General features: G+C 45.3%; 3 protein-coding genes, 1 long non-coding RNA gene and 2 pseudogenes across 10 annotated transcripts; 4 read left to right on the forward strand and 2 right to left on the reverse strand.

Annotated features, from left to right (window-relative positions):
- Positions 1–3254: 3254 nt before the first annotated feature.
- LOC141953258 (olfactory receptor 14I1-like) lies at positions 3255–4193 on the forward strand (annotated as a pseudogene).
- An 8468-nt stretch (positions 4194–12661) lies between these two features.
- LOC141953686 (von Willebrand factor A domain-containing protein 5A-like) lies at positions 12662–27691 on the reverse strand. Of its 7 annotated transcripts, XM_074892472.1 has the most exons (20): positions 26566–27574; positions 25664–25818; positions 24812–24947; positions 23966–24034; positions 22355–22602; positions 22020–22242; positions 21499–21638; positions 21252–21366; positions 20959–21086; positions 20726–20814; positions 20331–20475; positions 19839–19921; positions 19249–19363; positions 18895–19059; positions 18498–18601; positions 18072–18250; positions 17701–17907; positions 14773–14996; positions 14342–14465; positions 12662–14165 (listed from the first exon to the last, which is right to left on the reverse strand). In XM_074892472.1, exons 4-20 carry the CDS (start codon positions 24006–24008, stop codon positions 14086–14088), a joined length of 2412 nt encoding a protein of 803 aa, XP_074748573.1. In that variant the 5' UTR covers positions 24009–24034; positions 24812–24947; positions 25664–25818; positions 26566–27574; the 3' UTR covers positions 12662–14085. The 7 variants fall into 7 exon arrangements, with proteins under 7 accessions (XP_074748573.1, XP_074748568.1, XP_074748569.1 ...); XM_074892467.1 differs by having other exon boundaries at positions 18895–19363; XM_074892468.1 differs by lacking the exon at positions 24812–24947 and having other exon boundaries at positions 18895–19363.
- On the forward strand, positions 26898–28929 carry LOC141953726 (uncharacterized). Its single transcript, XR_012631980.1, has 2 exons — positions 26898–27011; positions 28659–28929. It is a non-coding gene; the product is annotated as an uncharacterized LOC141953726 (long non-coding RNA).
- A 5253-nt stretch (positions 28930–34182) lies between these two features.
- LOC141953703 (olfactory receptor 10A7-like) lies at positions 34183–35181 on the reverse strand. The gene has a single exon (XM_074892504.1). It carries the CDS (start codon positions 35131–35133, stop codon positions 34183–34185), a length of 951 nt encoding a protein of 316 aa, XP_074748605.1. The 5' UTR covers positions 35134–35181.
- Positions 35182–48839: 13658 nt separating this feature from the next.
- Positions 48840–49808, forward strand: LOC141953601 (olfactory receptor 5AR1-like; annotated as a pseudogene).
- Positions 49809–56381: 6573 nt separating this feature from the next.
- On the forward strand, positions 56382–57314 carry LOC141953234 (olfactory receptor 13G1-like). Its single transcript, XM_074891713.1, has one exon. The coding sequence runs from the start codon at positions 56382–56384 to the stop codon at positions 57312–57314; it is 933 nt and encodes a 310-aa protein (XP_074747814.1).
- The last annotated feature ends 13535 nt before the right edge of the window (positions 57315–70849 follow it).

A 70849-nucleotide genomic window follows, 5' to 3' on the forward strand; every position in this document is an offset into this window, starting at 1 on the left:
AGGAACTGCATATCACTACATGTTCACTGATTTTGCTGGGCCAAGAACAAAACAAACTTGTACTTCTGTCACACAAACCTGCAAAGAAAAATGCCTCCTTTAATTTCAGTTTTTACCTACAGCCACAATTCAAGGCAACCACACTCTCAGTGCATGTGTCCACACACTGTAGTGTACCTTTACATGAATTGGTCACAGCAAACAATTAATCAGAGAAAAAATATTTGCCAATGAGGATGATAAGCTGATGAATTCACTGACTTATGCACTTTCCCTGACTAGAGTGTTTGCCTTCTTCATAGCTAAATCAAGTGCAAATGAATGTGGTTTAAAAGGAGTAGCAAAGAGTGGGTGTCTCATCTACCATAGTCACACATCCACTCATCAAGTTTTATATTTCTTCTGGGGATTTAAATACCTCTTCCCGTCTTTTCCAAATACACAGTGTTTGCCCTCATGGTGTGGGCATCTTGCAAGATGTGCCAGACTCAGACTGCTATGTGCTTTGCCTTTTGAGTAGGACCAATTTCACTGCTTTTACTGACCTAAAATATAGTTGTCATAAACTAGCATTTATATTTACCTATGGAAGTTTTGATCAAATTTGTTCTTAAGCTCTTTTATCTAAACTGTGTGATCTCAGTTTTTCCATGCAACTTACTGTGGCAAAGTTAAAATATAAGACTGATATCAAACTATAAAACACTAGCCTCTATTTTCTCACTTGGGAGACATTTAGAATCACAAAAGCAGAGAATCATAGAACAATTTAGGTGGGAGGATTTGGGCTGAAGATCACCTATCTCTGCTTTAAGAAGGAACACCATGTGAAAGGACATGTGACGCAACAGGCAGATTGGAAGAATGAGTATGTGTTTTCAGTCTGAGCATAAGCCACAGAATAAAAGAGCAACGTGGCCATAATTTAAACTAAGCCAGTATTTTAGCTCCCTTGAGCTACTACAGAAAACCTGGCACCTCCAGATGAGTCAAGGAAGGGACTTATTAAAATTAAGTCTGTTAAGACTGATGTCAAAGACTCGTTCAAATGGAGTTATCTACTATCAGCAGTAGGTTCTAAAGACAAAAGATGCTGCAGGTGACTGCTGAGGGTCCAACACTTCTTCCATGAATGGAAATCCATGCATGACTTGACTAAAAAAGGAAGGAAAAATTGCTCAGTTCTGGAAACTACCCTTTATTGCTACAGTCTCAGACTACTTGAAAATAATTTCTTATCAGTAAACTCTTACTAACTTGTTTTACATTAATTGTTCCATTGTTCCATTTCTACCTGTATTAGATCACCTTAGTTCCCTCTTGCCTTAAGCCGCACAAAAAGGTATGCTTGGAGAACGACCTCAATGTGTAGGAGCTGCAAGGAATTACATGAAATCATCCATTCCAATCTCTTGTATCAGGAATGCCTGGTTATCCTTGGTAGCGTTGGTCTAGGTAAGTCTTAACACTTCTTTGTTCCATGTGGTACCCAGAGTGGGTACAGGGCTATCACAAAATGCTTAAGAGCAACTTAGGTACATATCATGGTGAATAAGTTGGTAAATACACAGCAACTGATTGCTAAACAGATCACAAAGCTGATATAAATGTCACCTTTGGGGCCTGGATGGCTGTTCTGTACTGGGGGTTGGGGGTGAGGTGAGACAGAGAGACAGAGCCCAACAAGAAATGGACTAATAAGATAACTGCTTTAATAAGGCAAAATAAGAAGAGGAGTACAGATAGTGAGTAAATCTGATGTCCCTTCAGAAGCTGGGCACCTGCCTTCATGCAGCATCAGATCGGATGGATTTTCCCACAATGATCTCGTCCATAGGGAGAAGCTCTCCCCTTTGGTCATTCAAGCTATTATATCATTCCCTCCCCCACAAGAAGAAGCTCTATTCCTAAGGGCTGCTCACGTGAGAACTTCTTGCTGCTCTGGCAGATACAGGCAAGGAGGTGCAGGTGGCACAATGGCCGGTACCAAGTGGGAGCTGCCTGCCTCCGCTGCAGTGAGCTCCTGAGTTCATCCTGTGGGCAAAGGATTTGTGCATCACACACAGCCCTGAAAGGCAGCACAGACCCTCCTCAGGTGAACTGTTGTGTGGATCACTAACTCCTAAATGTGCAACGGTCTCCCAATAAGGATCAATACAAGGCTTACAACCAATACCTGCCTACAAGGTAGAGATATGCTTTCTCTACACAAGAATGCATTTTGTGTGAATAATATTGTTCATAATACTCATATCAAGTCCCATTTTCACTTTTTCATTCCTTTTCAACAAAACACTCCAGTGGGACCAGTTTCCTCACATTTATACAACTGCAGTTATGATGTCTGCATCACAGAGAGCCATCTAGGCTATGGGGATGTGGAGAAGTGGGTCCACGGGAAAACAAAAGAAAGGGTAGAAGTGATGTTATAAGGAAGGGATAGGACTGGTCATGACAGGCAGTAACAGAAACTTGAGAAGTGTGTCGTGAGAGACCAACATAGATTGTAGAAGAGACAGGACGGGCCAAGATGAAGCTGAGCTGTTTTGGGTGAAGTTGGTTGCCTGATCCTGGTACCTGAAATAACTAGCTTATACCAATATAGCAGATTTAAATTTCAGGAAGATCACAGAATCACAGAATCTCTAAATTGTCTCGGTTGGAAAAGACTGAAGATCCTCCAGTTCAACCATTAACCTAACAATGACAGTTCCCAACTACACCATATCCCTAAGTGCTGGGTCAATCCGACTCTTCAACCCCTCCAGGGATGGGGACTCCACCACTGCCCTGGGCAGCCCATTCCAACGCCCAACAACCCCTTCTGGAAAGAAATCCTTCCTAAGAGACAGTCTGACCCTGCCCTGGCGCAACTTGAGGCCATTCCCTCTTGTCCTGGCGCTGGTTCCTTGGCTCAAGAGACTCATCCCCCCTCTCTGCACCCTCCTTTCAGGGAGTTGTAGAAGGCGATGAGGTCTCCCCTCAGCCTCCTCTTCTCCAGACTAAACAACCCCAGTTCCCTCAGCCACTCCTCGTACGACATGTTCTCCAGAACATGTGGAACTATGATTACTGGGGGATTTGTTTCTGAGGTATAGTTTGGTCCATCATGTGAAATTCACGCATTTTGTCTTCAGTGAGCAAAATATGTTTAGGGCAACTGTGAAATTCAGGCAGTGGAGAGACTATGGAGCCGACCATGAAGTCTCAACCAAAATCCTTGACTTTCCCTTCACCAACAGTCTGGAAAGAAAATGCCCAAGCAAAGCACTGTGGCAGAGTTGCTTCTCCTGGGATTCTCTGATACTCAAGAACTGCAGATATTCCACTTTATGTTTTTTCTGGGGATTTATCTGGCTGCTGTGGTGGGAAACTTTCTCATCATTGTCATCATAGCTGTCAGTAATCACCTTCACACCCCCATGTACTTCTTCTTGATGAATTTGTCTGTCTTAGACCTTTCAGCCATCTCTGTAACCCTCCCTAGATCCATGGCCAATTTTCTTGAATACCAGAGTCATCTTCTATCCCAGCTGTGCTGCCCAGGTCTTTTTCTTCCATGTCTTTGTTGCTGCTGATCTTGCTTTACTCACCGTCATGGCATATGACCATTATATTGCCATCTGCAAACCTCTTTACTACAAGATAATCATGAAGGGGTCTACTTGCATCCACATGGCAGCCAGTGCATGGCTCAGCTGCATCCCTTATTCTGCTCTCCTCACTGGGAGCATCTTTCATTTATCCTTCTGCAAGTTCAACATCATTAACCAGTTCTTTTGTGAAGTTCCACAGCTTCTCAAGCTTTCCCGCTCTGATTCATACTTTAGTGTAGTTGGGGTTCTTACATTTAGTTTCCTTGTAGCCATTATCTGTTTTGCTTTTATAAGTATGTCCTATATTCAGATTTTCAGTGTGGTCTTGAGAATTCCTGTCAAGAAAAAACAGCAAAAAGCTTTTTCAACCTGCATCCCTCATCCAATCGTGGTCTCCGTGTTTGTTAGCACTGGTTCTTTTGCTTATCTTAAGCCTGTCTCCAAATCCTCATCAGCTCCAAATCCTCAACAGCTTCTCTTCTCTATTCTGTGCTGCCACCAGTGATAAATCCAGTCATCTACACCATGAGAAACAATGACATCAAAGCTGCCATGTGAAAATTAACTGACCACAGATTACTATGCAGAAATAAATGATCAGTCTTTCTTCATTAGACTTCCTCTGTGTTCTTGGTAATGAGCACTTCATTTTCCAGTAACAGACCCTTTATATCATTGGTATCAGAGGAGATTATTGACCTTTTTTTGGAGAAGATTTTTTAAAGATTTGTTGTACAGGTAATTTTAACTTGCTGATGGCAGAAACTTTTGCAGAATGTCATATCAGTAATGGAACAAATCCTCAGTAATGCTCACAAACGTTTTACATATGCCTGCCTGCCTATGTCTCTATCTCACTTTCCCTCTGCTTTGTGTATGCATATGGAGCATAATTTATAATGGGGCTGTTATGGAAAAGGGATGTATCTCAGTGTGTGTGTGTGAGACACCATCCAAGAGGTCAGGACATTTATTTGCAAACATGATGAGAAACCCAGAGAGGTGTTCTGGTGGTGTCCATTTGGTTATGTCACCACTGGAATGTTTGTTGTTTCTTTATTGTGACAGGTACATCAAGTACTACTGTGATGAGAGTGCAAGATGTGCATCTTTTTTATCATCACTTTAAATCTAAATAAATGACTGTTCATAAGATCTGCTCTGTAACTCACCCAAACAACCTAAATAATTGCACATCTTCTTTTCTCAAAGTAAATTTTTACTCTCTTCTATCTGCTCCCACTCTCACCCCCAAACCCCTACAGAATGGAATCATTGTGACCTAATTCTGAGCAGCTGAATCATTTCCATTTGTTGGAAATCACAAAAGTTTTGTGAGTGAGTTTAAACACCAGATCTTACTTTTGCTTTCAGATCAGATAACCCTGTAAGAAGAAGTACTGTTTATTGCCTTTGACTATGCAGGGAGTGTGGAGGAGTGATTCAAGTGACTAAGCAGCTATGTTTTAAACTCTGCAGGGTGCTGTATTAGGCTTGCAGTTGCTGTTTCTGAAAAGCATGGTTCTCCTGTTGGCTTTCTGTTATGTCCTGCAGGTGCAGGAGTGACTTGACTCTACTCAGCCTTGGGGTGGCCTCACCTCATAGAATCATAGAAACATTTAGGTTGGAAAAGATCTTTAAGATCATCGAGTCCAACCGTTAATGTAGCACTGTCAAGTCCACCACTAAACCATGACCCTAGGCCCCATGTCTACACATCTTTCAAATGCCTCTTAGAAATGGTGATTCAACCACTTTGCTGGGCAGCCTGTTCCAGTGTTTGACAATTCTTTCAGTGAAGAAATTTTTCCTAATATCCAATCTAAACCTCCACTGGTGCAACTTGAGGCTATTTCCTCTTGTCCTATCTCTTCTTACTTGGGAAAAGAGACCAACACCCACCTTGGTATGACCTCCTTTCAGGTAGTTGTAGAGAGTGGTAAGGTCTCCCCTCAGCCTCCTTTTTTCCGGACTAAACAACGCCAGTTTCCTCAGCCGCTCCTCCTAAAAATTGTGCTCTAGACCCTTCATCAGCTTCATTGCCCTTCTTTGGACATGCTTCAGCATCTCAATGTCTTTCTTGTAGTGAGGACCTGAAAACTGAACACAGTATTCAAGGTGTGGCCTCACCAGTGCCAAGGTCAGGGGGACCATCGCTTCCCTAGTCCTGCTGCCCACACTACTTCTGATACAAGAAACTCAAGTACTGTGTGAATCTTTGGGTTCCACAATATAAGAAGGATATACAAATCTTACAATATGTCCGTAGGAGGGCACAAAGATGATGAAGGGAAGAGAGGACAGGATTATGAGGAGCAGCTGGGGATACTAGGTTTGTTGAACTTAGAGAAGAGGTGGCTGGTGACCTCGTTGCTGTCTATAACTTCCTCATGAAGAGGAGCAGAGAGGTTAGTGGTGATCTTTTTTCTCTGGTGTCTGGGGATAGGATGTGAGGGAATGGCTTAAAGCTGCACCAGAGGAAGTTCAGATTCGATATTAGGAACAAGTTCTTCACTGAGAGGGTGTCCAAGCACTGACACAAGTTCCCCAGGGAAGTGGTCATGTCCCCAAGCCTGTCAGTGTTTAAGAAGCACTTGGACAATGCTCTTAGATACATGGTTTAATTTTTAGGTTGCCCTGTGCAGAGTCAGCACTTGGACTCAGTGATCCTTGTAGGTCCCTTCCAACTCAGGATATTCAATAATTCTATAATTCTATGACTAGTTTAGGTGCAAATATCTACCTTGCAGAAGACTGAAGTTAGCTGAAATGAACTGTACTTAGGCAATTCTAAAGACAGTTCCTGAGGTCTAATTTAGAATCAACAGAAGGAAACAGGAACTTCCAGAGTGTGGGGCATTTCATTCCAGTTCAGACATGTGAGATGTATGTCCCTCTTGAATGCCTGCTGCTTGCCTTTGTTACTGATTTGTTATTAATTTGAACTGATTTTAATGATTTTTGGTGATTTGGATTTAAATAAGGGAATATTTAGAGTAACCATAGAACCAGTTATGCTGCTACAAAGTCCTTTGTAAAGTCCCAGGCTAAGGCCGTGTAGGCTGGTAATAATCATTAACCAGATTTCTATTCAAAGAATAAGACTCATGACCAGGTACTCTTGTTAGGCTGTTCAGGTAAGGACGGTTTATTGCCCTGTAGAACAGATGTTCTAAAGGATACATTGTGAAAGGGCCTCAAAGCATGTTAAAATTGCAGTGTGAGCTGAAATCCTTGAGTCAAGGACATTGGAGGGTCTTTCTTTCGAGTCAGTGGTCCATGGTGGTCAGAAAAGCAGCCCCTGACTCATTTCAGGACTCAAGTGTGCGTGACCAGAAAGAGCTGGGAATAAGAAAATGAGTTAGGTGTGCGTTGTTGGTGAGACAACGCCCCTGTGCACCCGGCCATTAATAAAAGAATGTCTGCTTATCTGCATCACATTGGTGTCGATAAGTTCTTTTATCCCCTTTGTTAACACCATTAACAAAAAAAGTAATTTCAGGATTCTGTCTCAGAAGTTCGTGTCTATGTTAGGTAAAGTGATAAGAGACTCATCTGCACACACAAAGGCGGCACAGAGAAACAGTGTCAGAAGGAGTAACTTGATTAATAACCTCCCCTGGCTACTCCCAGGCCCATCACAGGAGAGCCACCAGCCCATCAAGGGTCCATCTCCAAAAACCCAGAAGAGCACAGAGGCACAATGACAGGCAGGGGAACTCAAACAGAACCTTGTCCAGGTTCCTCCCAGGTCTGTCCCAGAAGAGCCATCAGCCTCATTATCCAGGCATGAAACTCATCAAGATGAGTCACCAGGAGGAGCTCTCCAGATCACTTTTGCGACTAAGAGGGGGTGGTGCAAAGGTATGTGGGACACATTAAGGGAGAAGGACATCCCCTCCACAGGGGAAGAGCATTTTGGGATTAGACAGGATTTACTGTGGGATGTTTAGGGGAGGGATCAAAGGTGGGAAAAGGGGGGGATTTAGTGACTTGGGGAGCAACAAGTGTGGGAAGTAAATGCATAAGGGAATAAAAGGGTCCTTTCACAGGTAAGCAGTGGCTGTTTGCCTTGTACATTTGTCTGATCATGCCCTGCCCCTGATCACTGCAGCCTGTCTTGTTTCCTTCATAAAATCCACCTTCCACTATTTTACATTAAGAAACTCTTTATTCTGTGTGTACATGTGTGTACAGCAGTCTGTGGTGCCAGCAACCTGAAGTGTGGGTGTGTAAGTGACTCTTCACTAGTGAAGATAAAGCTGAACTAGCCAGGTGTCACTGCAGGAAGGTTTTGCTACAGGGCTGAAATCAGAGAAGTCTTCTCTTTCATTGGGACCACAGAAGGTTCATAGAATCATAGAATGGTTTGGGTTGGAAGGGACCTTGAAAGACCATCTGGTCCAACACTCCCTGCCATGGGCAGGGACATCTTTCACTAGGCCAGGTTGCTCAAAGCCCTGTCTAATGTGACCTTGAACACTTCCGATGATGGGGCATCCACAGCTTCTCTGGGCAACCTGTGCCAGTGTCTCACCACCTTCACTGTAAAAGATGTCTTCCTTATATCCAATTTAATCTACGCTCTTTCAGTTTAAAACTCTTGTCCCTTGTCCTGTTGCTACAGGCCCTGGAAAAAAGTTGCTCTCCATCTCTTTTATAAGCCGCCTTTTTTATACTGAATGGCTGACATAAGGTCTCCCTGGAGCATTCTTTTCTCCAGGCTGAACAACCTGAACTGTCTCAGCCTTTCTTCATAGAAGGAGTGTTCCAGCCCTTCAGATCATTTTTCTGGCCCTCTTCTGGACTGCTCTAACAGGTTCATGGGTTTTTTTTACTGGGGACCTCGAAGCTGTATGCAGTACTCGAGGTGGAGTTTCACGAGACTAGAGCTAGTGCAGACACCAATGATGTTATTATAGCAATAGCTATAAAAATTTTCTCCAGGAAATGGATTCAAGCCAGAGACAGGACTTGTGGTTCACCTGGTCTGTATAATATCATGGCTTACCTCTTGCCAAATATCAATCACAGGACATGGCTGCCATTCAAGAGCTCCCAAGGAACCAAAGAAGAACATTTGTGTAAGGCAGGCGCTAGCAGACATTCTCCTGCCCCTGTCAGGAGACTGGCCAGCATCCTAAGCAGTATGGTGGAGGCATAATCAGTCCCCAAGGACAACAGCATCCCTAGAAATAGTACATCAGTGCATAAAGGTGTTGATCAGTTGCAACCAGAGCAGGTATAAGGATGTTTGCACTCACAGTAACCTGGTAAATGACAACAAAAAACAGGAAAAGGAAATCTGTTGTTCAGAGAGATACTCCAGTGCAAGGAGGATAGGCTCCATGATATTGGGTTGATTTCTGCACTCTGTTTTTGATACCAGTCTTATCTCGGCAGTAAGAATGAACCAGAAATACTTTCAATTATCACCAAACATCTTTGCTTTTAATCTTGAATGTAGAACTCCTTCATTCCCTTGTGGTGTTTTTGCCATAGGCTGAACCAGGATTTTGGATGTGAAATGTGCATTGAGAGGAGGGAAGGAGTGTGATAGACAGTAAACTGTTTGTTCATCAAATTCCATAGAAGATACTGGGAGCTCGTGACATGTTATTCCATAAACTATGTAGGCCTAAGCTTAATCTTAACTATTACACTGTGTAACGACTAACTGACTGTAAGTGCTTATCTAAGTTGAAATGCTGAAGCAAGGACTCCTACTAGGCAAAAGACTGAAAAGAGGGAGAAAGGGGAGAAGGACAAAGGGGAGAAAGACAAAGGGGAGAACAAGAAAAAAAAAAAAAAAAAGAGAGGGGTAGTGCTTATATTCTATAAGATATAAACAAAAGCTTTGTGAGCCACTCTCAGGAAAGCAGGAAATACGAGGAGCTGGTGACGTGAGGAAGACCCGGATGGAGCGACCCCCTAGCTGCAAAGTGCGCGGACGCAGGATACACCTCTCAGAGAGACCCGATACCGGAAGGCGGAGGATATAAAAAAGACGGACCCTCGGGGAGTGATTGCGTGCCGTTAGTGAAGCAGGGACTCCCCGGCCGCCCAGCGCTGTTTTGCTTATTGCCGCTTGCTAAATAAACAATTTAAATTTAATTAGTCCTAACTTGCATAATTTTGGCAAGATAGTCTATAACAAGGAGGAAAGCAAGAAAGATTCCTCAGTAGCTCAACTGCTTCCAGTTTTATTGAAGATGTGTCTACTTCTCTGATGAGGACTTCTGAGCCCCATCTTCTTTCAAAATCTGGAATAAAAAGAAGCCGGGATCTTTCAGAAACAAAGGGTTTTACAAGGGAGCCCAAGAAATCTCTGCTGAATGTCAAGAAGAGCACCAGCTGCGGAAAGACTGCAGGACAAGTCACAGGTCAACTCCATCAACGCTACCTTCCCTGCACACTTCTAATTTTTGATTTCTATATGCTGTAAAAACACCCCATATACTTCCATGTGGGCTCTAGGACTGGCAATCACATGCTCAAGTAGGTTTTGGTTATTTTTTTCTCAAAGTTCAAAGGACTTCCCGGTGACATGAGATGCCTCTTGTAGCCTTCGTGTCTCCCCTGACACCATTGCCCCCCCTAACCAGGTGTGGAGGCTTATTTTCTAGTCATATTCTCTTCATCAGGTTCTGGTAGCTGTGACATCCCAATTCCCATCTCCAATGCTTTCTACTGTTCAGAAGGAAACTGCAGATGGAGATGGGTGCTCCTAGCATGCACATGACCACACCATTCTAATGTTGCTAGGGTGGGACTTTGAAGGAATGCTGTCCTTTTGAAGTAAAAGACATACAATGATCTGAATTAAAATGTAATGTTCTCAAATAGAGACAAGTGAAACCTGGTTAACCTATAGAGTGGTGAGGGATACATCTTTTTTTTTTCTTCAAGTCTTTTTGGTATGCTACACTCATCATACAAAAATGATAAAATGAATGAAAAAAGTACTTACTGTGAACTCTGTCTCTGTTCACCACCTTAGACATGAATCTAGGTATATTATATATTGTTAATTCTACAGGCAAATAAAAAAGCCTGTGGGTTTGACTTCCAGCATCACTTTCAGAGTGATTGCTTTCTTCTTTAGCAAAACATTCTCAAACTATACAGAGATTTTGTTCTGAATGGTATAGGAAAAAAAAAAAGTTTTAAAATTTTTCAGCAGTTCTGATAACTCTGTGTGGTTGCAAATGAAACACCAGTATTTACAGTCAGGATCGTTGCATTTGAACTTCTTTAAGCCATATTTCTAAACCCTAAAAAGTCTATAGAGGTGGTAAAACAGATGTTGATGTCCATCCTGAGACAAGCCCCTGGTTAGTTTGCTTGATATCAAAAGGAGGGAGAAAGGGCAAATGAAATGAAAACAAACATCAATAAGGGCAGTTTCAGAAATACGACCTTTGAGTTTAGTGGTATTCTTACAAAAATAACATTAAAATAGAGTACTGCCTTTCTTACAGTTGTGTTGCAGTTGTATTACAGTTAGTGTTGCTGAACACAACAAAACTATTTTTACTGTACAAGTGGTTGAACAACGGAATGGGTTGCCCAAGGATGTTGTGGAGGTGCTATCTGTGGAGATATTCAAAGCCCGACTGGATGCAGTCTTGGAACCTGTTCTACCTGACCCTGCTTGGACTAGATGACCTCAAGAGTTCCCTTCCAACCTAATTATTATGCAATTCTGTGACATTTTTGGAAAATTACTTAAATGAGTAAACATAACTGAATAGTGGAAATTTACTCTAGTGCAGTTTGTCTATATAAAAGTCCAGGCACTACCAGTCAAAGGTCAGTTCTGACTTGAATGATGAGAACCTGTCCATGAAGGAGGATAGATCATCTATGGTAATGCTGTCTTGGTGAAGAAGATAAATCTAGTTTTCTTACAGTCAAACTTCTGTCAAGGTTGGACTGAAAGCAGTGTAGTAATTCTTCCTGTGTTCCTAGAGTTTTCATTTATATGACTGTGTGTCCTCTAGATCCATTCTGCATGCTGACCCTAGGAACAGAACTTCTGTGACCGAATTCAGTGCACTGGGATTTTCATCAGAGATGGCTCCCTGTGTTGAATTTGCTCCTTAATCTTGTAGTTGTTTCCAGGAACACTCTTCTTGTTACCATATGTGTGGACTGAAGCCTCCACATCCCTATTTATTTTTTCTTGGGTAATATTTCCTTCCTTGAGGTCTGCTACACCAATATTTTTCCTAGGATGCTAACCAATTTCCTCACAGAGAAAAAAACCTCTGTTTCAGAGACTGTGCTGCATAGTTGTATGTTTGGCTCCTTGGGAGGAACCGAACGTCTTCTATTAGCCATGATGCCCTGTGATCGCTATTTAGCTGTCTGCAATCCTCTTCATTATGCAGCTGTAATGAACCAGAATATTTTTCCACAGCTAGCAGCTTTTTTTCTGAATTACTGGCTTTGCAGTCACCTTGGTGATCATTGTATTGATGCCAATTTGACTTTCTGTGGCCCCAATGGGGCTGCAGAATACCATTTCTACTCATTCATCTCCCTTCATCGTGACCTCTATTTTCTATGGGATCCTTGCTGTCATGTATATATTACCACCTGCCAATAATTCCCTAAATCTGAATAAAGCATTGTCCACCTACTATATAATTGTGATCCCAATGGTAAATCTCCTCATATACAGACTCAGAAACAAGGAGGTCCCGGAAGCCATTAAGAAGTTCTGCGGTAGGAAATCAACTTTGTGTTAATATTTGGGGGGATTTCTGGATGCTGTAACCATCCTTGAAGATGGGGTTAATTTGACCTAATCTTAAGTGTGAGATTCAACTGCCCAAAAATTCACCATTAAAAGTGTAGATGTAGAAAAGTAACCACTACAAAAATATGATGATTTTTTCTTAGAGTTTGACCTCAGTTAGCTGCCAGATGCCCATGCAGCTCCTCTCTCACTCCTCTTCCTCAATAGGACAGGGGGAGAAAAATAAGTGAAAACGCTTGTGGGTCAAGAAGAAGACAGGGAGAGACCTTAGAAATTACCATCACGGGAAACCAGACTCAACTTGGGGAAGATTAATATAATTTATTGACAATTAGAAATAGAGCAGGATGGTGAGAAACAAAGTCAAAAACTAAAACACCCTCCACACATGTATCCTTATCCCAGGCTCAGCTTCACTCCTTCACTCCTGACTCTTCCTCTACCCTCCACCCTCACCATCTGTACAGGGGGGATGGAAGATAGAGGGCTATGATCAATACATAGCAGTTTCTCTCTGGTGATTCTTCCTCCTCACAATTTTGTTCTGCTCCAGAGTGGGTCCTCTCCATGGGATGCAATTCCTTTAGCAAATATGCATCTGCTCCAGCATAGGATCCTCCAGGGGCTGCAGCATGAATATCTGCTCCACCATGGGCTGCAAGGAAATACCTTCTCCTTTCCCTCTTACCTTGCTGTTTGTACTGCTGTTCTCACTCTTTTTTCCCCTCCTGCTCTGCCTGTGTGGCAATTTTTACCTTTTCTTAAATACATTTTTACAGGGATGCCACCAGCTTTGCTGATTGGCTCAGCTTTGGCCAGCAGTGGGTCTGTTTTGGAACCATCTGTGACTGGCACAGGGCAATCTTTTCACACAGAGGTCACCCCTGAGCCTCCCCACTATCAAAACATTGCCATGTAAACCCAATACACTTGAAAAGCCTAGAACATCATAAACAGCACTAGACATCCATATTTAGGCACCTGAATCCCATGCCACATGGTATTCCATTCACACTCCAGCTGTCACTGCAGAAAATCAGTCCTTTATATCCTGCCTCCTACCTGGAAGGTGTTTCAGATACCCCAGAACAGCTGAAATGGCACTGGGTGCCTATCATAGGCACTGCAGTGATACAATGAAATCCACCCTTTATTTGACAAACCCTTCTTTAAAAACAACAACAAAAAAGTCATCTAGGTTGTGAGGATGAGTGAATTAATGCCTGCAAAACCAAATAACATTGGTCTTACATTTCTACGGAAAACATAAGAAAGGTACAGAGTAGGTAGGTAGGCATAGATAGACACAGACAGACAGATAGATGTTTTTGTGTAGTATCTGAACAGGAATTTTCTCCCTGCGGTCTGGTATTTTGAGCAGATGACTATTTGGGTACCTCAGACAAAAGCAGAATGTGGAAAAATGAAGCAAAGTTTAGTATATGCATTTAGGGTTATTTTTCAGAATGCAGTGGAAACTCTTATATTTTGGTAAACAGCAAATGTGTGAACAAGCCAGCTGCAGTGGGCTGGCCCTGGACAGCAACTAAACACCCACCCAGCCACTCACTCACTCACTCACTCACTCACTCACTCACTCACTCACTCAGTCCCACAAAGGCACGATGTTAATGGTGTGTGATATATTCCTTTGGCCAGTTTGGGTCAGCTGTCCTGGCTGTGTTCCCATGCAGCTTCTTGCCCACCCCCAGTAGCAGAGTAAGTTCAAATCCTGAAGACGGTGGGCTCCACAAAGCAGCCTAACAGGGAATTTGCTGCCTCCAGACATTCATCCAGCTGGACCTCTGCAAGCAGAGAGAAAAAGTACAGGGGGACCACAACTCAGTAAGGGAATACAGTGTGTGCATATACAGTCTGCCTTACAGGAGCACTGGGAAAGAGGAACAAAGGTCAAAGGGTGTCAGCTGCGGATTTGGGTGAGAAAGACCCAAAGCAACTCCTCCCACCAGAATCTTCTTACCAGCCTGGTCCTGCAGCCACCTACAAGCTTTGCCCTCCAGAAGCTCTGACCAAGGTACCTTCCATTTATACTGGTGCAACCAGACTAAAGCCAAAATGGTGGCCCAGGCAGTTGGCTGCATATCCTGTGGGGGAAAACAGAACAATCAAGGAGAAGAAATAAAAAGACAGATCAGACCTAAACCAGCATGTGGAAAAAGTAAGATCGCCACACATACACACAAACTCTCTAAGCTTCTGAAATGCTCAAAATTGGAAAGTTCCCAGGTACCTCTGCTGATTCCATCCCACATCCTCCACACCCCCCTTCCACAAGGCTCTATATCTCAACTGCTTTGATCTCTTCCTCTCAGTTCAGCTCAGACTGGAAACTTGGAGCAGAGGAAGGTTCAGCTCATGACAATGCCCCGCTCCTGCCCCTGATCTGCTTACTTCACTGGGCCTTCGTCCCTCAACATCATCCTTGCTGAGCCCCAAGGCAGAAGCCAGGGCTGCGGTGAGGGCCCAGGAGCCATTTGCTTTCTGGAGTGCCACCACTACCCTGAGCCCAGAGAAGTCACACAGTCTTGTCGACAGTGGTGAAATTGTCCAGTCCCAACTGATGTTAGATGCTGGCAGTTCTTCCATCAGCTGCTCTTCAGGAGGAGGGTCCTGCTCTGGAAGACAGAAACAGTCACACAGCTCATGAGACAGGCAACGGCTATTAACCTTAAATTCTGCCTTCTCCAGATATAGTTAATGGTCCTCCATCCTCTCTGGACTTTCCAATTTTTTTTCCAGTCCTCCACAAGCATCCTGACCTTTTTCCAGACCTCCCAGAGCATCCTCAGATCTTCCCAGTCCCTTGTAAGTATCCTAAAATCTGTCCTATATGCTCTAGTTTACCCAACATAATTCTCTCTGAATACCTTTAATTCCTCCCATGATTATCATTAATATTACTCTTTCCTGCCACTTCATGGCTCATGTTCACCATTGAGGGCCCCACAGGGGTCCTTCTCCATCATCCACTCTTAAACTCACCAGCCTCAGCATGAGCTCTTCCTTTCCATGTTCCATGACAGCACATGGGCATTATAGTCCCAGGCATGGCTCAGTTCTGGAGCAGATTTAAGAGATTTTATGGGCAGAAAAAGAAGCACTTGGGCACAGAGTAGTTGGACCAGAACTAGGGGCCACTAGGGCTGGCCTAAAGGTATACAGAGGTTGGAAAGGACCTCTGGAAGTCAGTTCATCCAAATCCCTACTCAAAGAAAATCTTATTAGAACAGCTTGCTCAGGAACCTGTGTAGTCAATCTTGAATAGCTCTAAGAATGGACATTCCAATAATTTTTTATTATCTTCATGATTTTTGAATTCTGAGAAGGGCGGAGACCCCTGAGGCAGAGGAGGAGCAAGCTGTGTTACTGAGCATAAAAGATGACTTCTGGAAACAAAAAACGGAAGCTTCCCCACCAAGGAACACGACGATCGACGACGCAGCATCAGCTGGACCCGGGACCGTTAGGACGTCGTGAGATCAGTGTTGGTAGCTCTAACGTCTCTCCCTCCTCTCTCTAAACTTAACTTTACTTTCCTCCTTTCTTTCACCCATGTCTAACTATCGCGTGCTGCTTCACGGGCAACACAATAAAGTTTCACTCTTTGACTACTGCTATCCCCTTTGGTGTTGGTCACCTTAATTTTGCACTTTCGAGATTGTAGCAAACGAACCATCACGAGTCCACCGAGTGGACCGTGACACTGCAAGAAATCCAGGAGGCTGCTGTTATGTACTGAAGCATATTTTGTGATGCAGGTGCTTGATGAACCAGCCAGGAGAGACCTGCTATTCACAAACAGGGAGGAACTTGGTTGAAGATGTGAAGGTCAAGGGCAGCATTCGCTGAAGCAATCATGAGACTGGAGTTTACGATCCTGAGAGGAGTAAGCAAGGCAAACATCAGAATTACAACTCCTGAACTTCAGAAGAATGGATTTTGCCTTGTTCAGGATTCTGCGGGAAATTTGTGGAGGCCAAAGGGTCCAACACAGCTTGATCTTCCAGCATCCAATCCTCCGAGATCAAAGATGGTCCAGTCCAGTGGCAGAAATTCAAGGAAGTGTGCTAGAAGGCCAGCATAGATGGACAGAGAGTTCCTTAGTTCCTTAGTTCCTTAGTCAGATCAAACACAAAAAGCAGGTATGCAAAGGTGGAAGTGGAGACAGACTACTTGAAAGCAATACAGAGACATTGCCCAGACATGCAGAAAGGGAGTTATGAACACGAAAGTGCCGCTGGAGTTGAAATTTGTAAGGGAGGTGAGGGACCACAGGAAAGGCATCTCTAAGCACATTGACAGCAAAAGGAAGCCTAGGGCAAGCGTGGACATCTTGCTCAGTGGTGCAGGGGACTCTGTGACAAAGGATGTGGAAAAGGCAGTCATAGTCTCAAACTTTTTGGGCTCAATTTTTACTGGTAATGTTTTCCCTCAGGTCTACCATGTCTCTGAGTCTCCCAGCAGATGCTGTATGAGTGAAGCAGTACCCACAGCAGAAGAAGATAGTGAGGAAGCATGTAGGTCAGTTAGACCTACACAAGTCCATGGGATCAGGTGCATCCAAGAGTGCCAAAGGAGTTGGCTGATGCCACTGCAAGGTAGTGACTTTATCATCTTCAAAATATCATGGCAACTGTGAGAGGATCCTGATGACTGGAAAAGAGTCAGACATCTCACCCATCTTCAAGAAGGGAAAAAATTGTTCGGGGACCTACAGGTTGGTCAGCCTCCCCTGAGTCCCTAGGAAGAATATGAAGCAAATCCTCTTAGAAGGACCATCCTGTATGGGTTTATCAAAAGTAAATCTTGCCTGACCAACCTCACTGCCTTCTCAGATGACGTCACTGGCACTGTGGACAAGAGAAGGTCAGCGGATTCTGTATACCCTGAATTTAACATGGTCTTTGACAATCTCCCAAATTCTCCTTATCATCAGACCTGTAGAGGCAGAAGGCTGGAAGGAGAGGAAGCCTGGAAACTGCTGTGCGAATGGCTATGCCTCTGCTAGCTGGCTCTTTTTTGCTGAACTATATGAGGATAAAGCTAAAGATTCGTGAAGATATTTTGTGACAAACTTAGTGTTTGAGTATGGAGTCAAGGATTGTTAAAGACAAGGATAAGGTTACTTCAGGGACGTATTAAGGCATTTGATTCCTAGTTTCCAGCCCAGAGCTGAGATGCAGGAGTTTGCTTTGTCATTCCATCCATCCCCAGCACAATGATAATCAGGAAGTCTGGTGAGAAGATAAATGCTGAAAGGAGAGTTCAGCCCTAGTCCAACACAGTTTGAGAATGCTCAGCTAAGAAGTTTCTCCTTACCTTTACAGGATGCTGAAAGCAGAGTGAGTGCCTCAGTGTCAGGGGCTTTGTGACCAAGCATCTCAAGGCAGAACTGGCACTTCTGGACCATCCAAAACTTGGTGGACTTGAACCACACAGGCATGAAGCCACGCAACCAGAGCAGCTGGCAGGGAACCAGGTTGCAAGAGGGAGAGAACAACATGGAGGAGTCTGGAGGCAAAGAATCTGGGGATAGAGACAGGGAGGTGGGGGTTAGACTCATGGGTCTTAGAGACAGGCAAAAGGGTGGTCAGGCCCACAGGATAGGAGGCTGCAGATGGTGAGGAGGCATCAGACCAACTAGTCCCGCTTTCTCCTCCCAGTCCTACCCCCACCGTTTCCGGCCTTACCATGGTGCCAGGCACCCCTCTGTTTCATGCGTACTGCCACACTGGATGTGAAGGGGGACGGAACCCCCAGGCTGAGGCTGGACTTAACTGCGCTGTGCAAGATGTCCTCTGCCCTGCTTGTCGCCTCCCAGTCCAGTTTCCACAGCAGGTGCATCATGGCCATGCGGTGCACAGGCAGCCTGCAGGGACAGGGAGTTAGTCCTTGGTTCCACCTCTGGAAGGGACATGGGATACATGGAGTAAAGAGGAGGGGGCAGTGGGGTAATGGTCACCCAGGTCCTCTCCCAAGATCAGGGCAGAGGGGACGAGATTCTCTTCCCACCTCAGGCTACAGTGCGAAGGATGCAAGTGAAGGACACCTGCTGTCCCTCCTCCAGACCTTGCCAATGCCGCTCTGGCTCATGGGCAAGTGTGTTACCGTCTCACCTGTCATCTGATGATGGGGACAGGGAGAACCTCAGTGTGTAACTGAAGGACTGGCTGCCCACGTGGTACTGAAGCGTCACGGCTCCCTCATCCACCTCTGCATCCTGGTGACACAAGGGAAGGAGTCAGACAGAAAAGTTTATCTGCTGGGCACAGGCAGCCTGGCTACTTAGATTCCATCCCTGCTCTACTAAGGTAGCAGAGGCCCATGGTTGGAGCAGAGGCAGTGGTGTCTCTGGGGGAAAGGATAGGGTTCACAGAGCCTTGATGATAGTGGTCTCTCCAAGATCTAACAGAGGTGAAGGACTTCCAGTGCTGGGAAGGTGAAACAGGGAGTGAGCCCCTTACCTTCCAGAAAGCCCTGCCCCAGTGCATATGGTTCCTGGATCACTCTCACCTGTGCTTGCCCATGGATCTGGGCATAGATGGAGCTCTGATGTCCCTGGAATATCACCTCAGGAGCTTTTCTGATTGTTGACACCTCCAGGCCAGGTGGAAGGTCCCACTGTAGTGAGATCCCACTAGCTCTAGGCTGCAGAGCCCGCTGCAGACATTTCACTGCCTGGTGAGGGGGAAACAGAGAGCACAGACCACTTGGGTTCCCTCCCACTTCTGGGTGCGGGGAAGTTGGAGGGCATCTCCGAGTTGGAGTGGGTGGTGGATTTGGATTGCCTTGCATGTTTAGGAGAGCCGTGGGAGGCATTGAATAGAGCAGGGGGGGTGCTGGAAGCCCAGGCACGTGGGTCATTACCTCAGATGTCATGCTCATCCTAGAGTGGATGCACACACATTCACCTTTTGTCTCCAGGGCCATGGCCTGGGAAAGGTTGAAGCTGTCACAACTGTTAGTAGGAAAACAGAAACACCTGTACAGGAAAAGAGGGGGAGGTTAGAAATGGGGCAAAGGTGAGAGGCACGAAGGACAAGAGTAGTACAAATGACAACGTCTGGAGAGGTAAGGATGCTTCTAATCATAGAAATGAAACTGTGTCTCAGAGTTTTCCTGTTCCCTCCGGGGTGAGACATGTTGCCTGATGAGACCGTGAGAATGGGTTTTGGGCCTGCAGAGTGCATTGAGGTATTGCATGGTGAGGATGAAGAGGAAAAGTGCTGAGAAGAGCAGAGGAAGGTTCAGAGAGGAAGTCCACTAGATGAAGAGTATTAGTCTTAATGAAGTAAGGCAAGCATGTGGGGGGGTTGTTGCTGAAGTTCCATCGATGTAAAGAGAAGATCTGAGGAAGACTAGGATCTGGAAGAATGTTTGAAGGACTCCGACAGTCAAGGGGAGAGGAAGGCTGTGAGTTAGCATGTTGGGGGACAGACACAGGACTCCCTCATTACCGGTGGTGGTCCCGATAACGGTAGACCTCAGCCATGACAGCTTCCTCTTCATTGGAGATCTTCCTTTGGATGAAGATGAAAAGCTGAGGGAGAGAGGAGAGGAATCAAAGATTGAGAAGGCTGGGCACCCCCGTAGAGGAAAGACACCCTCCTAAGATGCAGGCAGCCTCTCCACTTTGCTCCCTTACCCTCTCATGCCCGCTGGCCTTGAAACAGGAAAAGAGATTGTGTGCCTCCTTTCATTAACACCAGGACACCTCTTAGCACAGAGGCACTCCACAGGGTAGTTGTGCCTTCCCCAAGTGCAGGCAAATTCCACAGCAGCTCTCCTAAGCTGCCCACCCCAAAGATGGTGTCACTTTCTGCCATCAGGATGCCCCCCACATGCCAACTCCTGGTGTAAGCAGCAGCAGAATATCTCATCCTGAGCCCTGAACTCTACCCCACTGTTTGCACCCATTCCCCTCCCCATAACCCTTTGGCCCCTGATACCTGGCGGGGATGCCCATGAAGGAGAGGAGTGCTGTAGATAGACCTTAGGAGGCCCAGCAGGTCACAGCCCCCCAGATCAGGGCAGATGGAGGAGATGCGCCCCACTGCATTGTCCATGCTTTCCTGCGTGTATTCCACACTCTGCCTGTGGGAGGGCACCCAGAGTGTCAGAGGAGGGAAAACGTGGCCCACAGCTACCCTCACATGGTCACTCCATTGCAAAGCCCTACCTCACTACAAGTGCTACAGAAGCACCTTGAAAAGACGACTGACTTACCCTCTCACTGCCCCCAACAGATCCTGCCCCATAGCTGCCCTCTAGCAAGAGCTTGTCCCATAGTTCCACTTGCAAAAGTCATACTCTACTTACCCCTCCATAATCACCCCCAACTCACGGATAGAAGGCTTTGAAAGTGGCCCCAAAACTGTAGATGTTGAAGTAACAGCCCAGAGGCAAACTCTTGAGGAGGAAAAGCAGTGTGTTCTGGGGACAGATGAAGGGATGGGCAGAGCTCAGATCGGGAAGCTAAGCAGAACATCTGCCCACATGAAGCAATTTGCCTCTATCCCCACCAACTGGGCATAAGTGCTATGGAAAATCCCCCCTGAAGACCTCCTCCAGTGGTACCTGTGCATCCTGGAAGAGGCTGCGGTCCATCAGAAAGAGGAATTCCCCAAGCTGGCCTGGATTGGGCGCCGTCTCAGGAATGTTGGGTATCAGTGTCACCATCACCACAGGGTCTCCCAGCAGAGACCCTGCAGTGCGTGGGGAGAAACAAGGAGGATCTTTAGATTAGAGCCCCCTTCCCTGTCTGTTTGCTTTTGTCCTCATCTCTGACCTATTGCCTGAAAAGCCCCGCAGATCCCCCCAGTCTCTCTGATACCCTCTCCCTAATGCTCACTTCCACCATCCTCACTCACCAGGTGGGGCTTTGGGATCTTGCCTCTCCACCACAGCTCTGAGAGTGGGAGGCCCTCTGTAATACACCAGCAAGTTCAGATTACCCTTCATCCAGGGTGATGATTTCAAGGAGAACTGAGGACAAGTAGGGTGTGGAGAGAAAAGAGAAGCAAATAAAAGGATTGAGGAGTCCTAACGAGCATCATCAGGCTGCAGACCCTTCCCTTCCCTCCCACTTTGGGACTCTCGCATCTGGCAGGGCCATACCTCAGCAGATGTCTGATCTGGAGCCGTGTATTGCAGAGGGGTGTAGCTGGTGTTAATGGCTATATGGGACACACCATGGGCTGACTTCAGACAGATGCTGAAGTGCAGATTTTCGGACATCTTTTCCCCAGAGATCCAGCCTGAAGGGATAAAGAGATGTGAGAAAGTGAAAGAAGAGACCCTAGAGCAGCAGACAGCTGTGGTGGGGCACTGTATCTTGTTGGTAGAGGGGAAATGTGACATCTGAGATGTCCTCTCTGTGGTGCTTGGGGGGGGGTGGGGGGGGGTGGGGGGTGGGGTGGTGATTCCGTAGACTCACACTGTGGTTTGTGTAGGGATGTGGGGGCATCTCTTGCTGTAGGATATATAAGGACACTTGTGGGGTTCCTGACTGTGAGGTGCAAGGGGGAATATTCAGATTCTCTCACTGAAGCACTTGTGCAGATACAGGGGTCCCCCCTGGAGGGATACTGGGGAGCAGTGTGTTCCTCCCTGGGGGACACACCTGGGGGATCACTCACTGAGGCAGTTGCTCCGGGGAAACAGCTCATTTGGCCAGAAAAACTTGGCAGCTCCATCAGGCTGCAGTGGCAGCTCCTGGACATAGCACAAGCTGATGGCCACCTCCGCATTAGGAGGCAGGGTCCCCAAGAAACAAGCAAACACAGGGCCCCAAAGATCGCACTGATCCTGCAAGTATCTTAAATTCTCCATGCCTAAAGTGGCTTTGCACAGCTGCTGGGCCTGTCACAAAGGGAGAGAAGTGTGTCACTGAGGTCTCCAGCGGATTTCATTCTCTCACCTCCACCCCTCATCCCAACCCGTGGACCACCCCTTCCCACGGCAATCCCAGTACCTCCTCCTTCTCCCAGAGCATTGCTTCAATACGAGTGTCCCCCATGGTAGCATAGAAGGTGTGTACAACAGTGTCAGAGTTCACAGGAAAGATGAACATGGTCTCCTTAGAGACTTGCTGAACATTGCGGAAAAACAGCTCAGACACCACATCAGCCACAAAGTCCTGGATGGTTACATTTACTGTCACAGTTTCCAGCTCCACATCAGAATAGGAAGAAAAGAACCATATTCTCCTCTTGAAGAAGCCTGAGGAAGACACAGCAGCTGTCAGACTCCCTGGTTGCCCATAGGAAACTTTAAATTTGGGGCATCTACTTGTAGTGGGAAACAGTTGCGTGCCCCAACCTGTCACAGAAATGCCAGTTGCAGAAGCTGACAAATAGCAATGAAAGGTCCCGGAGGCTGCCAACATGTTTCCCTTAGACCACAGTTCCTCAGCGCTCTAAGTCCCTTTCTGCTCAATGCACGTGGCAGCTGTGCCCTCAGATCACACAACTGTGCCATGCTACATGTTAGTTCAGGCCTACCATGGCATTAAGAGGGGTCTGTCTGTCCCACAGCATATAGCATAAGACAGTCCCACAATAGAGCTTCATGGAAATGGCAGGAGGTGCCCTGCAGCTCCTCAAACCCTCAGACCGTATCTCAGAGATAGGAGCAGGTCCCGCCATCTGCTTTGAGACTAATGCTCCAAAGAGTTGAGCTTGATTTTCAACTCAAGCAGATATACTGCTCATTTTGGACTACTGGAAGGGAAGGGGGACCGTACAAAGGGCATTTCGCATGGCATCAAAGGTAGAGTCACAGGAAGTCACCTCATCTCCTTTTCATTGTCAGCAGCAGAGATGTTTCTTGCTGACCTCCCTTTCTCACCTGTCATACTTGTAGGGTTTGGTTTATCTAAGGCCAACAATGTGTAAATGTGAATTTGGTTGGAAGATGGCTTTGGTGACCTCTCTGCCTGCTATGACAGCTGCCCATGGAAAGGCAACCTTCTCCATACCTTTGCCCTTGGTTTGAGATGAAGAGCATCTCATTTTAGGGCAAGGTTTGGCATCAGTGGGGCATCAAACTTGATGGTAAAATGTGTTGGAGTAGTGTCTTAGTAAAGAATGGTGTAACACTGTAGTAGGAATAGAGTTACACTTAGCAAAGGAAGGTGTAAGACCTTCGTAGGGGTTGCTGTAATGTCTTGGATGGGGATGGTGTACAGAAGATGGTACCTGGAGGGGACGATGCAGCTCACCAATCAAGTGATGTGCCTAGGTAACACAACACACTAAGTGATGATACAATATCATGGCACTGAGGAGTGTTGCCCCCCATCCCACAGTAGCAGACATCTCTTCTGCATTATCCTCCCACTTTGTGATGGTTTCCCTGGAAAGCCGTCAGCCCTATTCCCGAGATGGATCACACAAAAATACCTTCTGCTACGCCAGCCAGAAAAAGTGAAGGCTGACTACAGGCCATGTCCCTGAGATCCCAGAACATGGTGAGATGTGCCTCCCTGGCTGATCACCCAAGAGATCAGTTTCTTCCCACACTATTCCCCCAGCTAAAATCTTCCCCACTGCTCACAGATGCCACCCTTCTGGCCCCAACTCACCCCTAGCGATACACTGTTTTCTCAGGATGCCACTTCTCCTCATCTTGACTCTGTGGTTGAAGACAGCTTCTGTGTGCAAAAGAGCATAAAGTGAGCTATGAGGACCTCGTGAAAAAAAAACTGGGCACCTCCATCTTCCCTTCCTCCAAGATATGGACACACACTCCCCCCAACATGGGCCAGGATGACTCTTTGCTTCTTCACATCCCACGTCAGGATCCTTTTTGCCCCTCTCTCACCAGCCTCAGAGCAGATTAGTAGGAGACAGCCGGGAATGGGAATTGCAGGTGTCAAAAATGCTTACTGGTTCAACGGGGTGGTGGTGCTTAATTCAGATTAGAGCACAGGGAAGGTGGGAGCAATGGTGGGTCACAGACTGAGACACAAGGCACAGCATGAGTTTGGGCCTGAGCAGTGATAGCTGCACCTGGAGGACACCGGTACCAGTGCTGACAGAGGAAGAAATGGGCAGAAGGTTGGACAGAGCAGGGAAAGCATGGTCTGGGAGAATGGGTGGAGAAACGCATGGATTTGTGTGAGGAGAGTGGTGTAGCTGGAGAGTCGGAGAGGGCTGTATTTTGTGGCAGTAAGAGTGAGTGAATGGCAGAAAAAAAATGACCATATGGGGATTTGGGGAGGGGAATGGATGAATGAATTTACAGTTGGGATGCATGGATGCACATCCAGGGAAGTGGGGGGCGGGAGGGTGTTGGAGGAATTGATGAGCAAATGCGGCTGCGTGGAATGTGCCTGGTTTGTGACTCATCTGTCAATAGGCACCTAAAACCATCAGGTCTGTGTACAGGTCAGTGGTCTGAACTCTTCCAACACTGAGTAGAGCCTTACCTCAGTTGTCAAAACATTGGACAGGAGGGTCATTTGCAGTGAGGAGCCCTAGCACAGGTGAGTGGTCCTTACAAAGGTGAAGAAACCCAATCTAGCTGTCTCCTGTAGCTGTGCTGTACGCATTGGCGTCACGTATCTATCTTAGAAATGACAGGACATTTGAAATGATACTAGCCACCTGTGTTTCAACAATTAAATCTCAGCCCTCAATTTAAATATGAGGAAGGGCCTCTTCCTCTTAGCACAACAGTAGGATTCAGTTCAAGATTATTATGGTATTGTAGGTATTTAAAACAGATACATTCAGATTAACTTCTAAACTTCTGCAGGGGTTTTGCCAGTGCGCACAGAAAGAGGGGGTGAGAATGGGGCAGAGGAATGAATGAGGGGTGAGGGGCATGTGAGCTGAGACCGAACGAGGAAAGGAAGGAGGGATGTGCATTCTCTGCTGTAGCGATCCTGATGGGGGGACCATTGTACGCTGAAGAGTTAGTGGTCCACGTAGCAGTTCACCCAAGGAGGCACGGGACAGGACTGCACCGCGCTGCACATAACAGCTTGACCTTCAGGCCTGTGCTGCGCTGCACATAATCCCACGGCCGCAGGATAACCCCGGGCAGCTCATTGGAACAGAGCCGGCTCTGGAACATGCGCATTGTAATGTGCTCTGTGCTGATTAGAGGCCTGTTCGATGCTGCACAACCCGAGTTTCCCAGCATCTGAGGGGGCGTAAAATTATCTATGCTGTTCTCTCTTCCTTTCTAGTGTCAGCTCTAAGAAATGACATTTCAAAGTATGCTTTGCAGAATCTGAATGTCTTTCCTACTGGGATCATGGCGAAGCAGCACCTACCGCCTGGGGCAAAGCCTTTGGCACAGTCCGTGGGTCCCAGTAAGAAATACTTTTCTGGAGAAAGGATAATGAGGAAGATGCAGCCTGAGAGCCTGGCTGGTCCCCGCACACAGCCGCGGAGGGCAGTCACAACAAACTTGGCCCAGGTGGTTTTCCTGGTGAATCGGGAAAGTGAGGAGGAATTATCTGAATGTCCCAGCCCAGCTGAAGTACTAAAGTGCCTCAAGAAGCGCGGGGTAGGGCAAGGAGAACATGTGCTGTGCTTGGTTGTTGCTAACGGGCTCGGAGCGGACACGGGCACGTTTGGAGCTGAAGCTGCAGCCCCGGGTGAGCTGCAGGCGCAGCAGCGCAAGGGGGTCCCGGGGGGGACGGGGCGGGGGCAGGGGCGGCCCGTCCCGGGCACCGCTGAGACACGAGCCGCTTGGGAGGGGAGGGCGGGGCCGGGAGACCTCGGGGACCCCGGCGGGGACGGGGCAGGAGCGCAGCGACAGCATCTCCCTGCGGCCGCCGGCCGTGGAGGCGGCGAGGGACGGGGCGGGAGGGGCAGCGCGGAGCCCGGGGGCATCGGCCCGGCCGCCCCTGCCTCGGGCACGGGAAGAGCCGCCTGCCTTAACGGGGTGTCCCCCCCTGGAAACGAGCCCAGGAAAGGGGCGGGCCCCCTCCAGCGCGGCTCAGCGGGGAGGCGGGGGGAAGGGGACGGCGCGGGGGAAGCCACCGTCGCCCTCTCGCTCCGCTTATAACGCTGTGGATGGAGCCGGCGTGGTGACAGCGGGTTACGGGTCTGCCGGATACCGGGGCAGATGTAACCCTAACTGGTGGAAATCCGCCCCAGGATTGAAGCGGTAACTGTTACCAAAATCGGGGTGGGGGGCGGAGGAACAGTCTCCAAAAGGTTTTCTAACCTTGCGGCCGGGACTGTGCGATGCGCGGTTATGCCGGTCCCTCCCACGTATGATAACACAGCACCCAGGGAGCTGGGAGGAGCTGTCAGCTCTTGATGATCCTGCGCGGGGTGGGATTTCCAAGGGAATGGCTCTCAGGAACCTCCCTTTTGTCCCCAGGCAAAGAACCATCCGCGGTTCCCCTGACTCAGCCCAGCACTGACAGCTCTTCCATGCCAGCGCTGCCCCAGACAGGCCCGAGTTAATGCTCCCTTTTTCTTAGCACATGTAAATCTCAAACGACTCCACAAGAATCAACGTAAATTTTTCGTGTAAGTCTGGGATCTGTGCAGAGCAAAAGCAGAGAGCGAGAAAAGTCGAAGAAGAAAAGAAAGGAAGGAAAGTCAGCAGATCCAAACCCGACACCAGGGATTTGGACTTCACTCACCACCAGACGTTAAGGACAGGTATCATTCTCCTCGCTTTACTCGTACGAGAAAGCACACGCGCTCTCTCTGCTGCTCTCAGACCTTCTATCTTTGGTCAGCCATCCTTGCTGCCAGTTTCTTTAACCTGTGCTTCAATAATCCTCTGGGTTCTGGAGGACCCCTTCGTCAGAGGAATTCCTGGGCAAATAGCACCTATGTGATGAGACTGGAAGTTTCTAAATTGATAAGAGACTAAAGATGTATTTCATAGTAGAAACCCTGGTTTAGATGCTTGCACATCCATGTTCCTGTATTTTATTGTCTGTCAGGTAAGAGACTGAGTTTACCAATAGCATGACCTGTACGTGTGCCTCATTGTGAATTTGGACCTTAGCCTGCTATCCTCCACCTCAAAGATCCCGAACGTGCAGGTACCAGTCGAATTAGGTGGCCTGGCAGGATGGGGCAGCAAACAGACAGACACACAGAAGCCTCCAAGCCTTTGCCAGGGTATGGCAAGCGCAGACAGACAACTGCACACACGCACGCAGAGCAGGTCGGCAATCCTTCCTCGAGGAGGGAAGGAAGGAAGGATGGATGCACAGACAAACGCACTCACCATGCAACGGCAGACTGAAACAGGAGCAGCGAGCAGACAGACACAGGGAGGGCCCCGGGACTGACACCCGTCAGCTGCAGCATGAAGGGGTGTTCACAGCCGTGCTCGGAGGAGGAGGAGGAGGAGGAGGAGGAGGAGGAAGGAGGAGGTGGAGGAGGGCTGGTCTTTGCAAGAAGCCGCAGGGACAGATGGGAGATGCGGTCAGTGCCGCAGTGCCTGGGCAGGTTCCAGGAAAAGGAATGCTGCCAAATGTGCACTCTGGGATATACGGTTGGGAACCAGGGGTGCTGCCAGCCCTGCCTGCTGGGATGAGCTGGGGGCACTGGACATGCTGCCAGCCCTGCCTGCTGGGATGAGCTGGGGGCACTGGAGATGCTGCCAGCCCTGCCTGCTGGGATGAGCTGGGGGCACTGGAGATGCTGCCAGCCCTGCCTGCTGGGATGAGCTGGGGGCACTGGAGATGCTGTCAGCCCTGCCTGCTGGGGGGTGGGAGGCACTGGGTGTGGGGTTGCTCCAGATGTCTGGGCAGCTCCGGGAGGTCAGTGGAGCCATGGGAAGCAGGAGTGATGGAGAACCCACACAGAGGGTGCTTTTTGGACCAGGACTGGGGAGCCAGGCTGGGAGGAGCAGCACTAATCGAGAAGATGCTGTGGGTTGGTCCTGTCCTGGGGGCTCCGAGCTGGGGATACCGCCTGGGAAAGGCCTCTTGTGTGTGGCAGGGGCTGCTCGGAGAGTGAACTGCAGCAGTGTTGCCTGTGGTGGGAAGAGGGTGCTGCCCGGTACCGCCTGCCCCGTGAGGGGGTTGGAGGCGGGGGAGGGAAGTGGGGGAAGGCTCCCGTGTTCCCCCGCACCAGAAGCTCAAGTGGCTGCTGGGCAGGGAGCCATCCCATTCCTGCAGCCAAAGTGCACCAACACAGGCACTTCAGCCTGCCTTCCTGACACTCTCCCCTGACTTCTCCTTTTCCAGTGGGCCTCATCGGGTCCGGGAGGATACAGGTAGGAAGTGAGTTTTGGACCAGTGAGAAAACCTTGGTAGAAGAGATGGTCATCTTGGGTCTTTATTCTAGACGTTGCTGAACTTGCTTGGAGTCATACACCTGCAGAAAAGTGAATGCTCCAGACCTGGGAGGGGTGCTGCTATGGGTGACCTCTGGAAGCCCACATCTTGCGGGACACCAAGACCTCCTTGTTCACCAGAGGACGGACTATTTAGGTTGAGAGCTGGAGTCACCTAAGTGCACTAGGGACATTGTGTGCAATCTTGTCAGAGGAGCAGCTACAAGGTAGCCTGATGTCCACGTGCGTGACTGTGGAGTAATAGATACAGTCAAATCCTGATTTGCTTCTGGAACAGTGAAATTTCTTTTCCTTACCCTTCAACATTTCAGTAAGCTGGGTTTCATCAGTGTTGTTTTTCTGGAATTTTCTTTTCCAATGTTGATTATTAAAAATGTGCCTGGAAAAACTCTCAGAATTCTTACAAAGCATTGCTGAGATTTCTGCTAAATGCTGAGAGCTTGGTGGTCTGCTTCTGGATATAAACAGTGTTCAGTGCTTGAATGGATGAACGGATGAATTCAACCCTGGGCTCCCCACTGAACTGAACCACTTTATTCCATTCATCAGTATGGACACTGCACTGAGTATGTTTCCATCCGTGCCCCAGCAGTCCCTGCATTTTAAAATGTTCATTCACAGTGTCCCTCCAATCCTGCAGCACACACCCTCAGTGTGTGAAAAAAAAGATAAAAGTAAACCCTCTGGTATCTTGCAACATGACTGTGTCTTGATTTCAGCTTCTTTAAACTGGACATTTCTTTCAAGAGAAAACACCATTTTATCTCAACATCATTAGTGGCTCAGAGAAGACCTTGGCAGTGAGCTATGCACAGTGCATGCAGGCTGGCCCGTAACAGGGACTGCAAGCTCTGAACTAAGGCCTGTCCATACACCTGCCTCTGGCGGCCTGAAAACTCTTCCTGAGGTCTCCCACAAAGGCGGGAAAGTTAAAACCTCAATTTTGGCTCACTAGCTAAGGGATTTATAAAGGAAAGTTGCCTTGTTCTCTGACTAGAAATGAAGATGTGCGCTATATCCACAGTTCTAAAAGAATCTGTTACAGTAAGTGATCCCTGACGCTCAGGGCAAGGGGGTGCAAAGCAACTTTGCTCCATACTCTGGCCTAGCAACCCACAGAGATCACCATGGCCACCCTTGGTAATATTTTGCCAGGGTCTCCTGTAGGAGCCATACAGTGACCCTCTCATCCATAATTTTTAGACACAATGACTTTGTTTTCATTTCAAAGTGCTTGAAATAAGAAGACCGTGGTGCAGGCAGCAAAGGTAGGATTTGTTCTGCATGATGATGAGGCTGCGTATCATGTGCAAGCAGAGTCTCACATGGGTGGTGCGGGTATTTTGGGGGTTGTAATGCGTGCTGGCACAGAGATGGAAGTGTCAGAAAGTTATGTAGAGAACGGGACTCAAGCCTGATTTCCTCCATGCAGCCTTTGGGAGAAATTGTAGTCTGAACTGTTACCATTCTTGCTGAGTTCAATTTCACATGGAATTGGCTATTTTGTTCCGAAGAACACCTTGAAACTGACCTCACAGTCGTGCACTACAGAAGCTCGGAGTACAAGGAAATGGTGGCAAATCACACATCTAGGTTTTCTGGCTGTGTTGACCCAACTCTGGGCTGGGTTCATTGACCTTCCCCTGGGTTCATTGACCTTCCTCTGGGTTCATATTTACCTTCCCCTGGGTTCATTTGTCAATGTCTTCCTTGTGTTTGGGTCTCAAAACTGGACACAGAATTCTAGAGGTCATCTAACAAGTACTGAGCAAAGGGAGATAATCCCTTCCCTCAGGCTACTGGCCATGCTCCTGCTAAGACAGCCCGATTTGCTGTTAGCTTGCTTTGCCTCTGGGGCATGCTGGTGGCCAGTTCTTATTATCTGATTTCTGTCTGTTAAGCGAGCCCAGGTTTTTCACCAGTTTCGTACTACACAGATATATCTCCATTTCTCAGCCTGAAACATACAAATAAGAAAACCCACACATCATGTGTGACCCACTCACTTGTCCAGGAGCATAAGGAAGTGTAATGAGAAATCTGTCAAGGCTGATGAGGCAAAGCTTTAAACAAGGTGCACTGGAGGTTGGGGGTGACAGCCTACAGCTGAGGACAGGAACGGAGGAGTGTCTGGTAAATCCATGGGGCAGGGTAATGAGCGTGGGAGAGCCCTCAGGAAAAATGAAACAGCATAAAACTGGGCTCTCTGCAAGTGGCTATGCACATGGAGAAGTGGTTAGAGCCCTGCAAGCCAACGCACAACTGTGATGTCACTGGAGTAACTGAGCTCTTATTTGACTGATATTGTGCCACGCGAAGGCTATATGGGAAGGACAGGCATGGACAAAGTGGAGGAGGTTTCCTGTCACGTGAAGGAGCAACAATTCCACAGGTGGGCAGTGGGCCATCTGAAACGCGTGGGAAATATTCATACCATAGGCTATGTCCTCCAGCCCCAACCGCTTTCTTGGCACGCCACTGGCCTCAGTCCAGTGTATCAACATTTTCCTTCTCTTGTGGAAAACTGGATACAGTATTCTAGATGCGGTCAGATGAGTACTGTGTAAGGTGGACTAATCACTTCCCCAGATTTCCTGTTTGCACTCCTGCTGATAAGAGCTGTCAGCTTCCCATCCTGCCATTGCGGATTCTTGCTACCAAGGAAATAGTAGGTGGGATCCCATATGCAGCAGCTGTAAAGGGCAAAAGAGCTCAAGGGAACTCACAAATCTTCAAGGGAAATCTTCAAGCACAAAAGTGGTCCATCTGAATATTCAGATTTTATTTACTCTTAATGGATATTATTTAATCGTAATGAACAGAATGGATTTTTTCAACAGCTGCACTGATATTCCTCTCAATACCAGTATTTGATTCGGTATATGGTCATTCCAAACCCCAGAGAGCTGTAAGGTGTTTTGTAATTTCCCTAGCTGGCCTTGTTGGGACAATCACAATCTAGTCCAATGGAAAGGTACACAGTTTATCATTCTCACAGAGGTATCCCATATTCCCATGAGAGTGTGAGACCAATTTATAGCATACATGCAGCTGAGCAAAAGGACTGGAGGGTACAGAATGCATTTCCTTTGTAACTATATTTAGAGAGAAAATAATAGGTGGCCACTAATATTCATGAAAGCCTTTGGGTTTAAATGGCAGGGGGAAAGAAGAGAAGCTATTGATTCACGGAAAAAAGACTCTACATCTCCAATAGAGTTATACAGCAGGTATGTTTACTCCAGCGCTGGGGTGCAAGGGGATTTCTCCACAAAGCTTGCACACCCACCGCACATTTTACCAAAAACTTATCGAGTGTGGATATACATATTCATTGGATCACATAGCACAAACATCCATATGCATGAGTGAGGCTGGGTTGGTTCTAGAGGCTGGTGTCAGCAGTTTATGTTCTCTCTGCACCTGCCCATTGCCTCCTGGGGGGCGTCTTCGGGGGCCTTTGGGAGGAAGGCTCACAGTCCTCCTCACCTTGTACTTTTCCAAGCGCAGATTCTCTTGGCCAATTTCTTGAATAATAAGAGTGTTTTCAGCCAGTTTACTGTTTCTATCTTATCTAAAAGTACCAGTGGAACTTCCAGCATCCATATATGGCTATCTTTATTCATTACCAAGACTAGACTAGTTAGAGCACATCTGTTTCCCAAGGACAAAAACATAATATTTTGCTGAACACTGCAGTTCTTGGTAGATTTTCACAGTAAACTGCTTTGTTTTGATGAGCACAGTAGTCCCTGGTAAAACGCCACAGAACCGTCTGGGCAAACAGGATTATTAGCAATATTCAAAAATACTATAACTAATACTATAAATTGCTATAAGTAAGTAAATAAGTTGCTAAGCAGTTTGTTATAAATAAATAAGTAAATAAGCCTCAAAACAAGTAATCATTTCTCTGTATCACTATAAATGTATTTAACGTTATGGATGCTGGTGTCAATGGGTGGGATTAGTGGGTGAAACGCACCTCCCTTATATCAGGGAGAGATTCCCATCCCATCGGTTGAGGTGCCTGCTGTGTAGGTATCTGCAAGCAAGCTGGGTTTCTGGGTTTCCACTGTCGGCAGAGGAGATCTAACTGATACCTCGGTGAAGTCCAGAGGACTGTTTGTCTCACCTTGTGGTCAGCAATGACTCACTTGTCAAGATGTCCCTGAGTCCATGGAACCTCACACAACCAGCTGTTGCGTTAAGAGCTCCATGAGAAGCCATCTGCATGGGAGGCAACACAAGTCCTATTAGCTGGTGTCCTTTCACAGGTGACAGAGATCTATGCAGCAGTCCAGGGTAAAAGTGTCTCACCCTGAAGCAGACAACAACTTTTGGCCTGAGCAATCAGGCCCTACACGTGCCAGGTTCTCGTTGCTGAGCAGAGAGGGTCTCAGGAGACCATCAGGGCTGTAGGCATCTGCACTACAGAGTTTAACTTCAGACAGGTGGAGTCTGAGCTTGACAGCAGAGCTTGGCTTTGTGCCATAGTGAAACAATGCTCTTTAGTCTTCTGGTTACAGAAGGATTCGCTTTACCAGCAGAGGAACAGTGGAAATATTAATTATAGGTGAAGCTGGAAAAACTGAAGTGGCATGTGATAATCAGAATTATGGTGAATGATCCCATTGGTGACCTTCAATAATGTGTTGACCTTGGCTGGCTGCCAGGTGCCCACCAAGCTGCTCTATCACTCCCCTCCCTCAGCAGGATGGGGGGAGAAAATAAGGACAGGGAGATGACTCACCACATACAGTCATGGGACAAAGAGACTCCTCTTGGGAAAATTAATTTAATTTATTGCCAATTAATAACAGACTAGGATACTGAGAAATAAAAAACAAAGCCAAAATCACCTTCCCACCACCTCTCTTCTTTCTAGGCTCAACTTCACTCCCGACTCCAAGATGTTTGTGGGTGCTGTTCTATATGAAGTGCTTAGTTCTTCCTGGAAACAGGGAATGAGCATTAGCTGCTCTTCCTTTCCTTTGCCTTCCCCACACCTTCAATAAAAAAATGAGTCTCTTCAAGAAGTGAAGTGATTTCTTTAACACTTTCATCCAGTGGATCTCTTTTCTGCTGGAAGGAATGGAAATCATAACAAGGAAAAAAAGTCAAATCAACACACCTATTCACTATCCATTTGTGTATGCTTAGTCTGAAAAGGTGACTGTAAAAGAATGTTTCTGAAGTGAGAGGGGCAGCTGAGCTCCTGCAGTGAAAGTGATGACTTCCAACCTGAGTACCTGCAGAAGATGTAGGAAGTGGGGTGGGTTTTGGCTCTCTGTTTTAGAAGAAATGCCTGGTATAATTTTCGTACTCCTAGAGGAAGAAACGGAAATGGAAATTCTAAATATTTTGCTTCCGAAGCAAAGGACAAGGACAAAATACTCTCAAGTATGAAATATCTTTTTGTTTCTGGTGTTTCCAGTGAGCTAGTAAAACTTACACACCTACCAAAAATGGAAATAACGTTTTTGAACTACATGTTCATGGACAAGTAAAGATTTACTTCTTCATCAGCTCAGCCACCGTTCCAATTAGCACCTCTTTCACATCTTTATTCCTCAGGCTGTAAATCAGGGGGTTTAACATAGGAGTTATGGCTGTGTATATGAGAGGCAGAAATTTCTTAACGTCTTGTGAATAACTGGCTTTAGGCTGTAAGTAAATTAAAGTCCCACTTCCACAGTGCAATGTTACAACAGTAAGGTGTGAGGAACAGGTGGAGAAGGTCTTGTGTCTGCCCTCAGTAGAGGAAATCTTCAGGATGTTGGAGATGACGCAGGCATAGGATACCAGGATGAGACAAAATGGTGCAAAGATGACCAGCACTGTGGCTGTAATGATCTGCTTTTCATAGAAAGATGTGTCCGTGCAGGAGAGCATAATGAGGGGGGGAATATCACAGAAGAAGTAGTTAATCTTCTTGGGCCCACAAAATGGCAGTGTGAACACCCAAGATGTGTGCACCACAGACACAACATTACCACTGCAGAACGACAGCAGGACCAAGGAATGACAAACTCTGCTGTTCATGATGACTGAATATCTAAGGGGTTTGCATATGGCCACGTAACGGTCATAAGCCATGGCTGCCAAAAGGTACCATTCTGTAGTTCCTAAGAAAATCACACAGTAGAGCTGTGTGGCACAGCCCGTGTAGGAAATGCTCCTGTCCTCTGACAGGAAGTTTACCAGCATCTTGGGGACAACGGTTGATGCTGTGGAAATATCCAGGAAGGACAAGACCCGGAGGAAGAAGTACATGGGCGTGCGGAGGGTGGGGTGCACTGTGACCATGAAGATGAGAAGATTCCCAATGATGGTGAAGGTGTACATTAAGCAGAATGTGAAGAACAGCAAGTGCTGCAGTTCTGGGTGGTTGGACAATCCAGAGAGGACAAATGCCGTCAGCAGGGTGTGGTTTCCTGGTTCTGGTCCCTCTGTTGGCTTCATCTGGGAGGAATCAAATGGACAGACTGTCAGAGGGGTAGTCGCTGCACCAAGATCACGGTGCTTCCTCCAGTTACTGAAGCGAGGAGTCTCTTGGGAATCCCCGGAGAGCCACTGGATCAAAGGGTGCAACTCTAGAGCTGGCTTAGCTGAACAGAGTAAGACAGCAATGGCTGTGTGTGCTGAAAGCACATGATGTTAGTGCTCTCTAAGTTACATAGTCTGGGAGAGTGACCAAGCAGAGAGCTATGAAGAGTCGGTATTAAAGGCTTGGCTCCATCATGGGTGTAGGGTTAATTGCTGGAAACACGTGCTCCCTCAAAATGTCAGGTCTGTTGTCCCAGCTGATTCCATAGGCACCTTCTGCACTGGTGGAAAGCCCAACTGACAGCCAAAAAACCAACAGTCCAAGGAAAACAAAATAATTTTGCTGCCTTGGGGATGTAGTGGGCACTGCTCCACTTAGGAGCACCTGCTTGCACTCTGCTGAGACCTAGTTTTTTCTACTGAGTGGACTGGCAGGGCAGGCAGCCTTCCTCCAAGACATGTGATGTTAGCTTAGAGGAGCCCAACCCTAGATGAAAGCCAGGGAAGCTCAGTCTGTGGGAGGCTTTGGCTCATATTCACAGCCTTCCCCAGCTGTCAGTGGGACAGAAAGACTTCTGAGCTCAGCTCCAGGGAAAGCACCCCCAAATGGAGCAAGTAGAAGCCATGAGGGAAGACCTAAACCAACTCCTGTCGCTGGAGGAAAGCCCACATGGCAACTGAAACACTGGCAGAGCAGAGAAAGCAGCACCAAACTAAACCAAAACAAAACTCTCTCTATAGACAGGCAAAGGAAGAAGGAATAATTAGGGGGAAAGATGCCCACAGAGAACACTAAGGACGTGCAAAGGCTGAAGCTCACTACTGTCTATCTGCTTCATTAGTCACACTGCCTCATTACCTGATGAGTGTTGCCGTGTGTGTGATGCTGATAGGATATTCCTGCAGCGCTGTGCCGGCCGTGGTAGCTTTGTCTTTTCTCACTGCCCAGAATGGGAAACTGATGCACAGAAAGAGAGAAGAAATTAGCCGCCCACAGAGGAGAAAGTGGTCATTAATTCTTGTCATCTCTTATCAAAGGGGCAACCAACCACTGGGCTACACCAGTAAATCTCAAGGCACAGAATGCATTTTGGCAGCAGAAATGTATCCATATATGGGGACAGAGGGGGGAAGAAGCTTTCCACTGTACACACATGGACCTGGTCAACACATCACAGCACACAGAGAAGGTCCCATCACGAAAGCAAGAGCAGTGCCTACAGCCCTGTCATGATTCAGTCCCTCCTCGTACTGGCTCCATCTAATTTCTCTTTCTGCTATAACGTAACTCACACAATATGCCTTTTTGTCCGTGGGTTTTTCTAACATGAACGTGAAAGCGAAAGCTGTGGAACTGGGAGCCACAGATGATTTTGACTTACAAGCACAATAAAGAGACTATTAACGTTCCCAGGCATTTAAAGGTCTCATGTATTTAAAAGGAATCTTTCTGGTTTTGACTGTTTCCATTCACACAGAAATGACAGAACACTGTGTTATCTGAAGCTCCAAATTCTGAGAGATCCCTCAATATAACCTGTGCATAACAGAATAGAGAATGACCTTAAAAATTCCCTGCAGTTTGTAATGGCACACACTCATGCGAGTTTTCTTAACCTGCTGGATCCATGTAGCTGAAGAAGAATCTAATTCTGCTCTTTGACCCCTTGTGAAAGTTTTGGACTGTTGCTTTGGTCATTAGCTGTGAATTAAAGTCAATAAAATGCACAGCAGTCATTGTTTTACTGATAGGTTAGCATTTTATTCCCTAATGCAGAAGACCTCTCAGAAACAACTCTCACTTTGTGTAATTCTTGTTCAGTGGCTATGAGGGCCTTGAAGTGTTGGTCTTAGTTCTTCTTTGGATTTGCTTTATGTATTCACAATAAGCATTCTGAAGTAAGTGTCCTACCTTCAGCAGCTCTGCCATCCAGTGCCTCCAAAATGGATCATGCAAATCTCACTAGAAGAATTTCCTCTGTTTTCTTACATTAGGGACAGCGTTGGCCGATCGATGACTCCTACAGTCAGCTTATGTTGCAGATTTTAAATTGCATTTCAAATGCAGATGCCCTCCTGCCACAGCTTGAATAATCTGTGACATTAGCACATGATATATTCCATGGAACGTCAGGCATGTTTTCTCCAAAGCACCATAAATAGAATTTACTTGTCCTTCACACAGATATCGTAAATGCCAGTTGCCAAAGTCTAGCTTCACAGAGAAGAAGAAGAGGAATTTGCTAAAATTGTTTCAACTTAGTAGACTTGGATGCAACTGAAAAGTTAAAGATCTCAGTGCATCTTTTTCTTTTTCTTTCTTTTTTTTTTTTTTTTTTTTTCCCCAAGAAGAGAACAGCTGGGCTACATCAGAGACATGGCTTACTCCAGGTTTAAGTAGAGTCTCTTGAAATCCCTATTTCCCCTATGGGTGGGATTGATTTCAGCTGATTTTTGGTAATAAGTTTTTGGTAAAATGTGCGGTGGGTGTGCAAGCTTTGTGGAGAAATCCCCTTGCACCCCAGCGCTGGAGTAAACATACCTGCTGTATAACTCTATTGGAGATGTAGAGTCTTTTTTCCGTGAATCGATAGCTTCTCTTCTTTCCCCCTGCCATTTAAACCCAAAGGCTTTCATGAATATTAGTGGCCACCTATTATTTTCTCTCTAAATATAGTTACAAAGGAAATGCATTCTGTTCCCTCCAGTCCTTTTGCTCAGCTGTATCTATGCTATAAATTGGTTTCACACTTTCATGGGAATACAAAAAAATTGAGGTTTTATCTTTCCTGTCTTTGTGGAAGACATCAGGCAGAGTTTTCAGGGCACCAGAGGCAGGTGTATGGACAGGCTTTTGTCCAGAGCTTGCAGTCCCTGTTGCGGGCCAGCCTACATGCACTACATATCCTACATAGCTCACTGCCAAGGTCTTCTCTGAGCCACTAATGATGTTGAGATAATATGGTCCAAAGTCACAATGAGGCATACATAGAGGTCATGATAGTTGTAAATTCCATCTCTTACCTGACAGAAAATTAAATAGAGGAAGGAACATGGATGTGCAAGCACATGAATTTTGTTACTTGGTCCTTTGCCAGCAGTTCCTGACATTCCAGAATTTCTACTAGAAACAAAAAATCGTATCTTTAGTCTTGTACCAAATTAGCAACTCTCCGTTTCATCAAATAGGAGCTATCTCCCCAGGAATTTCTCCCCTAGAAATCAGAATTTTTTCCAAGTACAGTTTAAAGAAACTGACAGCAAGGGTGGCTGACTAAAGATAGAAGTCTCTGAGAGCACCAGAGAGAGAGAAAGAAGTGCGGTGGGGAATAAAGAGAGAGAGAGAGAGAGAGTGCTTCACTTTCTTATATGAGTAAAGTGAGGAGAATTATAACTGTCCTTATGTTTGGTGGTGAGTGAAGTCCAAATCCCTGGTGTTGGGTTTGGACCTGCTGACTTTTATTCCTTTCTTTTTTTCTTTGACTTTTCTCGTTTTGTTCTGCTCAGACCCCAGACTTACATGAGAAACTTATGTTGATTCTTACAGCTTCACTAAGGGCAAGTCATGCTTGACTAATCTAGTGGCCTTCTACGATGGAGTGACTGCATCAGTGGAAAAGGGAAGTGCTAGTGATGTCACCTACCTGGATCTCTGTAAGACCTTTGGTACGGTCCCCAACAACATACTTGCCACTAAGTTGGAGACGTATGGATTTAACTGTCAGGTGGATAAGGTATTGGCTTGATGGCTGTGTCCAGAGTTACAGTCAATGGCTCAATGTCCAAGTGGAAACCAGTAGCAAGGGCTGTCCCTCAAGGGTCCGTACGGGGACCAATACTATTTAATATCTTCATTAATGACGCAGAGAGTAGGGTTGAGTGCATCTTCATCAAGTTTGCAGATGACACCAAGCTGAGTGGTGCAGCTGATTTGCTAGAGGAAAGGGATGCCATCCAGAGGGACCTTGACAGGCTTGAGGAGTGGGTTTGTGTGAAGCTCATCAAGTTCAACAAGGCCAAGTGCAAGGTCCTGCACCTGGGTTGGGGCAATGACCAGAATCATCAGAAACTGGGGATGAATGGATTCAGAAAAGCCATGTGGAGAAAGATTTAGGGATACTGATGGATGACAAATTGGACATGAGCTGGTAATGTGCACTCACAGCCCAGAAAGCCAAGCATATCCTGGGCTGCTTCGAAAGAAATGTGGCCAGCAGGTCAAGGGAGGTGTTTCTCCCCTTCTACTCTGTTCTCATGAGACCCCACCTGGACTACTGCATCTAGCTTTGAGGTCTCCAGTAAAAGACAGACATGGACCTGTTCGAGTGGGTCCCGAGGAAGGCTACAAAAATTATCTGAGGGGTGAAACACCTCTCCTGTGAAGAAAGGTTGAGACTACCAGCTACTGTTCCCTGGAAGTTATGACACTGATGTCCAGTGCTTGTAAAGACAAGTGCTTTGAGAAGCGTGCTTAAGAAATGATGTGCCTTTCTTTCTGAAAAATAGTGCTAGGACCCCAGTAGCTGAAAGTGGAGAAGGGGGCAAGAGGCAGGAGATCCTGTGCAGCAAGCAGGACGTGAGCCATCAGTAAAAAGTTGTTCATGTGGGACTGTCTCAGCATTCTTTGTGCAGCAGCTATGCAGATGATTGATCGCTGGTAATTGTACTTACACCTCTGAGCCCTCTGATACCATCCTATGCCAGTGCTCAGGTTCTCAGCTATATCCTCCTCATTAGGGTTTCTGTGTCTGAGTGTTTATTTATTAAGTTTCTTTAATTTTCTCTTATCTGTCCTTATCTCCCCTTCCCTCTTTTTAATGCTGAATAGCTGCTAACCACATATCCTCACAAACTAGATCAACTTTCTACTCCAGGCATTTTTACAGAAAGCACAGAGAAATAGACTCATCCCCATTGACAGAGATTTAAGAACTGGATTGCTCCTTAGGCTAGCAGGTTACCCCTTAACCCTTTTCCTGCTTCCTCAACCCCTGAAGGAGGAGTTAAACACGGGTGTGTCTTTCATTCCTGGCTAGGAGCTGATGGACAGTGCTGCTCCCTTGTTCTTCTTTGCATTACAAAAATACAGCTTGGGGATGTGAGAGGGAAATGTTTCAAAGACTTGCCTATGAATGCACCATTTTCACATGTGTAAATCCCCTGGACTCCCTAGTTGATTATTTGAAGGGACCACCTTGCCTATCTCCCACCCAAACTGTGAACTCTTCTTCAGTATTTTCTCAGTAACATTTTATTCAGCTCTGTCGCAGAACAGTGTTTCTGCTGTGTAGGATAAAAGAAGCACAACACCTTGCCTTTCCTTGCTTTCTGGACCTGGAATGTTGGGCTCTTTTGTTTGTATCTTGTTGTGCTGTCTACCCACCCTTCTTGCAAGACAACTAGATGCTAATCTGCACCGTATCATCACACCTTTCACCTGTGGGTATCTCCTTCCTAATTTTTTTTCCCTGCTATTACCACAGCATGCAGCTTTATATAAATCAGGAGTTTTACTTGAAATTCTTTTTTTAAGATGCTTCTACAAGTTCAGGGTGGGGAAAACCAAATGCAAATAGAAGCTCATGTTATATTTGAATAAAACCTGAAAGCATATATACAAATGTGCTATATGTTTATGTATAGCTATTTAGCATTTATAAAGCTAAATAGAAATAGCTACAGCTCCCTCTACAGCTACAGCCCTTCCATATGTTTCATTGGTGATATTGTTGTAAATAGACTGCTCTCCTGCTTCTCAACCCTTTGAGCAGATTGAGACATGATGTTGTTCCCCTGATGAAGTAAAGGACAAATAATATTTCAAATGCTTAGGCTCTTTCTTTGTGGCCAGTTCAGACTCTCTTTAATTTCTCTGCAGAGGCTTTTCCCTGTGGTTTACACGGTTCTCACTCTCCCCGCATTTATTCACTGGGACAACTTTATTGAAGACAAATCCTTAAACGATACATTAGAAAAGAACTGTATATCCTGTATATGCTTGTGACACAGTCCATGGTAACAGGAGATGAGATGGGTGTTTCTAGATTTAGGCCTTATTTACATTTTCCACTTGTGGTAATTTGAACAGAAAGTCATGGCAGGAGCAAGGAACTGGGAAAGGGACATTACCTGAGAGGCTCGGCATTGTGTAAGGGGGGTTCAGGCTACCCATGAGCAGCCCTGGATTCAGCCAGATCCATGCAGTGTGAGAAATGATCTCCAGCAGAAAAAAACACACTTCATACATTCTATTCATTGTGGGAGGCATTGGCCTGTCAGCCTTGCACAGCCTGTGAGAAAGAGCTAGGCTTTGATGAAAAACAGGCCTTGGAAGAAAGATAAGAGGCTGCTGAGCTATGCCAAGGTGGCAGGGAAAAACAACAGACAGCTGCAACACTGAACTGTGGAAAAGTACTGAACTGTGAGAAGTTACTGCCGCAAGAATAGTGCGTGAATAAGAAGGTGATTGGTCTGCACAGCGCATGTTAGAGTGGTCTGATGGTGATAGGAGCAAAGGTTGATATCTGTCTAATTGCTGATTTGTTAAGTATGAAGTAAGAGCTTTACCGACAGCATCCGAGAGCATAAGTATGTACCATTGTAACAATAAACTCTCTTTCTTTATGGATTTCATCAGGAGTCCATGTCTCAGTTGCCACAATTCATTGACAATCTAAACATCAAATATTGTGAAAGTATCTTACCTCTTGAGTTTAGATGCCTAAATGTAAACATCTGATTTCAGACTGAATCCTACCCTACATTAAGCCAGTTGAATTCCTTCAGAAATGGAAAGCTGGAATTTATCAGTGCCTCAAGCGAGCAGAGATGCCATGGCCAGCATCATCTGGGACCTCCATCCTCTGCCCATAGCTCCAGCAGCTCCACATAAGCTCAGGCCTGGATGCTCTTCCCCTACCTCCCCTCCCACCTGTGTAAGCAGCCCTGTGCCCCATCACCTGCTCTTCCTGACATGTTTCTAGGCTTCCTGGTTTGACCTTGGTTCTGACTTGCCACCTTGTGTTTATCAGATGATCAACGGCCCTCAAAGGCTCTGTTCTGCTCACCTTTTTGTGTGTGCTGCAGGATTGCACCCTGTTGGTGGGGTCACTGCCTCTGCCTGTGTTTTGGACACCCTTGTCTCCCGATTAGTCCTCTCTCGTGGAGAAGCATCATTCCTGCTGCTCTCGGTAGTGCTATGACAAGGCAGATGAAAATGAAACATGTAAACACTGAATAACCCCTTGTTGCAGGTGAAGTAATTTTTGTTTCCTGAGGGAGGAATGGCTGGGGGGTGTGAGCGCTCATTAACAAGTACAGACAAAATGAGAATTTCAAGAAAACTCAAGTGACCGTGAATTCAACTTGAAAATAGTACACAGTTTGGGGGAAAAAAGGTAAGAGGGTGGGTAATGATGAAAGATATTTTACTCATTGTTATAAATTGTACTCTGATGCTCTCAGAATGAGATGTTTTATTTAAAATAACTATTTTCAGCACCTTTAGAGTGAAACAGGCTTTAAAAAAACATAGGGAAGTTCAAATGGATTTTCAGAAAGAAAAAAAAAGGTCACTTAAGCTGTGGCTGAGATCTAAGCTTAAGCATCTATATATGTACTTAGATGTGAACTTTAACTTCTGTAATAGGCGGGTGCTCCTATATAAGACTTTGATTTTCAACTGGGAAATGCTGAGGCGTCTGATGTCTCCCCACGGGGGAAGATCTGGCAGAGGGTACATGGTAAACCTGTTTCTCTTCAGTAGCCTCACTAGGAGACCAGGCAGGATTGATTCACTTGTCCAGACACCGACTGAGCACCACTTGATTTGTTCTAGTATATCCTGTCTGGCCCACTGACATCATCCAGAAAGGAAACTTCCGTATTTTGGACACCCTCAGGCACTGAATTGCCCTCGAGACTCCATCACCTGTATTGGGCAGGTAGGGTGCATAAGGCATCCCAAATGACATGGCACCTCGGTGTGGGCAACTGAACTAAGGTGTATACCCCTGACTCTAGTGGGAGGATAGATAGATAGATAGATAGATAGATAGATAGATAGATAGATACATACATACATACATACATACATACATACATAGATACATAGATAGATAGATAGATAGATACATACATACATACATACATAGATACATACATACATACATACATACATAGATACATAGATAGATAGATACATACATACATACATACATACATACATGTGGGCTGAGATGACTTACAGCATTCTGTCTGATGTCCCGCTGCCATTCTGAAAATGCACAAGTCTCCAGCAGGTTCTGTGCTACATCCGCATGACTGCAAAGTTGTCTCTGGTATCTAAGGACATCTAAAAGGATGTTTGATGTCTGTGTTTTGGCCTCTTGATCCCATTTTGCATTTACCTGCAGACACCTATATTTAGATGGCTAAATGCTACTACCTTGATCTTTGAGTCCCAATAACACGGGTTTGGGGCGTATTTAGAATGGGTCCAAAATGCTTCATAAGTGACTGCAGTTACAAGCATACATGCTTTCATCTAGTTGAGTTTTTAATTTGATTTTGCTGGGTTTTCTCAAATAAAACCAAAAATCTTTGCACTGATTTTTTCAAGTTCTCTTTTGCTGCCCATCTGAAAGGTGTTATGTTTAGTGCGTTTCACTTCTTGTTGCATTTAGTTGTTGGGAGCCGAATTCATGCTAACTGGAGGTTGAGAAGTTAGCTGGTGAAGGTAGTCATCTAGACTCCCTCTGTAGTCAGAGAAGTGAGATCAGCACCCTAAGAAATCCATTTTCCTTTCAAAAAGGTACCTAAAACTAGGGAATAGATCATCTTTTGGGTATGCTGTTTTCTCTCCATTAACTACAGAGAAAGACAAATGCATCTGCTTCGGAATTAGGAAAAGTGAGGCAGTATCCATCCTGTCACTGGAAGATGGACTAGGATGATGACATTTCTCTGCTTCATGCAGCGTCTTGTGAAGTGTCTAGTGATGTACACCCTTAGGCCCATAAAAATGGCTAAAGAAGCCTTTGGAGGTTAATTGTTCCTTTCTTCAGACTCGCCTTGATTTTTTTGCACCATTGCTGTTGCTTTGGTATTGCCAAGCAGCAGAGTCAAAGCATTACCTACTCGCAGCATCACTAGAAATGCTCGTTAACAGATGCCAAGTGGGAGTCTATGTGCTTGTGTATGGCATAAATGACGAAACAAGGGAGACCATAAAGTCAAACACAGCAAAGGGATCGTTAGCCCCAGAGCATCCAGTCAGAAGCATGCAGGGAGTTTTACTAAGAACTGGAGGGTACGTAAAGCATTTGGGAAGAGAAGACAGGTCAGAAGAGACTGCATTTCTGACTGTGACACTAAACGGGGAGGAGAAAGGAAACGGTGAAGCTTACCCTGAAATTGTCATAAGGCAAGCATGCCTTTCACTTCCTGGTTGACTTGTTTCATTGCCTGCAGCCACTAGGAATGGGATTCACCTTTCTTTCCTTTACATAGTCTTAGACTTCAGAGAAGTATATGTAGAGAACAGAAGGGCAGCAACTGTGATGGCATTTTTCAACTGAAAAAAACATTTGATGGGAAACCAGGGAAGAACATGCTAACAAGTCTGTCTTAACAAAGAAGAGCATTCCTGAGACACACAGGTAAGTATGATACATTGGGAGAAATCAATATGGATTTTCTACAGCCTTGAGTTTCTTGACGTTATTAACAAACAGGTAGACAAAGCAAACCTGCTTATTACATTTTATTTGGATTTCCCCAGAGTTTTTCACAGAAATGAAGCCACCCTGTAACAAAAGGAAAAAGCCTTAATTTCATTTAAGAAAAAAACCCAACAAACGTGAAACAGCAGTAAATGAATACTCATCACAGGAGAAAGAATTCACCAGACAAATTCACAGACCCTTATGTTCAAATTCATTGTATTCAAGATACTCGTAAATATTCCTAAACGATCTGGAAAATGAATGAGTGAACTCAGCTGTGGAGACCTCCAGAAAGGCTGGATTGCTTGAGTCACTAAGTTTGCTAAGATGGCAGGTGGAATTTGATAAAGACAGTTTAGAAGTGCTGCATCTGAAAAGTAACAATCCTAGGCAGGTGACCTGCTCTCCATAGTCTAAGAATGGGATTAAAAACATCTCCAGCGATGATGATAAGAACTTAGACAAGTACCTCACACAACAGTACATATTTTAAAAACAATCTGCACTGAATCCTACCCTTAGTTTTTAACATGCAAAATCATACAAAAGCTTGGTGCAATGAATCCTACCCTCCATCTAAGTGGTCTGTCAAACACTGAAGGAAGCTTCCATGTGTAAACCAGAATGGGGGTCTCTAGAATTTTAGAAGTTAAAGTATTGTGAATACCTTGGGTTAAGACTCATCTCATTCCATTTAGCCATCTAAAAGATAGGTGTAAAAGTCTGAGCAAGCTGTCAACAGTTCCCTCAGGGAGACATGGACCTCCAGAAGACAATCCTGGAGAAGCTGAAGTGCTGAAACAGAGGAACCTAGGGTCACTTGGGGTGATCAGAAATTATTTACCTGCAATCCAGGTGCTTTGCTTAAGACTGACTTCCTCAAGACTGACTTCTATAGCACACCTGTGTCACATCTGTCAGCCACATGTACATGTCTTGGGTACTCAAAAACATCCAGTGACTGATACAAGGAAATGATCACCTGCTTTGCAACTTATTTACTTATAGCAACTTATTGCAACTTATAATGATTTTTGAATATTGCTTAATAATCCTGCTTGCCCTGACTGTTCTGTGGAAGCTTACCAAGGACTACTGTGTTCAGCAAAAATAAGAGATATGTCCTTGGAAAGCAGATGGGTTCTAACAAGTTGAGTCTTTGTAGAGTATAGATAGCCAGACAGTAGAAACTAGTATGCTAGTGCTTTTAGATAAGACAGAAAAAGCAAACTGGCTGGAACCACTCTTGTTGTTCAACAAATTGGCTAAGAGAAACTGCACATGCTCCGAGGAAAAGTACAAGGTGAGGAGGACTGTGAGCCTTCCTCCAACAGACCCCCGAAGACGCCCCCCAGGAGGCAATGGGCAGGCGCAGAGAGAACATAAACTGCTGACACCAGCCTCTAGAACCAACCCAGCCTCACTCATGCATATGGATGTTTGTGTTATGTAATCCAATGAATATGTATATCCACACTCGATAAGTTTTTGGTAAAATGTGCGGTGGGTGTGCAAGCTTTGTGGAGAAATCCCCTTGCACCCCAGTGCCGGAGTAAACATACCAACATACCTGCTGTATAACTCTTTGAGCTGTAGAGTCTGTTTCCACGAATCAGTGACCATACACTAATAATATCATGCTTAGTTATCTGGCTGTGCTGGTTTTAGCTGGAATAGACTTAAATGTCTTCGTAGTACCTCATATGGGGCTATGTTTTGGATTTGTGCTGAAAACAGTGTTGATAACACGGGGATGTTTTCGTTCTTGCTGAGCAGGGCTTACACAGCATCGAGGCCTTTTCTGCTTCTCACGCCACCCTGCCAGCAAGCAGGCTGGGGGTGCACAGGGAGCTGTGAGGGGACACATCTGGGACAGCTGACCCCAAATGACCAAAGGGATATTCCATAACCATACAACGTCATGCTCAGCAATAAAATCAGGGAGAAGAAGAAGGAAAGGGAGGACATTCAGAGGGATGGTGTTTGTCTCCCCAAGTAACTGTTATGTGTGATTGAGCCCTGCTTTCCTGGAGATGGCTGAACACCTGCCTGCTCATGGGAAGTAGTGAATGAATTCCGTATTTTGCTTTCCTTGCATGTATGGCTTTTGCTTTAGCTATTAAACTATCTTTATCTCAACCCATGAGTTTTCTCACTGTCACCCTTTCGAATCTTTTCCCATCCCACTGGCTGGAAGTGAGCAAGCAGTCATGTGGTATCTAGTTGCCAGCTGGGGTTAAACCATGACAGTGACTGATTTAATCCAGATCATCTGAAGATACTCAGCTGCCCACCCATCTAGCACAGAGGGAGAATTATCTTGCCTGCTTCTGCCCATTGATTATGCAGGCAGGCTAAGGCCAACCTCTCTGACTCAGAAGTCTAAATCACAGATGGTTTTTGTGCTTAGAAGGACTGTAATTCCAAATTTATGCTCAGATTTTAGTGTTTTCTATTCAGAAGTGAGTTGTCTGATTCCTCTGGACCTTAGCTAGTAATCTAAAATCTAAGTTTGCTGGACAAGTTGAATAAAGAAGACTAACCATAGACCTCTGCAACTAATCATCTACCTTTGAGCTAGTTATTACTTGTTCTCTTACAGTTAGGAGAGACTGAGCCAATAGAGTCACTGGACTTTTATGGCAAGAGACATGTAAACTAAGTCAGACTAATCACTGCTGACAGTCTATTTCCAACATAAAAGGAAATTTTGAATATTTATTCTCATGTAAATATCTACATTGCCAATGTCTTAAGTTAGATAAAATTAATCCTGGAGGCAGTGACAGTTTCACTGGGAGTATGGAAAAGGCTTCAAGAAGACGGACTGACTTTCTGACTGCTAAGTGCCCTAATTTTATGGTTCCCAGTCACTAGTGTATGTCCAGATACCAAGAGCATGACATCCAAGTAGATCAAGCTTCTATTTTAAAAAGCTCTTGAAGTTTTTCAGTTAGTTTCTGACTTCAGCTGAAAATAACAATCATTGTAAATTATGTGATTTTTTTTTTTCTTAAACACAGGTACTCTCTCTGAGGACCTCTGAACAGAAAAGGCATTTTGTTTAAGTAGACAGTTAGCAGGACTTAACTCTGCCCACTGAACATCTTTAAAAATAGCTTTATATACCAGAAAATAAGGTAAAAGCTGAACATTAAATGCCCTTATCTTTCCAAGCTGATAGCAGGAGAAATGACTTTACCTTTGCTACTAGCTACTTGGCCATCTAACATGGCTGCTTGATGCTCAGAAAGTTATGATAAGCTGGAGTAAATCAATATTTGACTCTTACAGGAAAATGATACCTCAAGAGATGGAACTGAAAAGCACAAGAAAATGATATATTTTCATTGCACATAGTGAAATCTTTGGTTGAACTTCAAAATAAATACCTGTGACTGAAGAATTTATGTTCTCCGCACAACCACTGTAACTTGAATTTTCCAAAGCATCAAAGAAAGTTAGGTCCCCGACGTTCACTGAGAGTCTGTAGTACCAAGCACAGATTTTTCTTATCTAACATAAGGACTGTAACCCAGCTTTCTTTTTTTTTTTTTTTTTTTAATTTTATTTTTTGACATCTGAATAATAGTCTAAAAGTAGGCCAAGTCTTTATGTTCAAAGCATGGAACTCCGTATGATCCTTCTGATGTTAGTCATGTATTTTGTGTGATCTTGGCAACTTCTGGAAGGGGGACGGGTGAATCTTGACTCTGACAGGGAAGGTGGTGGAGATTAGCCTCACAGACATTAAGTTAGCTAGCATAAATACCCTCTTGGGAAACCAGGATTTTTGTAAGGGGGAAGAATTTTGTTCGGAAGATTCCTCTTTCTGTGTTAATTAACATACCTGTACTAAAAGTCAGCAGACTCTTCTCAAAAAATCAAAATATTTTCATGGACTTTACTATAACAGTTACAGTCAGGAGAAAACCAGAGCAGGGGAATGAAACAGCTGTCATGAAATTCATCATCCTTGGTTTCCAAAGTATTCCAGAAGTACAGTTTATCTTCTTCCTGATGTTTCTAGTGACCTACATTACAACTGTGTTGGGGAACCTCCTGATCATGGTGCTGGTTGTGACTGATCATCACCTTCATAACCCCATGTTCTTTTTCCTGGGGAATCTGTCATTCTTGGAGACCTGTTACGATTCCACCCAGATGCTGGCAAGTTTCCTAACAAGCAAATATGTGATTTCACTTAATGGTTGTTTTCTGCACTAATTTTCTTCACTGGGCTAGCAGGCGCAGAGTGTTGCCTCCTGTCTGTGATGTCTTATGACAGGTACACTGCCATATGCAAACCATTGCATTACAGAACCATAATGAATGGCAGGTGCTGCCTCCAGTTAGCAGGTGGATCCCGGGTAAATGGATTGTTGGCTAGTGCCATAGTCACCTCTCTGATGCCACAGATAACTTTCTGTGGCCCAAATGAAACTGATCATTTCTTCTGTGGCTTCACACCGGTGGTAAAGCTCTCCTGCAGTGATACCCACTGGACTGAGATTGTAACGTTCATCTTGTCCTCCCTTTTAACACTACCCCTGTTTCTCTTGACACTCCTATCTTATGTGTACATCAGCAACACTGTCCTCAGGATCCCATCCTCCATAGGAAGGCATAAGGCTTTTTCAGCCTGTTCTTCCCCCTTACTGTGGTGACACTTTTCTATGGGATCTTGATTGTTGTGTACTTGGTACCAAAACCAAACACCCTGGGAGACCTCCACAAAGTGTTTTCTGTTTGCACACAGTTCTGACTCCACTGGTCAATCCCCTCATCTATGGCTTAAGAAATAACAACATAAAGAAGGCTTTGAGAGCAGCCGTGAGCAAATACAGGGTTTTTGATAAGGTCTAGAAGCAGAAAAAATGATCTCAGAGTGAGAGGAGGGCTATGAATACTTTTAACTTTACCCTTACTGACAATACGGGCCCAGCTTCCAAATACAGAAGCTATAAATGTAATCTCTACTGATCAAAGAAGTACAATGACACTGAACCTATGAAGTATGTGCCTTTTTGAACCAGCAGACCAGATGAGCTCCTGAAGAGCATCTCAACAGCACTGTCAGTGGGCAAATTATTTGATTCCTGTAGTCTGAGAATCCAAAATATGCACTGGTGTGGTTTCATGTGAGCCATTTCCTAGGCTTTTATTACAGTTGTGACAAGAGCTAAGGAAATGTAACTGTCTGATAGAAGGATGAAAATAATTTGTCTTTTAGTTATAACTGTGGTGTAGCTTTGTGCAAACACATTCTACTTAGTCATTAATTCCCTAGGTGGTTCAGGAACTGCCCTGCTCTCAGCATAGATGAGTCAGTGGCCTGACCTGGGACACGGTGCTAAACCTAGACCAATCAATAGGCTCTATTTGTATACGTCAATGTGTTGGTTCACATCCTGGACTGAGAGTCTCTCTGTCCCAGAGACTTCTCCCAGCAGTTCCTACCAAAGAACAGATGGGCTTCTACATAGATAAGACACCTGGAAATCACAGAGGAAGGAATGATCCCAAAGTACAGGGATTTAAACATAGGACAGGAAATGTTTTCTGCACAGTTAGGACGAAAAATAGCAGGGCATCATGCATGTGCTGGACTGGTCAAAGAGGGCCACAGACCAGATTGATAGAAGAATTCAGGAGAGAAACATTCCGAGGAGTCTCATCCTATCCACCTGAAGATGCTGCTGCAAAGACTTTTTCAACAGAGTCCCATCACCCCCTGGACAGGGACCAAGCATCCTCTCTGGGAGATTTTGATTCACCTTCTGAGCATTACTTTTGCAAAGAACCCAAAAAGTTACTGTTACATTTAATAATCCCTCTGTGACCATCTGTGCAATGTAGTCAATGGAGGGTGTCCTGGGTCTGGCTGGGATGGAGTTAACTTTCTTCAGAGCAGCCCATACAGCGCTGTGCTTTGTATTTGTGACCAAACCAGTGTTGATAACTGTGTATTAGGTTTATGCTGCAAGGCTGGGGGCAAGGGGCTAGGTGAGGCTGCAGAACTGGCCTCTGTGAGAAGAGGTCAGGTGCTGCCCCTGTGCTGGGCACGAAGACACTCCAGCCAGCTCCAAAACAGACCCATGGCAGGGCACATCTGAGCCCATCAGCCAAGCTGGTGGTTCCCCTGGGAAAACACATGTAAGAGCAGAAAACCTCAGACAGGCAGAGGAGGAGGGGAAAAAAGACAGTGAGTCTGGAACAAGGGGAGAGGGAATATGTTGTTCTAATTTTTATCTTTGTTTCTTACTACCCAAATCTATTTTATTTGTCAGTAAACAAAATTAGTTTTTCCCCAAGTGAAGTATGTTTTGCCCATGATGGCAATAAGGTAAGTGATCTCCCTGGATGAGAGAGCAACTGGGTGGGAGTTTGGCTCTTAGCCAACATGAATGGACCACAATGACACACCAACTTCTGGCTCTTAATGAACAACACTGGCACAGCACCAAGGCCTTCACGCTTTCCCCCCACTGCCATACGCACACAGAGAGTAGGCTGGAGGTAGGCAATAGGCTGGGAGGGCGCATAGCCGGGACAGCTGACCCGAAGTGACCAAAGGGATTTTCCATGCCCTGTGACATCATGCTCAGCAATAAAAGCTCAGGGAAAGCAGGAGGAAGGGGGAACATATTTGGTTATGGCATTTGTGTTCCCAAGCAACTGTTACATGTGCTGGTGCCCTGATTTCCAGGCATTGGCTGGACATCTGCCTGCTGATGGGAGATAATAAATGAATATTGTTTTGCTTACGCACACACCTTGTGGTTTTCCTATCAAACTCTCATTATCTCAGTCCATGAATCTTCTCTCTTTCCTTCCATTTTTTCACCATCCCACAGGAGAAGGGAATGAGAGAGGGGCTGCGCAGGTGTTTGCTGGCTGAGTCAACCCCCACAGAGCATTAATTGATGCAGCCAGTGGAGTCTGGAGAGTAAACCAGCTCACTCAGAGGTGGACCCTCACTTGGTCAGCTGAGGTTATCTTTATACATGGCTGAATGTATTGACTAAGGGCAAAATTCAATCACTCAGATGTACCTATATGTTGCCACCTGATACGTCCTAGGATGTTTCCTCTGGCATCCAGCTGTACCTCCCGAAGGGAACAGGTCTCTACACTCTTCCCATCATCACAGGCAAGAAATGGACTTTTCTAGAACATGTTCACAATGACGTAAAGACATTTATTTACTAGATCTGTGCATCAACAGAAGTCTTCAGATCTATAAAATGACATTTCAGCAAAACAACTCAAATTTCCTAAGCCTTCATTCCTTTTGCATGAAATCATAAATGGGATTGAGAGAGAAGCAAGCTAGAGAGAGACATTATTTTGATTTATGTCTTGTATGAAGATTTTAAAAAGCCCCCAAAGAAGGCCCTGGAAAAAATATCAATTTTATAGACAGAACTAGATGAGTTCACAAAAGAGGTTAGTGTTCCTCCATGTACTTGTCTGCTGAGATTAGTTCTAGAGATGCAGAGATCAAACAGGAACTGTCCACACGTTCTTCTTGGAAGACATATTCACCAGGACACTGGGGACACAGTGGTGCTCTAATTGTCCTCATTGGTGTCATCTGGGCTCTCCACCCAGGCACCCTCTGTCCATAGGCCTACCATCTCCAAATAAGCTCAGGCCTGGACATGTCCCCACCGCCACACACACACTTGCCTGAGCTGTGTCATAGGTAAGCCTATGCTAAGCCCTGTCCCCTGCTGTTGCTGACTTGTTTCAAGGCCTCCTGAAAGGAGAAAGCTACATGGCAGCAACCATGCAATCACCTTATTATACACAATAATATCCACTGAGATACTTCTATAATTAGAAAACTTCTCCAACATAGTGTCTACGTAAACAGTGGGTCCAATCCAGCAAAGGAACTGAACACCTATCATACCAGTTTTCTTCACAGAAAGTTTCTAAAAGTTCAGTTCAGTACATATAATCAAAGAGCATCAGATCTTGAGTAAGTTTGGATGAAACATAGAATCATAAAATGGTTTGGGTTGGAAGGGACCTTAAAGATCATCTAGTTCCAACTCCCCTGCCATGGGCAGGGACACCTTTCGCTAGATCAGGTTACTCAAAGCCCCGTCCAACCTGGGCTTAGCCACTTCCAGGGAGGGGGCAGCCACAGCTTCTCTGGGCAACCTGTGCCAGTGTCTCACCACCCTCACAGGGAAGAATTTCTTCCTTACATCTAATCTAAATCTACCCTCTTTCAGTTTAAAGCCATTACCCCACTTCCTATCACTACAATCCCTGATAAAGGGTCCCTCCCCATCTTTCCTGTAGGCACCCTTCAAGTACTGGAAGTACTGGAACAGACATGGTCATGGGACTGTCTTGAACACTCCATTCCATCCTCATGACAAGATGCAGCACATTCAACATTCAACAAACAGCATCCTTGAGCAACGACACAGCCCGCATGCCTCTTCAGGCACTTTCCATTGAAACAATACCAGAAAAAGCACCAAGCTGCCTTAGAGCTCAAGCCCAGTGTAGCTGAAGGAGAGCTCCCTGGAAAGATCAGGCACATGCCATTCTCTAACACTTACTCTGGGGACCAGAGAACACTCCTGAGGATTCACTGTCCAAGCAAGATGGAGCTGCATTGAACCACGTAGTGCTCTGCAGGGTTTATGTGCCACACTGCTGTAAGGAAAGCAGCGTGGATGCCTACTTTTCTCAGACAAAGTGGAAGAGTAATCCCTGGAGTGGTTCACAAAGGTAGTATAGACTGGGCTTCAACCATCTTCCACATCAGATGAGCCAGACACCTGAGCACTCATTACAGACAGGAAGCTTCTTTTCATGGGAGCCTGGTGCATGTGACATTGCTCTTTAAAAGACTTCTCTGAAAAAGGTCAGAGAAACCATGGGATTCTAGAATCATCCAGGCATGAAGGGGCCTTCGCAGTCAATTATTACAATCTCATGCTCAATTCAGGATCAACACTCAGTTCAGCTCAGGTTGCTCAGGGCTTAGCCTGGTCACATCTTGCAAGCCTCCAAAGACGGAATTCCACGGACCACTTTCAATGGACAGCTATTGTCAGAGCATTTTTTTTTCACTAAATTCACTTAGACCCTCCACGTCTTCAATCTGTGTTCATTGTCTTGTCCTCCTGTCATGTACCTCTATAAAGGACCAGTGTTTGTCTTCTCAGTAACCTCTCTTTTGGTAGTGGAAAGCTCTCATAAGGTCACACTAAGCCTTCTGTTCTCCAGCATCAAGAAACTCAGTTCCCTGAGTCTCACCAAATACAGTGTGTTCCAGCACCTTGGCCATCTTGGTCATCTCCACCAGAATCACCCAAGCTTATAAACATCTCCCTTATATTGGAGGACCCCAAACTGGATACACTATTACAGAGTCTGTCTAACCAGTGCTGAGTAAAAGGGAATAAACGCTTCCCTCTGTAGCCTGCTGGCTATGCTCCTCACGATATGGCTCAGTACATTGTTAGTTTTCAAGCCCAAGAACCACAAACAGAAGTTTTGAGCAGAAATCAGCTTTGCTGATATCAGTGTTGTCAAGGAGGGAAAATGAGGAGAAACTTCTCCCATAGAGGCAAATTAGCTGCAACCCATCTGGGCCCCACTCCACTGGGCATTCTCTTCAGCTAATGCAGGTCATGACTTCAGCGGTGAACTAAGTTACCACTACCAGGCTCCTCCTCTTGGAGCATGCTTTCGAGCTCATTCTAGGCTACATTCACATGGGAGGAGAAATCCCCAGAGGAAACTGTCTTGATAGATGGGGTGTATTTTAAGATGCTGCTTCAGAAAGCTGTGTTTGTGAACACAGTTTGTGCCTCTGATGAAAGGTGAGAATATTAATCCTTTGTTGCTGGCTCCTTTTCTATTTTCTTTGCTGTTTTCTCTTTCATATATTCTTCACTGGGTCTAATAATGCAATAGTGAGTTATATTCCAAGTTCTATAGTTGTCTGACTCTTCCAGTGTAACTAAATGTTACAGTTTTAAATTAATATTTTAGTGTCATGAATGTTTATATCACCATCTTTAATTCCATGGAAAATTAACTGAAACCTCCTCCACACCTGTTCATCCCAGTAATGCCTTCATATTGTATGAAAAACCTGAGAATTGGAGGTTCATTCAACCCCAAGTTAGTGACCTAATTCTGAGCTAAGTTTTAATCAACACAGGAGAGGAAAGGCCGATTCAGGCAAACCATGTTAGACTTGTATCTTCATCAAGAGATGAGTGATGCTATAGAAGGGTCTGTCTCTCTCCATTGACACTAGTGGAAGGGGAAACCAACAGCAGAGTCTGTTTGAAGATTGCCTCGAAGTGCAATGAGATGAGGTGAATGCTACTGAAAATCTAATTCTGTGCCCTTAGACTTCAAGGCAGAAATTATAACTCTGTTGTACCTGAGTATCAGAGCCTCTTCTCAGTCATTTGGAATGGAATTCCAGGCACAATTGGGTGGATCTTATTTGGGAAGATCTCCAGCTGCAGCTTGCAGCACTCTAGCTTGGTGAAACACAAGCCCAGAAACAGCTTCAGCCTTACACTGTTGAGTAAATCGTCAGGCAGAGAGTCTCTGATCTCCCTGAAGACAATCACCAGAAATGGACAGAAATGTCACCCTTCTGTTTGCAATTAACAGCTTTGCGCCTTCAGTCGCTGAGATCCCCTCACAGGCCTGATCAGTCATAGTCAGATAAAGTATGAAGCGTGCATGATGCACAGCTGGTAAACATTGTTTCTCTATTCCTCAGGTAACATTAAAATTATTTTAGAAAATTAATTATTTAAATTGCATATTTGTTTATAAATTAGCAAATTAACATCTCTGTTCTCTTCTGTCTACTTATCACCCTGTGGTACAATACACTATTCTCTCTTCCTCTCCTTGCTTTCACTTCTGAAAGGTCTTGCTTTTAGCCCAGTGCAGATTCATTCTGTACCCAAACAGACCTGGTGGAAATCAGGTCTCAGCATCTATGTTTTGGGATTCATGTGAAGAAGTCAAAGTCTGTACCACAGCCAGGGAAGATCCACTATGCCATGGGATTGCTTTAAATGTCTCTGATACTATTTCAGGAAAAAAAAAAAAAAAAAAAAGAAAAAAAAAAAGTCCTGTTAATCCTTTGAAGACCTGCACTCATAAATTACTTTATCTTATTTATCTATTATTATTATTATTGTCGTATCTATCATTCTATTCAAGTACTGATGTGACTTCCTTGAACACTGACATATTTTCTCCCTCATTTTCTGTGATGTGGGGGTTTTGGTTTGGTTTGGGGTTCTTTTCTCTTTGGAGACACATCTGTCTCTCTCTGTGACTTTCTCTGTTTTTTACATTGGGTTGAATATGTTCTGGCCATGATGCAGTAATGTCTTTCTTTTTATTCCTACATAGGGGACACCAAGGCAAATGCATCCACGGAATCTCACCAAGGTCTCTGAATTCATCCTTGAGGGTGTTTTTGACAACCCTCACCTTCAGGGTCTCTATATTGCAATATCTTTGTGTCTCTACCTCGCTGCTATCCTCAGCAACTCCTTTGTCATTATAGCTACCCTTGCCCACCCACCACTTCACACCCCTATGTACTTTTTCATCTCCAACCTGGCCATCCTTGACTTGGTAGGCATCTCCTCAGTTCTGCCCAAGATGTTGGAGAACCTGATCCTGAGCAAGAACACCATCTCCTTTGAGGGCTGTGTAGCACAGCTCTACACCTTCACTTTCTCAGGCTCAACAGACCTTATACTGTTAACAGTCATGTCTTATGACCGGTACCTGGCCATTTGCCAGCCCCTTCACTACGTAGCCATGATGAGCAAGGGGACCTGCATCTCTTTAATGGCTGGCGTCTGGGGAATCGGTACTGTTAATTCCCTCATAAACACTCTTCTTGTAGCACAGCTGGACTTCTGTGGGCCAAATTTAGTCCAAAATTTCTTGTGTGAGATACCCCCGCTCCTTGCCCTGTCCTGCAGCTCAACCTATCTCAGTGAAATCATGGTTTACATGGCAGACATCATCTTAGGCATGGGAAACTTCCTGCTGCTCATCCTCTCCTATTGCCTCATCATCATGACCATCCTGAAAATCCAGGGCTCTGCAGGGAAGTGGAAAGCCTTCTCCACCTGCTCCTCACACCTTGCTATTGTTGGCTTGTTCTACTCCACCATCATCTACACCTATATCCAGCCAACTAGCGCTCCATTAAAGAAAAACAAAACAGTGAGCATTATGTACGCTCTGGTGACTCCCACACTGAACCCTCTGATCTACAGCCTGCGCAACAAAGTGATCAAAGTGGCGTTCTGGAAAATTGTACCATTTCACAAGACATATTAATACACGTAGCTACATGCCCGTACTTTTCAGCCCTGTTCTGCACGGCCCACAGCCATGGGTAGCTGCAGAGTTGTGTCAAGCTTTGCTGCCAATAAGAGTGACATTGCTTTCACTGAAGTTCATATGTTGCAACAATGTTACTTCTTAAAGAGAAATTATCTAAACTGAGGATACCCAGAGCAGGGTGAGGTGAAGCGTACCTTAGAAGTGTTTGTTACTCTGGATCCTCTAGAAAGGGAAGCAAGAGCACAAACTCGATGGAGATGACTACACGGTAGCTTTGATCAAGTGTTCATACTTATTTCTATCAGCTGAGACTACAGTTCATTAACAACCCTAGATTTCTTTTCTTTAGTCATCTGATGGAATGCAAATACTGGTGATCTCTTGAGTCAATCTCCCTTTTTGGTCAGCATAGAGGCAAAGGCACTTTAAGGATGGAATTCATCTGAATTTTTCAGACCTTCCTCTGCTCCTGAAATTGTACCTTAAAGGTCTGTTTCTCCCTGTTTTGAAGGAGAATGGCCTCCTACAGTTAACTCAGCCTGCCTATTGATAAACTATCCAATATTTATGTTCTTAAAGCTTTTTAATATAAAATCAGATCTTTACTGAAGAACATAGAAATCATGAATCAAATCATCATTTAACACTGTGAGAAATTAATCACCATGATTATGTGCTCAGTCTCAGGCTCTTGGTCATGACTTTCCCTCATTCTTCCCAAGATTTACTTTTTTTAAGAATCTGAAAAAGAAAACAACAAAAAGTAAAAGCCTAAGTACATAACAATAATGTGCTAGAAATATATTATTTTTAAGATATTCCTCTACCAGTATTTGTGTGCTCTTGGATTTTTAGATTGTGTGTACAATCCTGTGCATAACTGTTTTCTGAAGGATATACTGTATGCCTCAGAATACACTCCTGTCCTCAGGTGGTAGCAGATATTTGTCCACCTGAGACGGACCTACAAATCCTCCTCACAGTTAGTGGAACTCTAACTTGTTGGACAAAATGAAAAAAGTCTTAACAAAATTATTTAATGCTTTGGGAAATAAATTTTAGATGAAGAGGGTTCAATGGGGAAATTGATTATTACTTTCACTGCTTTATTGGTTGTAGGGAGTGGCGTTCGGAAGATCTCGCGATGTACGGAAGGAATAGCTGTAGCTCTCCCTTGTTACGAGGTAAGGTGATGGATAGGCTTGTAATGTTAAGGGCACACCCACTAAGGAGGTACTTAGTGAATGTATATAGGTAAGATACACAGTTTAATAAACGGACATTTTGTATCCACCACATTGGTGTTTGTACTGATGTCCCTATGAAGGTCTTAACCTCCTGCAGCATTAGTCTGCGATCTGAGCGCCACTGACATGTGGATTGGCAGGTTTAATGAGGCAGGCTAATTGCAGTGTTGCAGTATTAGTCTCTGCGACCTGAGCGCCGCTGACACGTGGAGAGGCAGGTTCAAAGAGGCAGAGCTAACAGCAACAATTGGTGACTGCGACGTGATTTATGACATGATTTTGGGAAGAGATAAGCTGTGGCAGTTGGTGGTGCACAGCAGGAGGTGAGGAGCTCTACACAGGACGGGAGACTCCGCGGTGTGCCATAGATGTCACAGTTAAGGTACTGAAAAAATGGGGTAAACAAAATAAGACTTCTATGAAGTCGAGAACATTAAAAGCAATGCTACAAAGATTGATAAGGCTCGGCGTTTTAGCAGAGCCGATAGACTGTATGAAGCCAGAGCTCTGGCCGCAAATAGAGGCGGAGTTAGCAGAACAAGCGAAATTAGGAAAGCCGGAGCATTTAATGGCTTGGGGGCAGGCAAATGCGATGATGAAAGCTACCCCGGAGGAGCACTCAGCAAGCTCCGACGATGGGGAGGAGGAAACCGAGGTGCGTAGGGGAGAACTAGCAGAAAAATGGAAGGCGGACATGCAGCGTTGGGGGGCGGAGATGTGGGAGGCATTGGCCTGTCAACCTTGCACAGCCTGTGAGAAAGTGCTAGGCTTTGATGAAAAACAGGCCTTGGAAGAAAGATAAGAGGCTGTTGAGTTATGCCAAGGTGGCAGGGAAAAACAACAGACAGCTGCAACACTAAACTGTGGAAAAGTACTGAACCGCGAGAAGATGCTACCACGAGAACAGCGCGTGATCAAGAGGGTGATTGGCCTGCAAGCGCAGAGTTGGCAGCGGCGGCCCCGGGCCTTCCCAAGCCCCCCCCTCCAACGCCAGGAGTGGCAGTTTTTACAGAAGGTGCTGATGCTGGAATGCGACGTCCCTTGTCTGCCAAGACCACATAATCAATAAGCAATGGCTTTATATATTCTTAACAGTGTTTTGATGTTTGCAGTGTTTATCATTTTATGTTGTGTGAGTAATAAGTGTAAGAGACCTCCTTGTGTGATTGTTTTGCGTGCATGAGATGCAGCCCAGCTGCAGCTGCGGAGTGTGGAGTTCTCTGACAGAGCACCTTAGTGCCCGCCTGCTGGGTCACTGGTGCTGCCTGTTTGTTTGGGCTGAGTGTTTTAAGTGTCACAGGTGAAATATCTCCTCTAGCAGGAGGCAGTAATTCTGTGTTAATTGTTGTCTTGAATTTAGGTGCATACTCTGCAGGGAGAGTGCACCTTTGTACCATCTATCTGAGAAGGGTATTGTCAGAAAAATCATCTACAACCTTACAGGGGTTGTTCGTTTTACCAGAGGTCAGACTTACTCAGCTTGTTTATTTTACTACAGCTGGGGTGACTCAGGATTTGGACCAGCATGTACCCCTCAAACTTTTTGAGCTCAGACAGGGAGACAAAGTCGACCTCTGATAAAAAGTAACCTCACTAAAGCCAAAGAATCTGTTGAACTGACAGGCATTTTACATACTGGTGCGGATGTGACTGTAATATCTGTGAGCTTCGGTAACTCGAGTGCTTTTCAGGGTTGGTGCTCATGCTGTAACATTTCAAAGCAAAGATCTCATTCATGTAAGGAGCCCAGTAAACTGAGTAGCAAATATTCATGCATTTATATTGGAAACCCCTATTACATCATGGGGTCGTGACTGTACGGCTCAATGGGGAACTCAAATTGGATCAAATTTGTCTTAATTGCCACTGCAGCACAACCCACCCTGAAACTAACCTGGAAAACAGAATCACCCATGTGGGTGGGTCAGCGGCCCTCACCAATGGAACAGTTGTACCACCTTAATGATTTAATTCAGGAACAATTAAGTGCAGGACATCTCGTACCTATCACCAGTCCTTAGAACTCGCTGGCGTTTATTATTTGAAACAAAAGTGGTAAATGGTGACTTTTACATGATCTCCAATGCATTAATGATGCCATGGAGGATATGGGTACATTACAGCCGGGAATGCCCTCCCCAACAATGATTCCCTGAAACTGGCATCTTGTAATAATTGATCTAAAGGATTGGTATTTACCATTCCCTTGCATCCAGATGATGCAGCTAAATTTACCTTTTCTGTTCCCAGTATCAATGTCAGTGAACCTGCAAGATGGTACCACTGGGTTGTTTTACCATAAGGCATAAAGAATACTCCCACAATGCAGGTCTCCCAGACTGTTATATATCATTATATGGATGACATCCTTATAGCAGCAGAAACACAGGAGATCATGGAAAAGGCTCTTGCTTTACCCAAAGACTCAGTATCTCAAATGGGGTGACAATTAGCACCTGAAAAGGTACAGCGATCATCACCATGGCAGTACCTGGAGTGGAGAATTTGTGAACAGACTCTTGTCCCACAACAGGTTGAACTTAAAACTGATGTTAAGACTTTAAATGATTTACAGAAACTGTTACGAGCTATAAATTGGATACAGCCGTTGTTGGGCCTAACTAATGATGATCTGCACAGCTTGTTTGATATTTTGCGAGGAGATCCTTCACTGACATCACCCAGAGTACTTACAGAGAAAGTGAAACAAGATCTCCACCGGGTAGCTAACGCCATCTCAGAAAGACAAGCATCGCGATGTGTGCCTGGCCATTCGTATCAACTGATATTATTTAATCCTTCAGGGCAGCCCTATGCTCTGCTGTTCAACGGGATGAAACACTTAGTGACCCTTTTGTTATTATTGAATGGATTTTTTTTTTTTGTCACACCAAATGCACAAGATGGTCACTACTCGTCCAGAAATGTTTGCCCAACTGATCATGAAAGGTGCCACCAATATTGCGTCACTTCTCGTCGCAGATACCAGATCAAAAGAAGTCCAGGGCAGGCTTCAAGTCCTGGAAAGTGGTAATTGGGAAGTACCAGATCCTTTAATAACCTGGGGAAGAGGTTATACTTGTATTTTCACAGGTCACAGTCCCGGTGGTTACCAGCAAGCTGTGTGCAATCACATCCGAGGCGTGAGAGGCAGCTTTTGGTGGACACCCAGGAGCCGGCTGTGGGTGCCCCTGTGCCGACAGTTCACGATCTCTTCAACTGATCATTTAAGCAGAATGTATGGGTAATGCTTGCAACTGCAATAGGACAAAATATCTCTGTCCTTAATCACACTATGGTTGCCAACCTTTTTAAGAGAAAATGCTAACAGTAATTGTAACTCCTTGATGAAATATATAAACTTATTAGTTACCAGTAAAAGATGTAGCTTAGATAAAATGTAGTTATTAATAAGGATGAAATGCTATAAGGATGTGTGTATTTAAGTTCCTTGTTTAGCAGTATCAAGAAGCAGGACCCCAAGTGTTTAATCTTATTAGAAACTCCCTTGGTTTTCCCCCTTGAGTGGTGGCCAGGCTCTGGGTGGAACCCAACAGGAGGATGAAATCAGATGTTTCCGCTCAAAGAAAATTGCCAGTTATTTTGGCCTGCTGAATTAGATAAATGAGGCTGGACCTGCCTGCAGCGATGTTGGATGCCTCACCTACGGATGGACGCATCGCGTAGGATTTCTGGTTTGTGAGGAAGGGTACTCTAAATTCTCGCTGCATCCAGGGTTCCCCAGCAACTGCAGATCTGAATGTTAGTGCCCCATTAAGTAAGTGTGCTATTCCGTATTTTCCTTACTGCTTATTTTTGTAGTATTTAGTCATATCCCTCAAAGTAGTGAAATTAGCCTACTCTTTTAACTAGTAACTGTAACTGCTGTATTGTTTCTAGCCTTCTGTGGAACTATTTTGAGTATGCTGCATTTTTTGAAGTTTCCCTAACCCTTAATTCATAAAGTCTTGAAATAAGTGTTGCAGGTGCTGCTGCAAAACAAAGAAAAGAGAATGTGGACTCAGACTAACAAATCTGTACAATGGTTAGAGGCCAAAGCAGTCCAAATGGCACTCCAGCAAGAGGCAGAGAATCCTGATAATATTGTTACAGACTCTTTATATGTTTATAAACTTGTACACAAAATGGCAACGGTAGGATTTGTGCAGATGGAAGTGTCGACCTTACTTTATGAAGCTCTACAACAGCGCATAGGGCAGGCCTTTATTACACATGTGAATAGTCACCAATCCCTACCAGGTCCGATTGTAGAAGGCAATCATAAGGCTGACCAAGCGGCACGGGGTGTGTGGTCATTGGACGCCGCAAAGAGTTTACATGCCTTTTTACACCTTGGAGCAAAAGCCTTAGCGAAAACATGTCATATTTCTCTGTCGCAAGCAAAAAACATAGTGGCACTTTGTCCCTACTGTCAAAAAGGCCCACTGTGGGAGGCAGGTGTCAATCCACGGGGTCTCTCTTCCAATCAGATATGGCAAACTGATGTAACAACATATGAATTGTTAAAACCAAATAAGTATCTCATAGTAACCATTGACACCTTTAGCTCTACAATATTAGCCACAATGGCTGGTAAGCAGACAGCCAGACACATTATTGTTCATTGGGAAGGCGTTATCGCCTTGTTAGGGAAGCCCCAAGTGATCAAAACAGATAACGGCCCTTGTTTTGTTGCTAGATGCACAAAAGAATGGTGTGCATTGTGGGACATCAAATTAGTACACGGCCTTCCTTACAACAGCCAAGGACAAGCGATAGTGGAACGTGCACATCACCGCGAAGACGTCTGTTTTCCTCTGGATACAGGGGCAGAATCTTGCTATGTCTTCATCACAGCCACCTTTGTAAAACCAGAATGGTTTGGGTGACTTAACAACATGTGGACTTAGATTACTAATTAGCTTAGTTGGGATTGGCTCATTTGGGGAATTATTGGAATATGTGGTGTGCTTCTTGCTACTTGTATAACCTTTACATGTATTAGTGCTGTAGTTTGTAGATTGTTTAAGAATGTTAATGTTTCGTTCTTACATCAACATATGGGTCTTGCTCATCACCGCTTGGAACAGCGCAATAATGACAATCAATCAGGAATAATGATGTTATAAAGCATGGGGAGGGGGAAGTGTAGGGAGTGGCGTTCGGAAGATCTCGCGATGTACGGAAGGAATAGCTGTAGCCCTCCCTTGTTACGAGGTAAGGTGATGGATAGGCTTGTAATGTTAAGGGCACACCCACGAAGGAGGTACTTAGTGAATGTATATAGGTAAGATACACAGTTTAATAAATGGACATTTTGTATCCATCATATTGGTGTTTGTACTGATGTCCCCATGAAGGTCTTAACCTCCTGCAGCATTAGTCTGCGATCTGAGCGCCACTGACATGTGGATTGGCAGGTTTAATGAGGCAGGCTAATTGCGGTGTTGCAGTATTAGTCTCTGCAACCTGAGCGCCACTGACACGTGGAGAGGCAGGTTCAAAGAGGCAGAGCTAACAGCAACAATTGGTTGCTTTACCTTTTACTGATAGAAGGAAGGAAGGAGGGAAGGAAAGAAGATTGAGGGATTTAACCATCTAAAATAAAACAAACAAGCAAAAGATCTTCTTATTGCTTTTGCATTTTGCTTAAGGTTTCAGACAGTTTATCTTCTAGGGCTTGTACAACACTTTTTGGACGATTTTGATCATTTTTCTTACAGAATCAGAATCATCTGGTAAAAGAAGAAATAACTTTACCTGCTGTAAGGAAGGCACAGACCTCACCAATCTTTAGGAACCACCCGTGAAGAGAGATTCCTCTGACCTTATCATCTACTCTCTTGGTTCCAATGGGAAACAATCCCAGACACAGCCAGATGAAGGAAATTCAGTTCAGAATCAGCCACATTAAGGAAGGTTAGGAGACACCCAGCTGTCATTTCCTCAGAGCCTGTAGGGTTTGTCCCTGTTCTTACAGATATTTCTCACTGAATACATACCCAATCCTAAAGTAAATAAGTAACTTTATTTCAAATGGCATGCTGATTTTGATCAGCAGAGTCTCTGTTTCTTGCGGGTAAGAGGAATGTCGTATGCCCATGTTCTCACCTTAAATATTGAACATTTTCACATCCCTGCTCCTGACCTGGGGCTCTCTGTTGAAGCCATGCAGAGAAAGACTCCACAGAGCAATGCCATGCCAACCATGTTAGGGACCTGTGACAGAGCCTACTGTTCATACAAGGACCCAAAATGTCACCCCAAAACTCCTTTCTGTCCAGTTTCACCTGCTGCCCTGCAGCTGAGATCACACTTGCCACATCCTTTATGCTAGATTCTCCAAGCTTTTCTTCCACAGATACACTGGTCCTTCCACTCACTGGGACAACCTCTCCTGGTTCTGCCTCATTGTTTCTTCCCACTTTATCTTTTCTTTCTTTGAATAAAGCTCTCTTCTCCAGGGAATCCATGATGCTGAAGAAAAGGGCTGGCTGAACCTAAAGGAAATGTCTCCCCTAACACCATCAATGGGATGATGGGAAAGATGACATCATAGGAGGAAGGGACCTGCCACTGTCAGAGGACAGACCCACTTGCTCATCTTTCATGGCACTGCAGAAAGAAGTCAGACAAAGAATGTAAGTTTTTTTCCAGTCCCTTCAGGCCTGAAAACCTGGGATCTATAACACTCTGATCTCGCCTCTGCATAGATCCAGCTCTGTGATTTCTATCAGCATCAGTATCTGACACCGATGGGTGAGAGGAAATGTCCTCGAGATGCACTAGGGGAGGTTTAGATTGGATATTAGGAAAAATTTCTTCACTGAAAGGATTATCAAGCATTGGAACAGGCTGCCCAGGGAAGTGGTGGACTTGTCAGTGTTAGGCTTATGGTTGGACTCAATGATCTTAAAGGACTTTTCCAACCTAAGTGATTCCATGATTCTATTCTATCCACAGTTCTGTACGGAGATCGTCCTCTATCCAGTTCAATGAGAAGAGGTGAGCTAGCTCACCACCTCTGATGCTGCCTGGGATCTAGGGCTGGGATTCTTCTCAGCTACTTTTCGGGCACAACTGAGTTACCTAAAAATAAGCTTCTGATAATATTTTGGAGGACCTGAAGTATTCTCTACTGCTAACACTCCTGTAGGCCATCAGTCTCCTGTACCTTACCTGCCAGCTCCCATGTGACCATGTCTCATCCAATGACACAAGATGCTCGTATTTAAGCAATTCAGCCCAAACCTAAAGAGAGGGAATAATTAACTCACCCAGCTTTATGATTCTAAGGACTACAAAACGAAGTCAACCTAGAGCACTTATACTCTCATTTGAGCCAGGGCAGCAAGGCAGGCAGGGTCCATCCACTTGGCAGTCACATAACACCAACATTTCTGGACAGAAGTGTTAGAGAAAGGAAACAATTCTCTCCGGATGTCCATTTCTCTACACTGCACATCAGGGAGGAAAGGTTCCAGGTTGACTACTGGCATTTAGAAATAATATTTTTAGCTTTTCTAGTTATACACAGATCTGAGGTCAGCCTCACTGCAAAACTGAAGGTGTTAATTACAGTTATCAGGATAGGCAATCACCTCTTATTGTGGGCAGACACAGCCTGGCTCTGGAGCAATGGGATCCACCTGCTACTCATGTTCTCCTCATCAGCGCAGCTGAACTCTGCAGTGCTCCTGGAGAAAGTCTGTGGGATCCTGAGCACACAGGTTCTCCCAGCCCTCATCCCTGTCTCAGTGAGGCAGATTCAAAGCACTGAAGTGCCTCAAGTCAGCATCTCTCCATAGCTGCTGAACAGTACCCCAAAGGACCCAAGGATGAACAGCGGATGGGCTCCTTTTCCCACCACACTTGAGAGGCATCACTCACAGCAATGGAAAGGGAGAACTGAAACAAGAAGTGAAAGGGTTGTCAAAGAGAACTGGAAAGCAGTGAACTTGGTGGTGTGGTGGTGCAATTCTTAACACCTCCCCCCCCCCCCCCCCCCCCCCCCCCCGCCACCCCTCTTTGTTGGGCTGCTTGGTGCTAGGTGCCATTCCACCCACATCCCCTGAGCTATACACTAATCTGTGGAGATAAGGACTGATAGTGTTAACGAGCCTGGCTCCTGCCCTCCCGATTGCTTGGAAACAGTTAAAATGGCCCATCAACTCCTAAGGGCCTGGCACACCTGTGCCTGGGATGTGGTCAAATGGGAACAATAACAGAGTCGCACATTAATCAAATTCTTTTGTAACTGCTGGAAGGCACCAGAAGGTATTTGACAAAAGTCAATTATCTTGGACCCTATAAATGGTGACCACCAGGGAGACCCTTTGAGCTCTCCTGGATTGCAGTGGGTTTGTGACCAGTAGCTCCCCTGAGCTGGGAGCCTCTCAGGTACCAAACCCTTAAGGTGTTGTCTGCTCCAGACGGAAGGCCAGGGAGAAGTCCCTGACTCGAGTCTCAATTATCACCCGTTGAGGAATGCCAAGGCATTGGGAGTATTTGCTCTAAAGTTGAGAGGGAAATTTTCTTTGAGCTAGCTTCTCTTTACTCTGTGTGTGTGGGTACGTACCCTTGTTTCTGTGTGTGTATGTCTGTTCTGTGTCCATTCTACTGAATCCAAACACCTTTGTTTCTGTATGTTTGTTTTGTTATGTGCATGCATGTGTATATATAGGTACTGTTAAGTAAGTTAGTGTGAATCTTGTCATTTTAGAATCTGAATAAGTTGCTTTTCTTTCTTTTAGTATCTCTGAATTATTTTACAATAATAAATTGCTGTTAGTTATTAATAAACCTAGATTTCTTACTAAATATTACCATGTCAATACTTTCATCTGTGACATGTGGGCACCTCACAACAAGCAAAGGCCACATTTCTCACCTTTCTTTTTGAAGAAAAAAGCTTGATTTCAAACCATTGCAATGAAAGTTTTGTGTTTCATTCGTGGTCAAAGGAATCATTGTGAAACCTCTTTTTCTCTCTTATTTAATGTGAATACAGGCTTTGCAGAAGACTGCATAGTCCGCAATGCTTATGTCAGGGCAGGGGATGGGGTGGCAATGTCTATGAAAAATGAGAAAGCCCACAAACTAGCCCTTCTGAATTTTTTTATGGGAACTTCTCTTTTTCCTCTTGGGAATTACCCCTATTCTAGTCGCCTTCTATTTAGAGTCCGAACTAGGTATTACAAAAGATGAGTAGACTTTATTTCTTTGTTCCACCCATATTGTTAGAGTTTTTTATAATATCATCTCTGGTACAAAATCTGAGAACTTTTTACTTCATGCCATCTGGAAAGATTGGTTTGTGTTTATGTCTGAACTTCTCAAGGATCAAAAATTAGAGATTTTTTGACTGGTGAGCCTGGCACAGTAATAGATGAGTTGTTTAGTTATGTAACAAATGAGTTATGTCCAGGAGTTTCTCCTTGGTTTTTTATTGCATTAGTTAAGTTCAGCCTTGGACCAGAGCTGCCTATCTTCCTATTAAGTCCTCATTCATCTGTGCTTATATATTTAATTAAAGAGCAACTAAAATTCTGTGGATTTCCTGAAACCTTACACTTGATTTCAACTCTCAGGAAAGAAAAGGCATTTGGAAATAAAAGTGCTCTCCACGAGCCAAGTCAGATTGCCCACTCTAAAGAGACATGAGGTGCTTGTGTGTGATTTCATCTCCTTTTCAATGCATTTCATTTGCTCGGTGAAACACTGTCTTTTGCAGCACATATTAAAGGGTTCTGATGAAGAAACACTAAAGAAAGCTGAAACTGTAACTTGCTCAGTTCCCTCATCTACATTTGACTTCAGTAGCTAGAAATAATGCAGATAATATCTCTGACTCAAGACAGACCTAACCATAAACTTCTGACCTCACCCATACTGCAAAATACTCCTCTCCCTAACCATCCTCACTGATATTGAGCTTAACCACAAGTGAACAAGATGTTTAATGGGAAGAAACTGTAAAGCCCACTTCTGCTGCAATACTGTTGCACTCTGCTCTAGGACATCGTGTAGAAGGTGAAGGTACAGGATGCTTAAACTGGAATGATGGCTTCAAACCATGGATGGAACAGACCTCTGAAGGTCTAGCTCCCACTCATGGCTGGGCCAACTTCAAATATCCAACAGGTTGTTCATGGCTTTAATCAGACAGGCTGGTTTTGAACTATCATCGCCAAGATTTTTTTTCTTCATATCTACTCAGAATGAAAAATAAACAAATTATTATTTCCAGGGTTATTCCTGTGATCCAGATCATCTCCCGCTGTGATGCCAGTTCATCTCTCTTCCCCTGTGATGGCAGCACAGGGGTAGGTGGACAACTCAATTGGGAGTGTCTAAAATGATATTAGGAGCTCAGACTTGGATGAAGAGCTTTATTTTTAAGGACAATGCAGATTAAACACACCCAGCTGAAGTACCGATAAACACACGCAGCTCAGCATGTGTAAACCAGTCTCTCAGACTGAATGACTGGCAGACTGGTGATGTCCATAACCTCAGTAGGGCCTGGACCACTATTCCACCTATATTCTGATAATATGCCCAGGCGAATTCTCCCACAATGCTGGGAGCAGGCAGCAGCATTGTAAGGTCAGGGATGCATCCATGCATGGCACCACTCCCTGTGGTGCTGATCTTGGAACCACAATTCCCAGGTCTGAGAAAGCCTGCAAGCCTGATGTAATGAAGTTGCACTGCACTGGCCTACAAGTGTCCCAAATGAAACTGGGGAATACCCTGCCCAGCTGCTCTGGACAGGGAATTCACTGGGGAGCGCTGGTGGAAGGAATCTGAAGCAGGAGCAAAGCAGATCAAGTAGTAATCCATGAAAAGTCAGTGATGACAGCTAAGGTGAGATGAGGGGAGGAGTAAATGGAAGACTTCATGCAATGCCCAATTTACTACCACTTCTGAATGGATGCCCAAAGTTTGTTTCCTCTCATGCCAAAGCAGAGGGAGCTTCTGGAGGTGGCAGTGTCTGGAGGGCTGGTGACCCAGAGGGTACCTTGCTGTAAGGTCTGAACTGGGCTCTATGGGAAGCAGCTACAGCAGCTCCCACCAGATCTCCCTGGTGTGGCTGAGACCTTCCAGGCACACACAACTGTGCACCCCAGGCACAACTGCACATACACACCAGGGACATGGATGAAGGCAGATAGATAGAAACACCCTGCACGCACACCAGCACCCACACCTAGGCACAGGGGTCCCCCAGCAGCACTAAGACACTCGGCCTTAGACACTCTGTCGACCCAGGAGCCACCCTGGATCCCAGGTCTCCCAGTTGCTGGCATCTGTGCAGGCAAGTCCCTGAGGCCCCCAACCCCACGCCAGCTGTTGGGACACAGACCCACTTGCACAGACAGGCACATCGACAGACATTCACGTGTGATGTGTCCCCCCAGTAACCAGCCTTAGACACTCAGCGTACACAGCAGATGGCCCTTGGATCCTCCCATCTCCACTTGTCTCACACATGCAGTCACACACACAGATGGATCTCTCAGGTGACGGCCAGACCTCATGGTCTCTGCAGTGGTTGGCTTGGTCCTGCTGGTCCCCCCAGTAGCCAGCTCTTGAACTCTGGGTATGTCTGGTACCCAGCCCAAACTTATGACCACTTCAACACCTGGTTTACAAGACTCTTACCCTACTCAGGTTGGCTGGCTGGCCTCTCCAGTTCCTGGCACACCAGCCACAGGGGGCCTGGGACTCACGGTCCCCACTTTCATTGCTGCCACTCAGACAAGACTTTAATCTTTAACCAATCTTCAACCAATCTTCCACCTCTGAGCAGTCGGGTCTTCCTGTAGGGTTTCAATAATTAAAGCACACCCTGCTGCAGCCAGGCAATGGTAAAAAGGCACTGGCAAACCAAACAGCTTCCTGTGAAAGACCCATGCCCAGTTGACAAGGTTTATCTTCAAGATAAGGCAGGTATTCCTATTCTCATGTTAAGTTGTGTCTGGAGGCGTTATCAGGATTTACATGTTGTGACCAGGAAATGAAGTTCTCAAACATCCCTTGTGTCTTTCCTGGAAGGAGCTGTAGATTGTAGGAAAGTGGCAGAAGTCCAAAATTAGGGGAGATGACTCTGTGATTCTGTGATTCTGTGAAAGGTGTTTTTTCCACCCTCTTCAGGTTGATCCAGCCTTTCCATGTCTTTTCTATCCTTTCAGCCTTCTTTTGGTAGTAGAGATTGAATCAGCATGTTCTTCCCCTTGTGCCCTGTAGGAATGATTGTGCTTCAAGTTTCACACTGAA

This window comes from Strix uralensis, chromosome 22, assembly GCF_047716275.1.
Source record: "Strix uralensis isolate ZFMK-TIS-50842 chromosome 22, bStrUra1, whole genome shotgun sequence".
NCBI lineage: Eukaryota > Metazoa > Chordata > Aves > Strigiformes > Strigidae > Strix > Strix uralensis.

Excerpts from the sequence above, each read along its gene's own strand:
- LOC141953703 (XM_074892504.1), bottom strand. The coding sequence starts at position 35,133 with ATGAAGCCAACAGAGGGACCAGAACCAGGAAACCACACCCTGCTGACG.
- LOC141953686 (XM_074892469.1), bottom strand. The coding sequence starts at position 24,008 with ATGAGGAGAAGTGGCATCCTGAGAAAACAGTGTATCGCTAGGG. Across the intron at positions 22,603-23,965 it reads AAAACAGTGTATCGCTAGGG|GCTTCTTCAAGAGGAGAATA; the intron begins GTGAGTTGGGGC and ends TGTCTTCCTCAG. Across the intron at positions 21,367-21,498 it reads CAGATCAGACATCTGCTGAG|TTCTCCTTGAAATCATCACC; the intron begins GTATGGCCCTGC and ends ACTTGTCCTCAG.
- LOC141953234 (XM_074891713.1), top strand. The coding sequence starts at position 56,382 with ATGCATCCACGGAATCTCACCAAGGTCTCTGAATTCATCCTTGAGGGT.